The 70414-nt window shown below is 44.2% G+C and overlaps 4 protein-coding genes and 1 pseudogene across 4 annotated transcripts; all 5 read left to right on the forward strand.

Moving 5' to 3' along the window:
- The first annotated feature begins 405 nt into the window (after positions 1–405).
- On the forward strand, positions 406–825 carry LOC136488200 (uncharacterized). Its single transcript, XM_066485209.1, has one exon. The coding sequence runs from the start codon at positions 406–408 to the stop codon at positions 823–825; it is 420 nt and encodes a 139-aa protein (XP_066341306.1).
- Positions 826–5740: 4915 nt separating this feature from the next.
- LOC136488201 (aldehyde oxidase GLOX1-like) lies at positions 5741–6652 on the forward strand. Its single transcript, XM_066485211.1, has one exon. The coding sequence runs from the start codon at positions 5741–5743 to the stop codon at positions 6650–6652; it is 912 nt and encodes a 303-aa protein (XP_066341308.1).
- A 2988-nt stretch (positions 6653–9640) lies between these two features.
- Positions 9641–19053, forward strand: LOC136486360 (uncharacterized). Its single transcript, XM_066483229.1, has 6 exons — positions 9641–9844; positions 10150–10223; positions 10385–10471; positions 16680–18591; positions 18690–18783; positions 18876–19053. Exons 4-6 carry the CDS (start codon positions 18342–18344, stop codon positions 18934–18936), a joined length of 405 nt encoding a protein of 134 aa, XP_066339326.1. The 5' UTR covers positions 9641–9844; positions 10150–10223; positions 10385–10471; positions 16680–18341; the 3' UTR covers positions 18937–19053.
- On the forward strand, positions 11824–12414 carry LOC136488202 (putative disease resistance protein RGA4). The gene has a single exon (XM_066485212.1). The coding sequence runs from the start codon at positions 11824–11826 to the stop codon at positions 12412–12414; it is 591 nt and encodes a 196-aa protein (XP_066341309.1).
- Positions 19054–22503: 3450 nt separating the features above from the next.
- LOC136486361 (disease resistance protein RGA2-like) lies at positions 22504–33054 on the forward strand (annotated as a pseudogene).
- The last annotated feature ends 37360 nt before the right edge of the window (positions 33055–70414 follow it).

A 70414-nucleotide genomic window follows, 5' to 3' on the forward strand; every position in this document is an offset into this window, starting at 1 on the left:
AGTTCCAGCTCAGCTCCACCTGCACCGCAGACGGATCCCGCTTTGATTGCTATTCTTGAGCGGATGCAGCAGGACCAGGCACGACAGGCTCAGGAGACCGCTGCCAACTTTGCACAGTTTCAGGCTCGTCAGGATGAGTTCCAGAGGTAGCAGCAGTTACTCTAGCAGCAGCAGCAGCAGATGCATCAGCAGCAGTTACACATGCAGCAGCAGCTTATGGGATTCATGCAGCATGTTGTGACAGCTCTTGGGGCCCCACAGCCACAGCCTATGCCCCAGATTGTTCAGCCTGCTACCACTTCGACGACTCCAGCGGTATAGCCTAGTGGGCTCCAGAGTCAGGGACAGCCTCCAGCTCAGTTTGCCTCACCTCTTGTACATGTGTCCCAGTGGTTAGCGTCACCCATGGTAGCCCCGCAGTTCACTCCACTTCAGACGGGCTTCACACCGGACCAGTCACCTTCGCTGTTTGTGCCTGACACGTCAGTCTCTAGGAGTCTTGGAGCATCTTTTAGCGAGTTGACAGGGATGCCTACACCGCCACATATGCATGCCCCTGGTCCTTCTACAGCAGCACCTGTTGTTGTGACTACTCAGAGGCTCCCTTCTTCTGTCGCATCATCAGATCCTACGACAGATGTACCAGCAGCATCACAGGCAGCACCTGCCCCAGCTCAGACCCAGACCGCTTCAGCAACATTGCCAGCTACAGAGGGCCAGTCAGTACAGAGCTCAGGATCAGATGACGATGGTACCCAGTACACGCTTGCTCCTCGCACTTCAGCGCCCGACTCATCCGCTGCAGCCCCGCCGACCGACCCTTAGGTTTTGGTGTTTGACGCCAAAGGGGGAGAGGGTTCGAGTATGTAGACTCAGGGGGAGCGACATTCAGGGGGAGCTTGTTATTATTAGTAGCTTATTATATACATTTGGAGTCTTATTTGTGTGATACACTATTACTATTATGCATTCGTATGTTTACTTTCATGCATACTTTTATATCTATGTGATAGTGATATCTACGTGATTGTGATATATGACATGTGCTCTCTACTTTGAATTATTTATATGTCATATCACTTGTATCATGCTCATTTGCCTTTGCTTTCGCGCTTTTACTCTATGCAAATGAGCTTTGTTACTTGTACTCATGCTTAATTCATATCCTTTGAGTACATTGTGTTGGCTTGGGTCATATAAGCTTGCCTAACTCTTTTGTTCTTATTGACAAAAGCTTATATGATCCAAGCATATAAAAAACCTCACTCTTTCACATACTCGAGGTGGTATTGTCATCAATCACCAAAAAGGGGGAGATTGAAAGCATCTAGGCCCCTAGTTGGGTTTCGGTGATTAATGACAATACAAGATTACTATGACTAACGTGTGTTTTGTAGAGGCAATTAAGTTAGGTCATGGTAATGGAGATCGATTGGGAAATCATGGATGTCATGCCCCTACGATGGAAATCGTTTCGGTTTTCAAAGAATGGACGACAAGGTTAAGGATGACTAGTTCTAAGTGTCAATTGGAGTTGGAGAGACACTTAGAGTAGTTTAGGACTTTGTTTTTCCTTTGGCTGTACTATTAAGGGGGGTATGGACGGGTAGCTTGACCTAGGTGAGTCTAGTGAGTTAGGTGTGGTGCACACTTGCTAAGTCTAGCACTAGGTAGCTCCTACATTGTCCTTAGATCCAATGGAGCAAACTTCATTCATAATTGATCGAGAGTTGGAAGTGAATGGAGGGTCAAATACTGACCGGAAGCTGGCTCCGGTGCGACCGGACGCTGGCCGCAGGGTCCGGTCAGTTCATTTGACCAAGAAGAAACCATCTGGTGCGACCGGACGCTGGAGGTCAACTGACCGGACGCTAAGGGCTAGCGTCCGGTCGACTCCAGTAAGGTTCCAGTAAGGGAAAAATGCGACCGGACGCATCCGGTCAGTGCTGACCGGACCCTGCCAGCGTCCGGTCATCACTTAAACACTGGTGTGCGGGTTGAACTGATCGGAGCGTCCGGTCAACTTGACCGGAGCGTCCGGTCACCCCGCAGAGGCACATAATGGTTCGTTTTTCAGCCGTTGTTATAAATACTCGACCCCTTCGTGTGAGGGGGTACTTTTGCTCATTCCAACAGCTGAGAAACACGTTTGTGAGTGCCAAGAAGAGCACGGTCCTAGTGAGGTGATTGAGATTTGAGAATCCAAGAGAGTAGCCTCATTAGTGAATCAAGAGTAGCAAAGTGTGCATCCACCGTTCTCATTAGGCTTCGCGTGGTCAAGTGAGAGTTCGTGCTTGTTACTCTTGGTGATCGCCATCACCTAGACGGCTTGGTGGTGATTGGGAGCTTGGTGATCAACCGGCGGAGCTTGTGGGTGACCCAACTCAAGTTGTGAGCGGCTTTGGGTGATTCGCCGCGACGGAGTGTTGAAGAATCAACCCGTAGAGAGCACTTGATCCTTGCGCGGATCAAGGGGGAGCTACACCCTTGCGCGGGTGCTCCAACGAGGACTAGTGGGGAGTGGCGACTCTCCGATACCTCGGCAAAACATCGCCGCGTTCCTCTCTCTCTATTTACTTTGAGCATTTACTTTGTGCAATTCAATACTTGTTCTTACTTTCTTAGAATTGCCATGCTAGAGTAAGTTTGGAACATAGGTTTCAAGTCCTTTGTGCGTTAGATTATTAGGAACACCTTTCTAGGCACAAGGGGTTAATTGGGCTAACCATAGGACTTAATTATTGCAAGAAAATTTAGAATTAGCCCAATTCACCCCCCCTCTTGGGCATCTTGATCCTTTCAACGGGGAGCAAGAGGGAGGTGCGGCGAACTCATCCAGGGGGATTTTGGCGGCGCAGAGCAAGAGGAGACGGCGTGCGGCCTGGCAGGTCGACGATGGACGGCGGCGCTAGGTGACGACATGGCTGCGGGCGCTCCGCTGCAGCGTTGGTGCAGGATAGGGAGGCGGCGGGCACGGGCTCGCTATTTAAGAGGCCGGAGGAACTTGTGGCGCAAGGCAATGGCGCGGGGCGGGGCGGCGTGGGACTCCCGGGCGGCGGTGGCGAGTCTGGGCGGGATACGGCGCGGGGAAGAAGGAGACCAGACATGCGGGCCCGGCGCGTCAGCGGGATGGAGGGAAGACGCGCGCGCGGCGTGACCTGGGTCGGGCGGACTGGGCCGGGCGGGAGGGGCCGCTTGGTGCTGGGCCTGCCTCGGTGCTAGGCCTACGGCTGGCACAAAGAAGGGGAAAAAGAAGGGAGCTGGGCCGCGGGACTGGAACGGGCCGTGCAGAGGAAGAAGAAGAAAGGGTCGCGCGGATGGAGAAGGGAAAAAGAGAGGGGAGAAGGTGGGCCGGTGGGAGGAGAACAGACCGGCGGGAGAAAACCACGGGCCAGAAGCAAGGCTTGCTTAATTTTTTTCAAATTTGATTTTCCTAATACTTTTTCAAATGGGTTTTAAATTCATTTGAACCTTTAATCAAAACTAAATTTAAATATCATTTAAATTATACTTTCAATTCAAAGTAAACTGAGAAATTTTGGTAAGTTTAAAAAAAAATTAAATTGTACACCTTTTTAAATTCTTTTATTTTTCTAATTCTCTTTTCTTTCTTTCTTTCTTTTTACTTCAAAGCCATTTTTAATGTCATTTGCAAAAGCAATTTAAACCATTTTAAATTTTCAATCAAAACCACTCAATCAAATACATCAAATGCAAGGGCATGTATGCACAAACATGTTGCTACCTTATGATGAATTTTAATTTAATAAAAAAATTTATTTTTCTACGTTTTTATGAGCACAAAATTCAGAAATAAATCATTTTAAACCTATTTTTAAAAGAGGCAAATTTTAGAGTGTTACAGTGGTGCTTTATGATCGTGTCCAGTCGGTGAGTTTTACGTGGTGAAACAAAAAGCAGATATTTGAAGTTTTGGACTAGAAGAGGGATCAAAATATAAGGCAAGTATAGTATGGGATCATCCTTGTTGTCCTATATACCTTTAATCATTTAATTCATACTGCATGTGTCTACCTTGACTACCACTAAGGATGTCCTAGTACTTTGTACCTTGTACCTTGATACCTATGGGGTATTGCATTGGGTAGTATGATGCTAGTGCTCAACTACAACCATGATCTTGTAACTTGACTAATGGTATATGCAATAAACACTAAAAGATGCTTTTTAGCAATATGGAACAAGGGGGCTAGAGCATTGGGCTATTTTTATGGTGCTCTAGATTCCTCTCTCTAAGGACTTATCTGTAAGTGATTATCCGGGACTTATAGTACAGCTGTGAGGGCTACATGGCTCAGGCTTTAGCTCAGTATGAGAACCTTTTCTAGCTTGTTAGTGGTTACCTTTATTGGCGTAAGAATGACTTGACGAATCGGGTATAGTGCGGCCTCTGTCCCCTTGAGTATAGGCTGCGTGTCATTGTACCATCGGAAAGGGGGCTCTATATCTGATTGCCGAGTGAATCTAATGGCCCTCACTTGTTAGACGAACCTTTGAAAGGCTTCATAGTGAACCCTGCCGACCATCCTTGGCAGTGGGTCAAGAGGCTCGCGACCTCGGGCAAAAGGGTAAATCACGACTCACAGTGAAAGTGTACAACCTCTGCAGAGTGTAAAACTGGTATTTCAGCCGTGCTCACGGTCACGGGCGACCTTAGAACCCTTACGGAATAGATGATCACTAATGGTTAATGATGATGAACACAGATTATACTAATAATGAAAATGATCACTAAAGATTATGGTTTATGCTATTCATTATTCTGGTTTACCTGATCATGTGTTTATATGGGCTTTGTTAATAAACTTGTTGTCATTCAATTGCTAAAAGATGACTCATTAAAAGCTAATCGCAGTTAAAACAGTGTCAGCCTTTTGAGCCTCATGAACCCCATATTATATTTGTTGAGTACGACATGTGTTTACGCTTGCTTTACTTTTTAAATCTTTGAAAAAATCCTGGATGGATACAAGATTGCTAGAGTTTGAAGCAATTAGGCTTGTTATCAACCAGTCAGTTGTCCCCGTGGAATTGGAGTCTTCACCCGAAGATCGGAGTTGTCTTTCCGCTGTTTGCTATCTAAGGTTATATTCTTTATACTAAGTATGTTATATATTGAGCATTGTCTATTAATATTACCCTTATTTATAGCTATATGTGAGATTTGATTTCTTAGCTCACATATGATGTATATCTGATTTTATTGTTAAAACCGAGTGCTCTGCTCGCCGCCGGCCAGATGCTGCGCTGCCAATCTGACAGACAGAGAGCAAGAACCGAAGGAAGTAGAGACAGGGAGGAGACCGACGAGAGGATGGCCACCTGGGCGAGCGCCGCTCGGGCTCTGGGAGGGTCAAAATGTTTCGTCTCTGTGCCTCTTGATCAAATTGTGTCAAAGATTCAGCTAAATACTAGCTAAACATGAATATTTTGACGGGTTAAATGAAGTCTGGTCCGAAATTTCTGACTCTTTGAATCGTGTAACCCTGTTCGAAGCATCAAATGCGTATTCCCCATTTCCCTCGTCCCTCCAACCTTCCCTGAACCAACCCTACACCCAACACAATGCAATGCAACCTTCCCTGTACCATCACAATGCAACGCAACACACTCCGTACACAAGCTAGCTACAAACCTACACCTACACCTAGCTTATCAACATCGCAAGGATGCATGAAAAGGCTTAAAGATCTCATGCATGGATGCATGCTCAGCAGCCATGCCCAAGCCAAGATCCTTGCTTCTCCACCTCCTCCTAATCGCCAGCAGCATTGCCAATGCCGCCGGCGCCGATGATGCCCCGTCGCAGGAGCCCATCACACCGTCCTCGTCGTTCCAGGGAGAATGGCAGCTCCTCCATGCGAGCATCGGCGTCTCGGCGATGCACATGCAGCTGCTGCCGGGGGACTTCGTCCTGATGTTCGACCGCACCGACACGGGGCCCTCCAACATCTCGCTGGCCGGGCTGGCGCCGTGCGCGGCCACCGCCGACGGCGCCGACCGCACGGCTCACTCGGTGCTCCTGGACCTCCGCTCCAACGTGCTGCACCCGTACCCGCTGGCCACCAACCTGTGGTGCTCCTCGGGGGCGCTGCTCCCCAACGGCACGCTCCTCCAGACCGGCGGCTTCTCCAACGGCTACCGCGTCGCGCGGCTCTTCTGCCCGGCCACGGGCTGGGTCGAGCTCCCGTCGTTCCTCGCCGCGCGGCGGTGGTACGCCACCGACATGATCCTCCCCGACGGGCGCGTGCTCATCCTCGGCGGGCGGCGGCAGTCCAACCTCGAGTACTTCCCGCACGCCGATGACGTGGCGCCGGCGCTGACGTTCTTTCCGTTTATGGACGAGACGATGGAGCCCGACGCCGAGAACAACCTGTACCCTTTCGGCCGTTCCTCCACCTCCTCCCTGACGGCACTGTCTTTGTCTTTGCCAATGACCGTGCCGTCGACTTCGACCCATATAACCGTGTGCTCCGCTCCGATGGCTCCCAGCCGTCCCATGCGGCGTGCCGAGGAACTACCCGTCATGTGGCTCATCCGGCTTTGCCCAGACGCGCATATGAGTTTCCTAGTTTGGCCGTACGATATCTTAGAACAAATGGACGAAAACATAAAAAGTGTTACCTTCTGAATCAAAGGCCTGAACAGAAACGGTGCTCCACGTTCACATGTGAGGCATCACGCATCAAAAGGTAGAGATGCACGTCTTCCAGTTCCTCCCAGCTGGCAAAACTGGCTCTAATTACCTTCTTAGTTTAGTTTGTGCAACGGCCCTATCAACCTGAAGGGAATAGGATCCTTCAGATGGCAATAGGGCATCTCTAGTTAGTTTACTCCTACAGCATTTTGCTCTGCATTGCACGGGAGCAACATGCTTCAGATGGTTCCCTGCGCGGCCTAAAGCAACATGCTTCAGATGGTCAAAAGCACATGACCAGCTTGTATATATTCCTTGCTTCTCGCTGCAACATATGCTTTGCCGTTTCCAATTCCAGTGGCCAAAGGCAAAAGCCCTCACACGACATCAGGATGGATCGCTGCAACATGCTTCCAACGCCGCGGCCTAAAGCAAAAGCACTCAGGATACATTCCTTCCTGGGCGACCCGGGCCCTCGTGACCCGTCAGAAAATGTATCCCATGCTTGCTTTCAGCCTATTCGTTCGGTCGTATTTAGTTTATAAGCCATGACTTATCAGCTAACGAACAATATTTTTCTCTCACATCAAACTAACCAACAGTACTTTTAGTTATGGATTATAAGCCAAACCAAACCAAACGATCAAGATGTTTTATAACAAAATTATTGAGCTTGATGCGATCTAACTTTATAGTCAACAAATTTTGTATTTGATGAAGCTGTTCAGAGTAAAAAAATAGTCTGTCTGCCACTAGTTCACTACCAGCTCAGTGAACTAGGCGGCCATGCCCAAGCCCAACAATAAAGTAGCCTTGGTTCCCCAACTGAAGCAGCGAACCGTACCCACCGCAGCCACACCTCACGTCTCCTAGCTCCCTTCTTCATTCAAGTCGATTCCAGCTCATCCGCCCCCTCCGGCGCCGGCTAGCCGCAATCCCCGTCACCAGTCCGTCAGCCTTCAGCCCTCCGTCGAGCAAAGCAGTAGCCACAGCAAGCTGCCGACGACTGCACCGAGGCCGGCCGGATCCGGCCAATCTCCAACCTTTGCAACTGCTAGGCAGCAGGCGCCGTTCCACAAAAAAATATCTAAAAGCTAATCTCCGACCATACTTTTGGTTATATAAGTGAATGTACTGAAAAGTTAAAGCCAGCATGGGCGGCATCATTCTCTTTCACACCTAGGCACCTAGCCATGGACGCGCATGATCAAACTACCAGAATTATGAAGGAAAAGGGTAATCGACTAATCCCATCTGCATGTGGCGCTTTCTCTACAAAAGTAAAAGTTGCGTGCCTTCTTTCTCCCTCCAACAACCCCATCGGCATTGCATTCTCAGCGCATGGCGCGCGACAGGGGCATGACCAGAGCGAGAGTCTCCCCGTCTGTGTGTGGGTCTGTCATCTGTTTTTTTAAGACAATGGAAAGAAGAGTTTTGAGGAGTAACAGACCAATTTATTTATTATTATTATGACCTCAAACGTCTCTTGGAATTTTTTTTTATCAAAAACCAACTCAAGACCTAATTCTACTATTAAGTAATTAAAGGCACCACGTTAATTCTCTCACTTTTGACGTGCTAGTCAAAAAATAGATCCTAGAAACTCTCACAATAATAAGAAACATCTAACCATTAATTTGATAAACTTTAATCGTCATCGTTGATAATAGCCATTGGATATGTTGTCATTTATAAAAAATACCTACCTTTGCTATTATGAAAAATACATAAAGTAACCTTTGAATCTTGCACCTAAATTATCCACATATACCATTATGAAAGATAATTCAAAATAACCCCCTAAACTTGTATATAAATTACCCACCTCTGTTATTTTGAAAAATAATTCAAGCTAACCCCTAAATTTGCATCTAAATAAACCGCATTTGTCATTGTTAAAGATAATTCAAAATAACCCCCTAACATTACATCTGAATTATCCACCTTTGTCATTATCAAGACAATTCGAAATAATTCTCTAACATTGTATCTAAATTACCTACACCTGCCAATATGAATGATAATTTAAAATACTCCCAGATAATTTTATAAATTAACCACCTCTATCAATATGAAGGATAATGCAAAGTAACCTCTAAGTTTGCTTTCAACATACCCATATACGCTATTATGAAATAGCATATAATGTAACACCTCTATATTTTTTCTACCACGGCTATTATAAAGAAACAAATAAAAATTCTCAAATCTACATTAAATACTAATATATGCTATTACAAAAAAATAATTTAACATTCAACAACCATGAAGTTAAAATTTAGCATAATATTACCTTTCACATGTATACATAGGATAAATATTTATTTTAATAGATTATGAAACATGGAAAAATGTTCACCTACCAAATCAATAGCAATATCACCAATTATTAATTTTAATTTATATTAACACTCCATGATAATAGATTTCATAATTTGGTATTCCGAATAAGTTTATACATTTTGAATAAAAAATTATGTAATATCAATATTAGTAACTTATTTTTTACCATTCTACGTTATATAAAACAATACTACTACAAATATAATCCTGTGTTATAATACGTATTGAGCGTTGGCGTGCAAGCTGTGTTTCAACTTAATCAACATGTGGAAAGCAATACTACTAGGACCTAAACTCTTTTTTAGTAACATGAGCAAATAAAAGAAGGCGTTCATACGAATGGTTAAAGAGAAAACTAGGATCTAGACATAACAATTAACAGAGGTGGCAAGCCCGTTTCTGAAAAGAAGTGTGGTCAAAAAAATAATTCATAATTTTTTTTTTACGAATTTGCATGAAGATAAATTTATATCAAAATTATTGACCCTGATACCATCTGTAAGACTATAACTTATTTGAAGTATTTGAAGATGTTCAGACTCTGCCTGCCACTACCAGCTCAGTTAACTGGGCCGACCATGGCCAACTATAAAGTTGCCTTCGTTCCTCATCTCAAGCTGCCGAGAGAAGCAACCGCAGTTCTAGTCGTCGCTAACCACCTCACATCTCCTCTGTTCTTCGCTTTAGTCCCTTTCAGCTTGTCCGCCCCCTCCGGCGCCAGCTAGCAGCAACCCTGGCCATCAGCCCATTCACCACCTCCGCCAGCGTCCGTCAAGCAGAGCAGTTGCCACAAACCACGCCGGGATTCGTTCCTGTTCCAGGCTTCCAGGCATCGCTCAACAGGTTCGTTTCCTTGACGTTGTATTTCTCTGCAATTATTTTTTTTATGCGTAGCTAGCTCTGCGTCCGAGATCTACTACAAACTTGTGTACTCGTTTATATATACTATTATATATATACACCAACCACAAATCTAACAATTCGGCATCTCTATGGTGATCGATGACTGTAAACCCCAGCGCGGCCTGGCCAGTCCTCTTGCGTTACTCTACAACAGACCGTTGCAACTGCTAGGCACATATTATCCTCTTTCTACCGGCTGCAAACCACGCCTGCACTAGTTAGTCTCTAACCTTTGCAACTGCTAGGCAGCAGGTGCCGTTCCACAAACCACGCCTGCACTTGGTCCAACGTACTTTCAGTTCCAGCCATCGCTCAACAGGTCCGTTTCCTCGACGCCTTATTTCTCTGCATTCAATTTTCATGCGTAGCTAGCTCTGCGTCCAAGATCTACTTTCAAACTTGTGTACTCGTTTATATACACTATTATACATCAACCACAAATCTAACAATTTGGCATCTCTGTGACAAATGTACCCCCAGCCTGGCCCGGCCAGTCCTCTTGCTCCACTCCACAACAGATCAAGGAACTGTAGGACACAGCATTCTCTCTCGCCGCTGCAAATCAAGGTGCATATGCCTAGTCTCTCCCAGCTCTCTCTGTTTTTTCTTTCCATCCTCTTTCTTTCTTATTTTTATTGGAGATGTTATTCATCTTCCACTCACAAATATACTCACACACGGGTGACGGGTTGAGTTTGGTACCTTAATGCAAATCAAGGTGCCAGGTCTGGTACCAAAAGTACCCAATCTGGCCCTCACTACTACACAAAATATTTTCCGAGGCGGGCAAAATGGATTTACCGAGGCGGGCATCACAACCGCCTCGAAAAAATGGTCACGGTAAATGTGACCTTTACCGAGACGGTTTGATGCCCGCCTCCGTAAATCGAATAAAAACAAAAAAAAAACCCGTGGACAGGCCCACCGAGCCCATCCATGGGCCCGCCGAGCCCATCCATGGGCCGCCGCTGCTTGCTGTGGTGCCTCTCTGCCGCTGGAGGCCACCTCCACCGCCGGATACACGCCGTGGAGCCATGAAGGGAGGGGAGGAGGCCAGATCCGCAGCCGCCGGGCACCAACCCGCCCGATCCGCCGCCTTAGGCCACCTCTCCGCCGGATCTGCGCCGTAGGGAGAGGTGGGAGGGGGAAGGAGGTCGGAGCGCGGCTCGATCCGCTGCCGGAGGGTTGCTCCCACCGCCTGGTTGTGGAGGAGAGTAGGCGCTGTTCGCCGCATGCCGGAGAGGGAGAGGGTGGGGGCACCGTGCCGTGCTTGGAGGAGGCGCGGCCGCCGGAGATCCACGCCCTAGATCCGCCTAGGAGCACAGCCACTGAAGATCCCCACAAGCCGCCGCCGCCCCGCTCGCCGCGCTCCTTTCTTTCTTTCTTTCTTTCTAGTTTTTGTTGGAGATATTATACTCTTCTTCCACTCACAAATATACTCACACAAGGGTGATGGCTTGAGATTGGTGTAGCTGCTTTCGATTTTTAGGTGCCCAAGTATATAATATTTCAACATCATCCATAGATCAAACTTCATCATATTCTCGTCTGCTAGCTACTCATTAATTTGTTAACTCCGTTATCGTTTTAGCTTGCTACTATGCGCCAGATCTGGTACCAAAAGTACTCAGTTATCATTTAAATGTGATTATTCTAGTACCTATCTACTGTTGCAGTGTTCCCTTTTGAATAATAGTACCAAGGTTATAGGGGCCTCGGTACTTTTACCATCAAGATTACCTTTCCTTTAAAACGAAACATTTGATTTTTTTTATCTAATTTCGATTTTGTAGATACCGAAGCAGCAAAAATGGCGGTGGTACTGGATGCTTTAGCATCCTACCTCCAAGACATGTTGTTGGAGATGGCTAAAGAAGAGGTGCATCTGCTCTTAGGTGTTCCCGGTGAGATAAAAAAAGATGGCGATGAAGCTTGGGGACCTTAAGAGGTTCCTCGTCGATGCTGACAAGAGGAACATCAGCGACGAGAGTGTGAAATCATGGGTGAGAGAGCTTAGGAATGCCATGTATGATGCTACCAACATCCTTGATTTGTGCCAGCTCAAGGCGATGGAACGGGGTCGAAGCTGTGATATGGGCTGCTTCAATCCCTTGCTCTTTTGTATGAGGAATCCTCTCCATGCTCATGACATCGGTAATCACATAAAAAGTCTTAATGAGAGGCTAGATGACATTGAGAAGCGTAGCAAAACCTTCAACTTCATTAACCTTGCATCTTATGAGGACAACACAAAAAAGGTAGAATCCTCCCTTCACGCTAGGCGTGAGACAACAGGGGAGGATGAGTTAGGTGTGGTTGGTGAGAAGATTGAGGAGGACACAAGAAATCTTGTGGATTTGCTGACGAAGAAGGACAAAAATGTACATGAACACAAAAATGTTATGGTTTATGCTATCGTGGGAGTAGGAGGGATTGGAAAACCACCCTTGCCAAGAAGATCTTTAATCATGACTTCATCAAACAAGAGTTTCAAAAGAGACTATGGTTGAGTGTCAATCAAGATTTTAGCGATGTTGATCTGTTTAGAGAGAGCTAGCACTGAAACACAAGGAAACCATCAAGCACCAAGAAACGCAAAGGCTGCACTAGAGCGAACCCTTAAGGAAGCCTTGAAGGACTGCAAGACTTTATTGGTGATGGATGATGTCTGGGACCACCATGCATGGGAGGGTGTCCTCAAAACTCCATTATTAAGCGTCCTAGCTCAAGGTAGTTGTGTCCTCGTTACCACAAGACATGACATGGTCGCCAAATGCATGATGGCGGAGGTTCCCTACCACCATGTCAACAAATTAGAGCAAGAAGATGCCTGGTCTTTGCTCAACAAGCAGGTTCGTATAAGTTAATTTATAGCTTTATTTTGTTACACATTCATGCATGCGCATTTGCTACACTATCTATTCAGATGTCGGTAATCTTGCGCATTTTCTTCACATTTGCTTTACTATCTATTTATAAAATTGTGTCTTGAGGAATCATTTCATTCATCAACCTAAACCTATAAAATGATGTGGCACTCTTAGAAACCACAAAAAGAAAATTTACACTGAAGATGCCCTTATGTGCATGGTTGTACAAAATAGTTATTTGTTTTAGCATTAATATTAGAAATCTAGGGTCTGTAACCCACTTTCAAAACACTACTACACAAACATTATCACCACTTGCTTGAAAACCACCATCACCACCGGTTTTGCGATTCGGCGGTGATGCTCACCTTCATCACCGCCACATTGAAACCGATATTGAAAGTTGAATAAAAATAATTAAAAAATACACGTGTCATGTGTGCCTGCAGTCGTCCATGATGGTCTACGCTAGCTGCCCCTAGCGGCCAGGATTGTGACATCGAGGCCCCCGCGCCGATGGCAGATCCGATCTTCGGGCCGCGGGGCTACAGTTGGATAGAGAGGGGGCCCGGAGGGAGTGCTGGTGAGGGAGAGAGGGGGCGGAAGGAAGTGCTCGAGTAAGGGAGAGAGAGGTGGTCAGTAGGTGGGGTGTCGGTGAGGGAGTGAGAATGGGCTAGGGTTTCTGGCCGGCTATATACTCAAAACCGGTTTTCACTCCACAAATGGTGGTGAAAGCCGTTTTTATCAACGGTTCAATTATCGGAGGTGATATGTTTTTCCCGATGTTTCTGATAGAATCAAAATAGTGTTGGCGAAATCCATTTCTATAGTAGTGAAATGTCATTAAAGAATCATGAACACAGAGCATGATAAAGAATAGGCGAAATAAAAGCCTAAAAGGAATAAGCGTAAACTACAAACAATAATAAAGTTAGTAACATGTAGTAATATTTTTAAAAAAAATTTCTTACATTACACAAATGACTGTAGGTGCTTGTGAAGTTTCGTAAGAGCTCATGTACAAGCATTCTTACATTGTTACTAATACTTGTGGCCGCAACTCTATAGATTTTTTTGAGAGCCTCAACTCTTTAGATGGTCATGAGATTAAGATTTCTAAACTTTTACTCTACTGTATCCTTTCGTTGCAAAGGGCGTCTGGTGCTTAGGTTTAATATCTCCAAGACCAAGTCCCATCCTCCACGGTCTGATAAAGAATCAGCAATTTATAGCCTGTACTATTTTCAGGACTGGACATTACTGTTTAATGATGGGAATGTTAGGCTTTCTCTTGTTGCCTAATTTATTTTGTTCTAAATTTTCAGAAGTCCTATTATTAGGTGATAGGAGTGTAACTTTTTAAATATCTCATCGAGTTAGACATTAAAATAACATATAACATATGTAACTTTTATCCTTTTCTCTAACAACCTTTTCAAACTATTATAATTTTACTAGATCCTGTAAACATGTTAAAATAAAATCAATGATTTAAAGTTCTATTCTGAACATGGCGTAAAAAGTTAGGAAAAGTACTCACGGGGCCTTTGGCATATATCCTGATTGACAGGTTTTACCATAGACACTTGAGTAATTGTCTCATCTCTAGAATGGTTAAAAAGCTAAGGATACAAGGGATATCACATTAGGCTTACCTGCATCCAAGAGAGTATGAATAAGGGAGAAAAACGTAGCTTCTTCAGGTCAAGATGTGCAGACTTCAATAACCTTTCCAGTTGGATCCTAATAATTGACTTCCGTCCATTCGTTTTTCTACCAGGGGTGTTTGGTCCTTTTATGAATAATCTCATGATAAGTTGCAACGATATTTAACATATAGTGTCAAATTGGAATAAAAAAATAAACCAAATGTCACAAAGGGACGAATTTATTTTCTAGGATCATATACCCAATCTTTGGGTTTCAAACGAGGACTAGCTTCATGTAGGCTTGTATTGGGACCGATTAGTTAATTACTGAACCATGTTAAAATAAATCCTCTGGTTTCTCGGGTTCTTTCTTTCACCTTCAACCTGGCCGATAGCAGGACCAATTTCTGACAACATCGTGGCTGTATAGTTTGCATCCTCCATGATCCATGCTATACATTTCGGTTATTAACATAAAGTTGGGTTAATATATCGACCAATCAAACATACATACATTAGGATATTTTTAGTTAATAGATCATCAAGTGCTAAATTGTTACTTAACAAATCACATATCAATGACACTGATAATTTATTTTAAATTACATTACTATGGCATGACAAAAAAGTTTAAAAGTTTTTATTTCAAATAATTTTATAAAATTTGACTCAAATACTATGTCATATCGACACTGGTAATTTAATTTTGATTACTCTATATTTTTTTAAAAATAATACTTCTACTACATATACAATTTTTGAATGTAGCAAGTTCAAAATCTTAGGCCCTGTTTGGATGCAGATGTATTTTTGGAGTTTTAGAAAAATACCATGCTTTTGTGCAATACTTTGATTTTATTAGAGTTGTATGAAGTGTGTTGATGCAACAAATTTTATGGTTTTGAAAACCAGAGTTTTGCTAAATTTGTAGTCTCTTTAGAGTTTTATAAACTCATATCTAGACCTCTTTGTTGCTAAATCATGGTTTACCACATCTATAGGTTCTAAAATCGTTGTTTCTGAATACTACGTCTCTTAATACTACAACATCCAAACATGGCCTTAAGTGCCATAGTGCACGCTGACATGATAGTTCATACCATTATTAATAAGCAAGTGGGTAGCATAGGACCTAGCACTACCACAAACACATGCCATCATTGTCGGAACATCATTGCTGGTTGCTTTAGAACTGGTAGTGATAGTACAACTGACAGTGATAGATGAACTTTCACGACCGAATCGAACTTTCACGAATGAATCGCGGCTACAAGTGATAGTGACAGGCAGTGTACTATCACTGTTGGTTATAGCCACGAACATGCAGTGAAGGACCATCTGTCATGGCCGGATTGTGGCTACGACCAACAGTGATAGGCTATTTTACGAAAAAGTAATAACTTTTTCATATGATGTTTGATAAGATAAGATTTATACGTTCAAAAAGATTTAAAACTTTGTAGTTAACAACTTTTTAATTTAAGATGGTTTACATATCAAAATATTCTATGTAAGTTCACCAATGGGATTTGAGATGGTTAATGATGTCGAATGGAGACAAAGTCAATAGTAGAGTTAGTAGTAGATGAGATCGATCTACAACTTTGTAGCTAACAACCTTTTCATTTGAGATCATTTAGAGTATCAAATATGCAATATAAGATTCAAAATTGTGTAGTTAAAAGAATAGCATCAGTTGTATAGTCACAAGTGTTGTATAGCTCTGCTGGTATAGATGCTCAGGAGAATGTTGAGATCTTGAGTTTAAATATTGTCATTGTCGGTTACTGGCAGTGAAGATGCAGTAATCTGGCATACATTTTGTGCTTTTTTATAACTTATCATTGTCAGTACTTGGCAGTGAGAAGTAGTCTGGCGTACTGTACAACCTTTTTTATAACTTATCATTGTCATAACTTATCATTTTGTGCTTTTTTAATAAAAGATACGATAAATGCTGGAGTGACTATAAACATCAGGTAGACGAGAGTTTGTAATGATAGTGACTGATGAGAACACTATTCTTGTACACAGTCGCAGACGTCACCTAATTGCACCGTAGTGATATACATATACGATGATTTTTCCATCTATTTTAGTGGACTGGTACATCGGTCATGCGCTTAGAACGTCGCACATGAATTTTGCCTTTGCACACAGTATCGTTTTTAGCACTTGATTTTGCTTCCGATTATGACCAAGTGTATTTATATCTACATATTCCATTCAATTAACAAGCTTAAGTTGCTGCTGCAGGTGGTCGGAAACGAAAACAATGACGAACCAAAGGTTGATGCATTGAAGGGCATTGGAACGTCGATTATAGCAAAATGTGATGGTTTGCCTCTCGCAGTCAAAGTAATAGGAGGCCTTCTCCGCCAGAAAAACATAAGGCGAAGCGACTGGAAAAATGTCCTAAATGATTCTACATGGTCAGTATCTCAAATGCCTGAAGAGCTAAACTATGCAGTATACCTTAGCTATCAAGATTTGCACCCAGAGTTGCAGTCTTGCTTTCTGCACTACGCCCTCCTCCCCAAGAGCGTATTGTTCGGGTATGACCGTATTGTTGCCATGTGGATTGGGGAAGGATTTGCTCATGGAAACTCACGTGATTTATAAGTATTAGGAAAAGAGTACTATGACCAGCTAATAGCTAGGAACCTTCTAGAGCCGTATCAAGGGTACATAGACCAGCAAGTTTGCAATATGCATGATGTTGTTCGCTCATTCGCTCAGTATTTGACTAGAGATGAAGCACTGATAGCAAACAAAAGTGAGGCTGGCCTTATCAACAATATTAATCCACAAAATATTATTCGGATATCACTAAAAACCAATGGATCAACATCAAATGGGCTAGGGTGGAGTTCTCTGCAACCACATCTATCACTACGAACACTAATTTTTGGTGGGAAAATTAAGATCAACCCAGGTGATTCACTGTCATGTTTTCCATGTTTGCGGACCCTACATATACAAGATGCAAATTTTGATGCATTGTCTAAATCCTTGGTCTAACTCAAACACTTGAGGTATTTGTGCCTAGAGATGGCACTAACACATCTAGGCTGCCAAAAAAAATAGCCAAGATGAAATTCTTGCAGTGCATTGACCTTACTGATTGTAAAAGTTTGGTGAAGCTTCCTCGTGGCATTGGAGAGTTACGGCAGCTGAGGTATCTAAGCCTTGCATACTCAGGTACAAACAATATACCCAGGGGTTTCGGCAGCCTAACTAATTTGAGGATATTAAAGGGGTTTCCAGCCCATGTGGAGGGTGATTGGTGTAGTTTGGAAGAATTAGGACCTCTTAACCAGCTCATGCGTCTTCGTATACATGGCCTGGAGAATGTATCTTCTTCCTCATTTGCTATAAAAGCCAGGCTTGGTGAAAAGGTGTGCCTCAGCGATCTGTACTTACAGTGCACTAGTAGGCGTGGAGGTGCTCACCGGTTGGTGAAACAGGAAGAGCAGCAACAAATCGAGAAGGTGTTTGATGAGCTCTGCCCTCCGCCTTGCTTAGAAAAACTAGGAATCGAAGGGTACTTTGGTCAACGACTTCCACGGTGGATGACATTGACAGCAATTGTGTGCCTTGGAAGCTTGAGGATTCTATTCATGGAAGACTTGCCTTATTGCACAGAGCTACCTGATGGCTTGTGGCAGCTCCCCAGCTTGGAGTTCCTACAGATTGAAAGCGCCCCAGGCATCAAGCGTGTTGGGTCAGAGTTCTTACTACCACACCATCATGGCACCCAAGCGCTGTGGAGAACTTTGGTTCTGGTTTGAAAATTGTGGTGAGTAGATGTCATGGACTAGAGAGGATCAGCAATCTGCCAAATTTGCAGAACCTTAATATCTGCTCGTGCCCAAAGTTGAAGGTGCTAGAGGGAAACTCTGGCTGGAGGACTACGACATGGAAACACTCCCTGGATATTTGCAGGACGTAAAGCCAAGGCATTTGGGTCTAGACTGTGATGTCCTGTTGCTCACTTCCATAGCTAAAGGAAAATCTAGCCCTGAGTGGGACAAGTTTAGCCATATCAAGCAGGTCAAGGCATATGCAGATGATGATGACAACAACATTCAAAGGAAGTGGTACGTGAAGTACACAGGCGATCCATTCAGCTTCAAGACAAACATCAACGTCTCTGCTGACGCTTCAGGTAAATTAACACAACTGCTGCTTTATACGTTGCATACTGAGTATGTACCTTTTTTGCTATTGGAATATCTGGTTACTTGACTGCATGTGACGTTTCAGGGGATGAAAGTGTTGTTGGACGAAGTGGAGAAAATTTCAAGGGACAAAATCGAAGAAGAATGTGTCAATGTGGAACAACTGAGGGAGTAATCAAGTATGCAACATACAGTTCTTGTTACTAGTTGTTCGTAAGGGGCGTATAACACTGCAGATTATATAATGCATATGACCCTTGCATGCAAGTAGAGTGCCCGTCTGTGACCTACATGGACAGAAGGAACCTTGGAACCGTCATCGCTTTGACTGAAGAAGCAACAATGCAGAATTTGTGATGTGAATTTATTCCTTTTTTTAGCCTGCGGGTTGTTCTGAGGCAGTCAGATATTTGACATGCAAATAAAATGAGACAAGAATGTTATGTGAATTTGTTCATTTTTCTTCAGTGATTTGTGTACACGTTACAGTTGAATTTCCATGCAGTTTGCCACTCGAGAATTGAGAGGCATGTGTATATACAAGTTGAGTCGTTACAGAACAAACGTTATGATACAGCAGCTTTCAGCTTGGATGGTTTATGGTGTGTCTGGAAATGCAGCTTGCCAAGTGGATGTACATAGCAAGCCTCACTTCAGTTTCTGGTTTGTTAATACTGGAAATGGTGTGGGCCGCTTCTATCTATCTCAAGGCAGGTCATGGAAAACCGACAATGTAAAGACCAGATCCTTTGCGCAAATTTACTCTTGAATCAATCATATTGCCAATATTTTTTTTTCTTCGTGAATTGTAGCTTGCACGAGACCATGTTAGGAGAACATGGAACTTCTTAGTCTTGTGGATCCAAACACCTCAAACGAACTACAATGGTATGCTACTTACATCTTTTGTCGTTTAGGGTCTTGTATTTGGGGTTTGTTGACTCTTGGTAGGCATAGCACAACAACAATTTGAGCAGGCAGGCAAGATGGAGGGGTGTCACCCAGCACAACGGTGAATACATCTCTCTCTAGGATTAGGACTGCCCCGTGTTGTCCTCATGGGTGGCTCAGGCACGCTTCAACCAATGCACCTCGCTCTCACCTCTCCTCTATCGATGCGGTGTCGCCAATGCAAGAGCATGCCTCGAGAAATCTGTGCGGGCACAAGGATGGCGATGCCAGGGTTCTTCTTTCCCACCCATTTCCCACTCCTCCCCTAGCCAGGCGGGTGACTCTTCTTCGACTCAGTGCGAGTATGACAGCGGTTCCTAACTTAAGCATCGTCGAATCTAACTTGAGGTCGTCGGTGTCATGAGCACAGCAAAGTCGTGTGAGGCGGTGGTGATGGTGGGTGTTGAATTAGGCAACTTAAAAACTAATGACCTTTAAAATCGACTTGTCAAAACATATGCAAGGTATCTATGTAGATGTGCACTAAGATTTTGCTGAGTGTTGCTATGTGGTACTGCATATAAAGTCTTATAAAATGATAATCGTATTAGACCAGATGAAAAAATGATAATCGTATTAGACCAGGTGAAAAAATGATAATCGTATTAGACTAGAGAAAAGGTCTTACAAAATAAATTTTGATCATTAATTTCTCTTATAACATAAAGTCGGTGGCTAAAAAATCTATATCATCTTAGAGGCACTTTTAATACAAATCTACCGATATAAATTTTATGTTCTAAACATTCATATAATTTAATTAATTATTGGTTAAAATTTATAAAGTTTGACTTTTTCTCTGGTCTAATACGGTTAATAGCTTTGGATGGAGGGAGTATCGACGAAGAAAGAAGTGGTCAGCTAAGAATTAGGACGCGTTTGGTTCCACCCCGGCCGCAACCAGCCACGCCTAACTGTGGCGGCGCCACAATAATTGGCTGCTGTTTGGTTCGTACGTAGGAGGTGACAGCCACATGGAAACCCAGTTTATTTATATGCCCTGTGGCTCGCCTAACCGTGGTGACGCTTTTTTACGCTTCAACTGTGGCGGTGGTGCGCATGTGGCTTGGCTGAGTGTGGCCTCGCCTGCATCAAGCATGCCCTTAGCCCTTATGTGATTTCTGCAACTGCCGTCTGGCGTGCTGCTGCAAACAAACAAGTGGTCCAAGAACGAAATTACTGGAAATGAAGAAAAGGGGGTCTGAGAGAGAAAAAGTCAGAGGAGAAACAAAAGAGAAAATGGAAAAGAAACAAAGCAAATCGGATGAGAGTGGTTTTTGCCCGAACAGAACCGAGAGCAAGCACCGAAGGAAGTAGAGACAGGGAGGAGACCGACGAGAGGATGGCCACCTGGGCGAGCGTCGCTCGGGCTCTGGGAGGGTCAATATGTTTCGTCTCTGTGCCTCTTGATCAAATTGTGTCAAAGATTCAGCTAAATGCTAGCTAAACATGAATATTTTGACGGGTTAAATGAAGTCTGGTCCGAAATTTCTGACTCATTGAATCGTGTAACCCTGTTAGAAGCATCAAATGCGTATTCCCCATTTCCCTCGTCCCTCCAACCTTCCCTGAACCAACCGTCCACCCAACAGAATGCAATGCAACCTTCCCTGTACCATCAAATGCAACGCAACACACTCTGTACACAAGCTAGCTACAAACCTACACCTACACCTAGCTTATCAACATCGCAAGGATGCATGAAAAGGCTTAAATATCGCATGCATGGATGCATGCTCAGCAGCCATGCCCAAGCCAAGATCCTTGCTTCTCCACCTCCTAATCGCCAGCTGCATTGCCAATGCCGTCGGCGCCGATGATGCCCCGTCGCAGGAGCCCACCACACCGTCCTCGTCGTCCCAGTGAGAATGGCAGCTCCTCCATGCGAGCATCGGCGTCTCGGCGATGCACATGCAGCTGCTGCCGGGGGACTTCGTCCTGATGTTCGACCGCACCGACAACATCTCGCTGGCCGCGCTGGCGCCGTGCGCGGCCAACGCCAACGGCGCCGACCGCACGGCTCACTCGGTGCTCCTGGACCTCCGCTCCAACGTGCTGCACCCGTACCCGCTGGCCACCAACCCGTGGTGCTCCTCGGGGGCGCTGCTCCCCAACGGCACGCTCCTCCAGACCGGCGGCTTCTCCAACGGCGACCGCGTCGCGCGGCTCTTCTGCCCGGCCACGGGCTGGGTCGAGCTCCCGTCGTTCCTCGCCGCGCGGCGGTGGTACGCCACCGACATGAGTTTCCTAGTTTGGCCGTACGATTTCTTAGAACAAATGGACGAAAACATAAAAAGTGTTACCTTCTGAATCAAAGGCCTGAACAGAAACGGTGCTCCACGTTCACATGTGAGGCATCACGCATCAAGAGGTAGAGATGCACGCCTTCCAGTTCCTCCCAGCTGGCAAAACTGGCTCTAATTACCTTCTTAGTTTAATTTGTGCAACGGCCCTATCAACCTGAAGGGAATCGGATCCTTCAGATGGCAATAGGGCATCCCTAGTTAGTTGTACTCCTACAGCATTTTGCTCTGCATTGCACGGGCATTGGAGTCTCTCGACCACTCTGAGACGAGATGAAAGTGATAAGCTGACGTGCCGATGGTGACAGGAGTGAGAACATCGCATGGCCCAGGCTGCTACGGATCGGAGTACTGCTTGACGGTGTGCATGTCAAGCCTCGCCTCCTTGTCCTCGGTGTCCCTACCGGGGGCCCAGGCTCGACCAGAATCCGGCTTCGGCTTCGGTTTCGGTTTCGGGGTCACCTTCGGAGTCGTCGCCTCGTCGGACGCCAAAGTTTTCCTCAAGCAGATTGAAACACGGCTATTGGTTGGCAGTAGCGATTCAACTACTCTACTGTTTTGCTGTGACGACTGAGACGCTGGAAAGGACATTTGCAGCAATGGCGTCCTCTCCCCTCCGTCGTAGGCAGTGTGTGTATAAAGCATGCGGGCCTCCTCTGCTTCTACGCGTCTCTCTATCCCCATCATCTCGCTTTCATTCATTCATTCATTCATTCATGTCACACACATCACTGTTCTGCTGATCGATCCGTCTACTCTCGTCTCCGGGCGCGAGAGCCTCGGATCGGAAGGAGCCAGCTGCGAGCTTGCGAACTCGTCGATCGTCTTGCAGTCCTGCTCGTTAACTGTAAGCACTTCTGCTCCATCTGTCTGTTTTTCTTTTATTTGAAATAATGAAAAAGAATGACCCTCCCTTAGAGGTCGTATTCAGCCAACCAACCACTGACGAATAATAAGCCATTCGTATTTGCAGAGTTGATTGCATCCATTCGTTGTGATTCAAACCCAACTTTTTCATTTTTTGTTTGGCGAAGATACCCATCATCGTGGTCTTGATCGGTAACTGTGTAAGCACTAAGCACCCAATATTGATTCAGCACTTCTCCTCGAGCTGTTTCTTTTTTCTTTTATTTCAAATATTGACCCTCCCTAGAGATGGCATTGAACGAACCACTGACGAATAAGCCATTCTTATTTGCAGAGCTGATTGCAGCCATTCGTTTTGATTCAAACCCCATCTTTTAACTTCTTCCGTATTTGTTCGGCGAAGATACCCATCATCGTGGTTTCCAGTTATACAAAAATTGTATGTCGCCCCCTTCCTCTCTTCCGTTCTGGTTTGCTTCATTCATCTGCTTCATCTGTTGATCCAATCATCCCCTCTGTCGATCTATTCTCAGGGCGCACAGGTCCGATCGGTGCCAGGTGACAGCTGCCAGCGAGCGAGCTCGTCGATCATCTTTTTCTGTAATTGTAAGCACTCCATATTCAGCACTTGTCGATCTGTTTCTTTTAAATAAATAAATAAATAATCTTAACTGGTCCCTAGAGGTCGCATTGGACCAGCCACCGATCATTTTTTTTTAGATATAAAGGGCCGATCATAAGCTATTCGTAATTTCAGAGTTGATTGCAACCATCTGTTGTATGGTTTCCAGTTATACAAAAGTTCCATGTTGTCCCCATCTCTGTTCCCTTCTGCTGTGGTTGCTTCATCAGTTGATATTTATAGGGATTTTTGTCCCCAGGACACTCAGAAAGAGTGGATTTGCGCACAGCGCATTGTACTCAATGAATTAGTCACAAACACGTTGCGAAAACATTAGTTTTGTCCATGACACACCATGCCCAGTCAAAGGACCATATTGCCCTTGACACTCTCTTCCCTTCGACTCATTTTCACATTGGACCATGTTTGTGGCTAAAACCGGCAATGATATTACTGCCAGTTTGAGCCATGAACCGGCAATGATATTGGGTCATCACTGCGATTTTTTGCTAAAAGCACCAGTGATACTATCACTTCCGGTTCATGGCTAGATTCGGCAGTCATATGAACTTAGTAACTTTCTCATATGATGTCTGATGAAGACTATACCAAAGTTGTAGTACTCGACAAGATCTACAACTTTTTAGAACAAACTTTTTTGATTTGAGATCATTTGAATGTCTAAATATACACCACAAAATTTTATAGAGTTAATATCAAAGGAGTCCATATGCACTATAGTCATAAGTGAGTGTGTAGTGGTAGTTAATGATTTCAGATGAAGAAACGACAAAAACAAAAGTTGTAGACCTTGAAAAGTTATGCAACTTTGTAGATCAAAACTTTTTTATTTAAAGTCATTATGATGTCTCTCTATTTGGTTTGCAATATTTCATAGAAGTTAATACCAAAGCAATCCATATGTTCTATAGTCACAAGTGGGTGTGTAGTTGTAGTTAAGGATATCGGATGGAGAAGCGACCAGAACAAAAGTTGTAGATCTCGAAGAGCTATGCAACTTTGTAGTTGACAACGTTTTCATTTGAAATCATCTATTCAACAAAAATTATGTTTAATTTCTCAAATTCAAAATTCAAACTTTTTAAATGGCCTCGGATGGAGAAAATCCCAAAACAAAAGTTGTAGATATTGAAAAGTTGTGCACCTTTGTAGTTGACAACTTTTTCATTTGAAATCATCTGTCCAAGGAAAAGTACGGTTGAATTTCCTCACATCTGAAATTGAAATTCTTTAAATGACCTCGAATGGAGAAATGACCAAAACCAAAGTTGTAGAACTCGAAAAGTTATAAAACTTCGTAGTTGACAATTTTTCATTTGAATTCATTTCATATCCCAAATACTCATTTCAAAACCATATGACATAAAATGGAGAGGACGAACATCCCAAAAGAACACAAACGTCTTATGGTCTCAAAAAACACAAACATCTTACAGATGGAGTGGTTAGGGGAAAAATACGCGAAGCAAGAGGTATGGATTTCGAGCGCTAGAAGTTGATGATGGACAAATTGCAGTAGCCAACGATGGAGCTAGAAACTTCTAGAGTCTCTCTTTGGTACAAACAAAAAAAATCTCATTGCACTTCGCTGATGGGCCTGGGTGGCCCCTTGTTGTTGCTGGGCGGTGGCATCTGTATTACTGCTCAGCGGCAAAGGAGAGATCTAGTGTGCCTGGTCGAAGCCAACAACACGATTGTTGGCCACCAGAGGGGGAAAATGAGATTAGGGACGGAGAAATAAAACACATGCAAAGAGAATGGAGAGTGGGCCCGTGGGCTAGCTAGTCATTTTATTTGCTTGGGTGTGCTGGAGACACAAAACACAAAATCATGGTGTGCTACAAACTTTCTTTTATTGTGGACAAAAATCCCTATATATAAACATTCTCCTCTACCTTGTGGTTGTGTGTGTGTGTGTGTTTATATTTGAAGCTGTTCAGAGTAAAACAAAAAATTCTCTGCCACTACCAGCTCAGTTAACTAGGTGGCCATGTCCAACAATAAATAAAGTCGCCTTCGTTCACCAACTAAAGCAGCCCCAGCGTAGCCACCGCAGGCACACCTCACGTCTCCTAGCTCACGCCTCCATTGCCGGCTAGCCACAATCCTCGCTATCGGCCCTCAGCCCTTCAGACACCACCTACTCCCACCTCTGCCAGCGTCCGTCAAGTAGAGCAGTAGCCCACACCACACCGAGCCAGAGGCCAGATCCAGGCATCTCCAACCGTGCAACTGCTAGGCAAACCACGCCGGCACTTGGTCAAACGTTACGTACTTCCAGTTCCAGCCATCGCTCAACAGGTCCGTTTCCTTGACGCCAGAACCGAAGGACACACACAACATTAATTCTCTTTTCCCCGCTGCAAATCAAGGTGCATATGCCTAGTCTTTCCCGGCCCTCTCTATTTTTGTTTCCATCCGCTTTCTTTCTTTCTAGTTTTTGTTGGAGATATTATACTCTTCTTCCACTCACAAATATACTCACACAAGGGTGACGCCTTGAGATTGGAGTAGCTGCTTTCGATTTTAAGGTGCCCAAGTATATAAAATTTCAACATCATCCATAGATCAAACTTCATCATATTCTCATCTGCTAGCTACTCATTAATTTGTTAACTCCGTTATCGTTTTAGCTTGCTACTATGCGCCAGATCTGGTACCAAAAGCACTCAGTTATCATTTAAATGTGATTATTCTAGTACCTATCTACTGTTGCAGTGTTCCCTTTTGAATAATAGTGCCAAGGTTATAGGGGCCTCGGTACTTTTACCATCAAGATTACCTTTCCTTTAAAACGAAACACGTAATTTTTTTATCTAATTTCGATTTTGTAGATACCGAAGCAGCAAAAATGGCAGTGGTACTGGATGCTTTAGCATCCTACCTCCAAGACATGTTGTTGGAGATGGCTAAAGAAGAGGTGCATCTGCTCTTAGGTGTTCCCAATGAGATAAAAAAGATGGGGATGAAGCTTGGGGACCTTAAGAGGTTCCTCGCCGATGCTGACAAGAGGAACATCAGCGACGAGAGTGTGAAATCATGGGTGAGAGAGCTTAGGAATGCCATGTATGATGCTACCAACATCCTTGATTTGTGCCAGCTCAAGGCGATGGAACGGGGTCGAAGCTGTGATATGGGCTGCTTCAATCCCTTGCTCTTTTGTATGAGGAATCCTCTCCATGCTCATGACATCGGTAATCGCATAAAAAGTCTTAATGAGAGGCTAGATGACATTGAAAAGGGTAGCAAAACCTTCAACTTCATTAACCTTGCATCTTATGAGGACAACACAAAAAAGGTAGAATCCTCCCTTCACGCTAGGCGTGAGACAACAGGGGAGGATGAGTTAGGTGTGGTTGGGGAGAAGATTGAGGAGGACACAAGAAATCTAGTGGATTTGCTCACGAAGAAGGACAAAAATGTACATGAACACAAAAATGTTATGGTTTATGCTATTGTGGGAGTAGGAGGGATTGGCAAAACCACCCTTGCCAAGAAGATCTTTAATCATGACTTCATCAAACAAGAGTTTCAAAAGAGAATATGGTTGAGTGTCAATCAAGAATTTAGCAATGCTGATCTATTAGAGAGAGCTATCACTGAAGCACAAGGAAACCATCAAGCACCAAGAAACACAAAGGCCGCACTAGAGCGAACCCTTAAGGATGCCTTGAAGGACTGCAAGACTTTATTGGTGATGGATGATGTCTGGGAGCACCATGCATGGGAGGGTGTCCTCAAAACTCCATTATTAAGCGTCCTAGCTTAAGGTAGTTGTGTCCTCGTTACCACAAGACATGACATGGTCGCCAAAGGCATGATGGTGGAGGTGCCCTACCACCATGTCAACAAATTAGAGCAAGAAGATGCATGGTCTTTGCTCAAGAAGCAGGTTCGTATAAGTTAATTTATAGCTTTATTTTTTTACACATTCATGCATGCGCATTTGCTACACTATCTATTCAGATGTCGGTAATCTTGCGCATTTTCTTCACATTTGCTTTACTATCTATTTATAAAATTGTGTCTTGAGAGGAATCATTTCATTCATCAACCTAAACCTATAAAATGATGTGGCAGTCTTAGAAACCACAGAAAGAAAATTTACACTGAAGATGCCCTTATGCGCATGGTTGTACAAAATAGTTATTTGTTTTAGCATTAATATTAGAAATCTTGGGTCTGTATACCACTTTCAAACACTACTACACAAACATTATCACCGCTTGCTTGAAAACCACCATCACCACCGGTTTTGCGATTCGGTGGTGATGCTCACCTTCATCACCGCCACATTGAAACCGATATTGAAAGTTGAATAAAAATAATTAAAAAATACACGTGTCATGTGTGCCTGTAGTCGTCCATGATGGTCTACGCTAGCTGCCCCTAGCGACCAGGATAGTGACATCGAGGTCCATCTCTATTATTAGGTGATAGGAGTGTAACTTTTTAAATATCTCATCGAGTTAGACATTAAAATAACATATAACATATGTAACTTTTATCCTTTTCTCTAACAACCTTTTCAAACTATTATAATTTTACTAGATCCTGTAAACATGTTAAAATAAAATCAATGATTTAAAGTTCTATTATGAACATGGCGTAAAAAGTTAGGAAAAGTACTCACGGGGCCTCTGGCATATATCCTGATTGACAGGTTTTACCATAGACACTTGAGTAATTGTCCATGTAACTTGCCTCACTTGTCTCATCTCTAGAATGGTTAAAAAGCTAAGGATACAAGGGATATCACATTAGGGTTACCTGCATCCAAGAGAGTATGAATAAAGGAGAAAAACGTAGCTTCTTCAGGTCAAGATGTGCAGACTTTAATAACCTTTCCAGTTGGATCCTAATAATTGACTTCCGTCCATTTGTTTTTCTACCACGGGTGTTTGATCCTTTTATGAATAATCTCATGATAAGTTGCAACGAAATTGAACATATATTGTCAAATTGGAATAAAAAAATAAACCAAATGTCGCAAAGGGACGCATTTATTTTCTAGGATCATATACCAAATCTTTGGGTTTCAAACGAGGACTAGCTTCATGTAGGCTTGTATTGGGACCGATTAGTTAATTACTGAACCATCAGCAGGGACAGATGTTCGTTAAAATAAATCCTCTGGTTTCTCTGGTTTCTTCTTTCACCTTCAACCTAGCCGATAGCAGGACCAATTTCTGACAACATCGTGGCTGTATAGTTTGCATCCTCCATGATCCATGCTATACATTTCAGTTATTAACATAAAGTTGGGTTAATATATCGACCAATCAAACATACATACATTAGGATATTTTTAGTTAATAGATCATCAAGTGCTAAACTGTTACTTAACAAACCACATATAAATGACACTGATAATTTATTTTAAATTACATTACTATGGCATGACAAAAAAGTTTATAAGTTTTTATTTCAAATAATTTTATAAAATTTGACTCAAATACTATGTCATATCGACACTGGTAATTTAATTTTGATTATTCTATATTTTTATAAAAATAATACTTCTACTACATATACAATTTTCGAATGTAGCTAGTTCAAAATCTTAGGCCCTGTTTGGATGCAGATGTATTTTTGGAGTTTTAGAAAAATACCATGCTTTTATGAAATACTTTGATTTTATTAGAGTTGTATGAAGTGTTTTGATGCAACAAATTATATGGTTTTGAAAACCAGAGTTTTGCTAAATTTGTAGTCTCTTTAGAGTTTTATAAACTCATATCTAGACCTCTTTGTTGCTAAATCATGGTTTACCACATCTATAGGTTCTAAAATCGTGGTTTCTTAATACTACGTCTCTTAATACTACAACATCCAAACATGGCCTTAAGTGCCATAGTGCAGGCTGACATGATAGTTCATACCATTATTAATAGGCAAGTGGGTAGCATAGGACCTAGCACTACCGCAACACATAGGCCATCATTGTCGGACCATCATTGCTGGTTGCTTTGGAACCGGTAGTGAAAGTACAACTGACAGTGATAGATGAACTTTCACGAACGAATTGAACATTCACGAACGAATCATGGCTACAAGTGATAGGGACAGGCAGTGTACTATCACTGCTGGTTATAGCCATGAACATGAAGAGAAGGACGACCCGTCGTGGCCGGTTTGTGGCTACAACCAACAGTGATAGGCTATTTTACGAAAAAGTAATAACTTTTTCATATGATGTTTGATAAGATAAGCTTTATACGTTCAAAAAGATTTAAAACTTTGTAGTTAACAACTTTTTAATTTAAGATGGTTTACATATCAAAATATTCTATGTAAGTTCACCAATGGGATTTGAGATGGTTAATGATGTTGAATGGAGACAAAGTCAATAGTAGAGTTAGTAGTCGATGAGATCAATCTACGACTTTGCAGTTAACAACCTTTTCATTTGAGATCATTTAGAGTATCAAATATTCAATATAAGATTCAAAATTATGTAGTTAAAAGAATAGCATCACCTGTATAGTCACAAGTGTTGTATAGCTCTGCTGGTATAGATGCTCAGGAGAATGTTGAGATCTTGAGTTTAAATACTGTCATTGTCGGTTACTGGCAGTGAAGATGCAGTAATCTGGCGTACATTTTGTGCTTTTTTTTATCACTTATCACTGTCAGTACTTGGCAGTGAGAAGTAGTCTGGTGTACTGTACAACCTTTTTTAATAAAATAAGAAAAAATTAAATAAAAGATACGATAAATACTGGAGTGACTATAAACATTAGGTAGACGAGAGTTAGTAATGATAGTGACTGATGAGAACACTATTCTTGTACACAGTCACAGACGTCATCTAATTGCACCGTGATGATATACGTATACGATGATTTTTCCATCTATTTTAGTGGACTGGTACATCGGTCATACGCTTAGAACATCGCATGTGAATTTTGCCTCTGCACACAGTATCGTTTTTTAGCACTTGATTTTGCTTCCGATTATGACCAAGTGTATTTATATCTACATATTTCATTCAATTAACAAGCTTAAGTTGCTTTGCGGGTGGTCGGAAATGAAAATAATGATGAACAAAAGGTTGATAAACTGAAGGACATTGGAATGTCGATTATAGCAGAATGTGATAGTTTGCCTCTCGCAGTCAAAGTAATAGGAGGCCTCCTCCGCCAGAAAAACATAAGGCGAAGCGACTGGACAAAGATCCTTAATGATTCTACATGGTCAGTATCTCAAATGCCTGAAGAGCTAAACTATGCAGTATACCTGAGCTATCAAGATCTGAACCCTGAGTTGAAGTCTTGCTTTCTGCACTACGCCCTCCTCCCAAAGAACACGGTGTTCTGGTATGACCGTATTGTTGCCATGTGGATTAGTGAAGGATTTGTTCATGGAAACTCACAGGATTTGGAAGTGTTAGGAAAAGAGTACTATGACCAGTTAATAGCTAGGAACCTTCTAGAGCCGGATCAACGGTACATAGACCAGCAAGTTTGCAATATGCATGATGTTGTTCGCTCATTCGCTCAGTATTTGACTAGAGATGAAGCACTGATAGCAAACAAAAGTGAGGCTGGCCATACCAATAACATTAACCCACAAAATGTTATTCGGTTATCACTAAAATCCAAAGAATCAGAGTCAAATGAGCTAGAGTGGAGTTCTCTACAAGCACATATATCACTGCGAACACTTATTTTAGTTGGGGAAACAAAGCTCAACCCAGGTGATTCACTATCATCTTTTCCTTGTTTGCGGACCCTACATATAGAAGATGGAAATTTTGATGCATTGTCTGAATCTGTGGTCCAACTCAAACACTTGAGGTATTTGTGCCTAGGTGGCACTAACACATCTATGCTGCCAAAAAAAATAGCCAAGATGAAATTATTGCAGTGCATTGACCTTAATGATTGTACAAGTTTGGTGAAGCTTCCTCGTGGCATTGGAGAGTTACGGCAGCTGAGGTATCTAAGCCTTCTTAGGTCAGGTATAAATAATATACCCAGGAGTTTCAGTGGCCTAACTAATTTAAGGGTGTTGAAGGGGTTTCCTGCCCACCTGGAGGGTGATTGGTGTAGTTTGGAAGAATTAGGACCTCTTAACTGGAGAATGTATCTTCTTCCTCATTTGCTATAAAAGCCAGGCTTGGTGAAAAGGTGTGCCTCATCTATCTGTACTTACAGTGCACTAGTAGTAGTGGAGGTGCTCACCGGTTGGTGAAACAGGAAGAGCAGCAACACATCGAGAAGGTGTTTGATGAGCTCTGCCCTCCACCTTTCTTAGAAACACTAGCAATCGAAGGGTACTTTGGTCAACGACTTCCATGGTGGATGACGTCGACAGCAATTGTGTGCCTTGGAAGCTTGAGGATTCTATTCATGGAAGACTTGCCTTATTGCATAGAGCTACCTGATGGCTTGTGGCAGCTCCCCAGCTTGGAGTTCCTACAGATTAATAAAGCCCCAGGCATCAAGCGTGTTGGGCCAGAGTTCTTACTACCACACCATCATGAGCACCCAAGCGCTTTGGAAAACATTGGTTCTGATTTGAAAATTGAGGTGGCTGGATGTCCTAGCCTGGAGAGGATCAGTAATCTGCCAAAATTGCAGTATCTCGTGATCGTAGCATGCCCAGAGATGAAGGTGATAGATGGTTTGCCTGCACTTCAGAGACTCGAGCTGGAGGACTACCACATGAAAACACTCCCTGGATATTTGCAGGACGTAAAGCCAAGGCATTTGGGTCTAGACTGTGATGTCCTGTTGCTCACTTCCATAGCTAAAGGAAAATCTAGCCCTGAGTGGGACAAGTTTAGCCATATCAAGCAGGTCAAGGCATATGCAGATGATAACGACAACAACATTGGAAGGAAGTGGTACGTGAAGTACACGATAGATCCTTTCAGCTTCAAGACAAACATCAGCCCCTCTGCCGACGCTTCAGGTAAATACTGCTTTATATGTTGCATATACTGAGCACCTTTCTTGCTATTGGAATATCTGGTTACTTGACTAGACGGTCCGTTTCAGGGGATGAAACAGAGGATGTATTATTGGACAAAGGCACCGTTCGCTGGTCTGAAAGTTTCAGACCAGCCGGCTGCTTCCTCTCACATTTCACTATTCATCAAACCAGCCAAATAACGTTTCTCTCTCACAGAACCAGCCAATTTTAGCCAAGTTTCAGCCAGCCGAACGGGTGGGCTAGCAAGTTTGAAGGGAATTCATCGTGGAACAACAGAGGGAGTAACAATAAAGTATGCATGCTACTCCAAGACTATTATTATTACTACATACGTCTCTAGCACTATCGATTATAGAATGCATAAAAGACCTCGCCTGCAGGTGGAGTGCCGCATGGACAAAAAGCAGCCTTGGAGGCTGGAGCTATCATCGCTTCGCCCGAAGAAGAAGCAATGGAGACGATTACTACGCTGCGGGTCGTCGTGAGGCAGTCAGATGTTGGACACTGCAAATAAATTCATGGTGACTAGAATGCGATGTGATGTGAATTAGTTTTTTTATTCGAATCTGTGTTACTGTGGATGCAGGTTACCACCTGAGAATACAGAGCCTTGTACATATAATTAAGTAGTGAGTCGTCATGTTACAAAACAAATGTTATGATACATCTTATTCCGGCTTGCGGATTCATTGTGAGCCTGAAAATGTACGTAGGTTGCCAACTAAATGTTCATATATATGCTGCCAGTGCCATGAGAATGCAGCTTCCTAACGAGGCTCCTTTTATTTTTCAGATATTTAAATTAGTAGCAATATAAAGGACCGAAAACGGTGACCAGAGGGGGGTGAATAGGCACTACTGGAAACCGGCAATTTGCCGAGTGCCTGCGGCACTCGGCAAAGCCCGAAATACACTCGGTAAAGGCTTTGCCGAGTGCCGCACTCGGCAAAGAGCAGTCGGCAAAGAACCCGTCGGCAAAGGTTTCTTTGCCGAGTGTCACATATCGGGCACTCGGTAAAGCCTTTGCCGAGTGTCACGTCAGCACTAGGCAAAAAAAAATCCGACGTCAACTCTGACGGCCTCTTTGCCGAGTGCCACCTCAGCGGCACTCGGCAAAGATTTTTTTTTTTTGAAAATTCTTTGCCGAGTGCCATACTCTTGCACTCGGCAAATTTTTTTTTCTTTTTAAAAAAAAATCTTTGCCGAGTGCCATGGCTCTGGCACTCGGCAAAGCCGGGAAATTGGGTCTCTTCTTCCCAGCTTTGCCGAGTGCCATGGTCACGGCACTCGGCAAAGCCCTCTTTGCCGAGTGTGGCACTCGGCAAAGAGGGGAAAAATGCTATTTTTTGGTTTTTTGCTTTCCATCAGCACAAACAAAGAAATCACATATATATCAACACACAGCACAGGATATATCACATACACATCCATATTCCATCACATACACATCCATAACCCATCACATACACATCCACCATCCATAATACATCACATACAAATCCATTGTCCATAATCCATCACATACATTCGCATCATCCATGACAATATCCATCACAATATATATATGTCTCTAGTAGTAGTCCAACATAAGGCTAAGTCTAACATAAGTCCATACAACATAAAAAGAAACAAATAAACAGTACCTACTGCCAGCCTCCCCACCCGGAGTGTGAACTACCACCTTGAGGAGGGCCAGTTGGCCACCCGGCCTATGGAGAAGGGCCACCTTGAGGAGTCCGGTTCGAACCCGCCGACTGTGGCTGCACAAAGGAGAAGCGGATTCATGAGTATCTATAGGAGGGCCGCACAAGCTAAAGGAATAAACAACCATATATACTCACCGGAGTCCCTACATGAGGAGGAGGAGCCACAACTGGAGCGAGCAGCGACTGGGGCACGACCACACCTGGCAAGGCCTGAAGGCTCGCCATGAAGCTGAACATGTCCTGCAGCCTTTGCGCCTCGGCCGCCCTCTGGGCTTGTACAGCCTCCATCTCCAGCCGATGGGCCTCCGCCTGGGCCGCCTGCTGGGCCTCCAACCTCCGCAAGTCAGCCTACAACATTCCACCCGCAATGTTTAAACAATGCAAAGGCAAGGTAGATGTGTAAAAGCAATGAACGACGAATAAAACAGTACTAACCTGGAGTTCCGCCATCTGCTGCTGTGAGCTCTGCTGCCGAGAGCGTATGGGGAGGGAGGAGCTCGTGCTCCTTGCTCGAATCTCGGCAAGGATGGGAACAGAGGCGGAGTCGACTGCGCTGTCCGCCATCCAGTACCGGCCGTGCTGCTTCCCTCCTCCCAGCCTCATCAGGAGGTCTGTGTCCAGGGGCTGGGTGGCCGAATCGAAGTCCTCCCCATGGCGCTCGCGGGCCGCCGAGGTGTACTCGCTAAGCTTGCTGTGGACACTCGCGTTGGTGTACGCCTCGGGCCCGTCCGCTGGGTTGTAGGTGACTTCCGGGGCCATCGCCTTGCCCTTGTGTGCCAGGGCGTACGCCATGAACTCGTTGCATTCCTGGCCTTGGTGCGCCTGGGACTGCGAGGAAAACACAAAGATGATTACAAGTAATGAGAATTGAGCGTTAGAATAAATAAATAAAGATGAAAACACAAAGAAGGTTACCCATGTCTAGGCGTACGCGCTGAGGCTCCGGTTGCCTTGGTGGTATGGCGCCCCACCCATCTGTAGGCGGTAGTCTCGATGGATGTTGTGCTTCTCCGCGCACTCCTCCGAGAGCCACCTGTCCACAATGGCCTCCTAGCAGAGGCGGTGCCTGGCGCACCAATCAGGACATTGCTGCATGCCATCAAGTTATTGATATGTCAGAAGATGAAATGAAGCCTACCTATTCTTCATGGAAGGAGTCAGTATTAATGTTTCGTACTTACCGAGAGGTACTGCTCCTTGGTGAGCATCCTGGTCCTGGCATCGGCCTTCCTCACCACCTGACCAAGGACGTCGGCGCTGCAGTTGATGATGCACTAGAGCCGCATCTCGTGGTACAGGTCCGAGAGTCGGGACCTACAGACCTTGTCCTGCACTCGCGCCGCCCGGTCCTCAAACCCTTCGTCGCACCTGAAGAAGTCCTGCATACAGACATCATGTATCATTTCATTATTTCAAGAACGACCAATGAATGCGTAGTATTGACCAATTTAGTGCGATGAAGACTCACCCAGAACTTGGCCTTGATCCGCGCCGCAACGGTGCCAAACTCGCTGTCCTTGATGGCGTAGAAGTGGTCCCATGTCCAGGGCAGCGAAGTCACCGAGGCGTAGGTGACCATGCTAGGGTAGTGCTGCCGAATCAGAAGGCCTAGGGTGCCATTGATGTGCCGGCCCGTTCCGGACACAACTTCCCAGTTGCTGCAAGAGTCATTAAGAAGAATTGTTAGTCTCTAGTTCAATTTTCAACATGTCATATGAAATAGTAGTGAAATAATACTTACTTGTCGCCACTGGGTCGAATCACCGGGCGCCGGTGAAGTGGGATCGGCCGCGCCGGGAGCTGCGAGGGCCCACGCAAGTAGACTCCCGATGAGGTAGAGCCAGAGGCAGTGCAAGTGGAACCCCCTGATGTCGCTATCGCCGCCTCCCCGTGGTCTGACGAGTCAGAGGAAGTGCCACCCCCTCCTATGTGCAGGCCCACCGCCTGGTCGTCCTCGTCCACCGACGGGGTGGCAGCCGACTACACCCTCGTCCTCCTCGTCGGCGGCTCCGGCAAGGGGTCCTCCTCAGCGTGGGGTGGTGAGCGCTCCCTCATGTAGAGGGAGTTGACCCCCCGATGGGCCTGCCTTCCGCCCGGCATTTTGTCGAGTGCCTACAATTTCAAAGAGTAAACCAGTTAGCACAGTTAAATTACAAGTACTTATAAAGAGATGCAAAATGAACGAAACATAATTGCAATAATAATAATAATAATAATAATATAGTATTACATGAATTAGAAATATTCTTCACGATCGGCAGCGGCTGGATCATAGGTGTCATCATCACTATCAATATTGTCGAGTAAATCGGGCTCATCTCCATCGTTGTCATCATTGTCATCGCCTAACTGTAATGGCTCAAGCATTTGTAAGTCCTTAGCATTTTGCACCTCTTCTCCGTCGTCCTCATCTCCATCGTCCTGATCAATGTCATTGTCTACTTCCATGCCCATCAGCAAAAACATGTCTATGTCAAACCTCCCTTCTAGCCCCTCTGGTTGATAGAACTCTCGTGTGTTTGGGTCAAAGTTGTAATCCTCATTGTTTGGGACAGGCAGTTTACCGTGCGGCGATACCAACTGCACAAGGTACCAACCGATAAGATTGGGGTCTTTTTGGCACGCCCATGGGAGATAATAAACTTGCGTGGCCTGTTGAGCCACAATATAGACATCCTCTCCTTGATAATGCGCCACTCATCATGCCGCAAGGTCTTGGTGCCTGATGCGCTTGCCTTTCCGAGTTGCCCCTTGAAAAGGCTGAGGTTCGATGAACTCTCGTCCGCGTTGTAACGAGGGGGACGATTGTGCACGCTGGGAAGGCCATCCTTATAGTATGCTGTTGTGAAGTTTGACACCTCCTCTAGAATGAATGCCTCTGCCACAGAAGCCTCAATTTTGTCTTTATTTCTACACTTTTTCTGAAGAATCTTTAGACATCTCTCAATTGTATAGCACCAACGGGCCTGCACGGGCCCCCCATTCGTGCATCGTACGGTAGGTGCAAAATCAGATGCTGCATCGCCAGGAAGAAGCCGGGTGTCAAGATCTTCTCCAACTTGCAGAGCAACACATGTGCCACTTTCTCCAAGTCATCAATCACGTCCCGAGATAACTCCTTGGCACAAAGCTAGCGGAAGAAATAGCTCAACTCTGCCAGCACGCGCCACACATGCTCAGGGACGTATCCCTGGGTCATCGCAGGAAGGAGCCGCTCAATCCATATGTGGTAGTCATGACTCTTCATCCCTAAGACTCGCATAGTGGACAAGTGCACTCCCCTACTCAAATTCACCGCATGCCCATCAGGGAACATTAACGTCTGGATCCACTGCAGTACTTCCTTCCTTTGGTCCTTTTTCAAGACGAAATCGACCGGAGTCCTTCTCCATTTCTTGCCGGGCGCGGGAGGCTTCATCACTTGCTTTGGCCTATCGCACATCGTTGCCAGGTCTAGTCTAGCCTTAACATTGTCCTTTGACTTATCAGGAATGTCCATGAGTGTTGCAAAAAGCGCCTCGGCGATATTCTTTTCTGTGTGCATTACATCAATGTTGTGTGGAAGAAGAAGGTCATTGAAATAGGGGAGCCTAGTCAAGCCCGATTTATGAGTCCACTGGTGTTCCTCACCATATCCAATAAAACCACCTTTCTCTTTATCATCTTTGAGAGCCTCTATCTCAACACGGACCTCGGCACTGGTTATCATCTGAGGTGCAGGGTCGATGACTTGAACCCCTTTCCTGAAGTTCTTGACGTCTCGTCTGAATGGATGGTCAAGAGGGAGGAATTGACGATGTTGGTCAAACAAAGAAAACTTGCCACCCCTCTTCAGCCAAGTGAACCTCACAGCTATCTTGCATATTGGGCATGAGAACTTCCCGTGAACACACCACGCGCAGAATATGCCATATGCTAGGAAGTCATGCAGGGAGTAGTGGTACCACACATGCATTATGAAGTTCTTCTTTGTAGCTCGGTCGTATGTCAGTACCCCCTTTTCCCAAGCAAGGATCAATTCATCAATGAGAGGCTCCATGAACAAACCCATCTTGTTCCCCGGGTGTCCAGGAATTATCAGTGACAAGAATATGTTCTTGGGTTGAAACATGACGCCGGGGGGGGGGGGGAGATTGAGGGGGATCACAAACACGGGCCAACAAGTGTACGGGGCCGCCAGCAATCCATAGGATTTGAACCCATCTGTTGCCAGCGCTACACGTACATTCCGAGCCTCCTCAGCTTTACCATGATGTATGCCATCGAAATGGGTCCATGCATCGCCATCCGATGGGTGTACCATCTTGTCAGCATTGTATCTTTTGCCATGTTTGTGCCATGTCATCTGTTTCACGGACTCCTCTATCATGTACAACCCTTGGATCCTCGGTACGATAGGAAGGTACCATAGGACCTTCGCGGGGATACCAAGTTGTTCCTTCTTGCCATCACTAGTGTCGACCTCCAGATACCTAGAGGATTTACACTTTGGACAGTGCGTTGCTTTCTCGTGATCTTTCCTAAATAGGACGCAACCATTCGGACAAGCATGGATGTGCTCATACGGCATCTTAAGGGCACGAAGAAGTTTCTGTGACTCGTACAAGTTCTTTTGCAGAATGTGACCCTCCGGAAGCAGGGATCCAACAACTGCCAACATACCATCAAAGTTGTCTCGACTCATGCTACACTGCGACTTGAACGCCATTAGGCGTCCAATGGCATCTAGTTGCGAAACCATTGTGTTTTCGTGAAGGGGCTTCTGTGCCGAAGACAGCATATCATAGTACGCCTTTGTGGATTCCTCTGGCTCGTCCTCTAATCCTTCACCGAACCGTGCCTCCTGAAAGTCATCCATCCAGTCTGCTACCCCGGCATCTCCATCAAAAGCCTCGAGGCGTGGTCTCACCACCTCCTCTCTAATACGATCGGCTTCACCATGATGGATCCAGCAGGTATAGTTTGGCATGAATCCATACTTGCAAAGATCTTCCCTCGTGTTCTTCCTATTCTTTCTTACACGGTTGTCACATTTGTTGTAGGGACACGGCATCCGACTCGACCCTCTAGTAGCCTCGCCAAATGAATGCTCCAAGAAAGCATTAGTCTTAGTCATCCATTCTGGGGTTATACTTGCATGGCCCGTGTACATCCAATCACGGTTCTCCATCCTCTGGCATATACATATGTAAGCGAGTAATATAACCAACAATTGCATCTGCACGGCGTTCCTACCATCTAATAGGTGAGCATAGGTCCTAATCCCACCCGCGGATGCGTAGATGATGTCAGTTTCAATGCTCCGCTCCTATCCGAGACAGAATTTCGGCAGCACCTCCCCGCTGTTCTCCCGATACACGTCCTGCAAGGGACAGTGTGTATCCGGAGAACAACAGGGAGGTGATGCCGAAAGTCTGTCTTGGACCGGAGCGAACCATGGAAACTAACCTCATCTACGCATCCGCGGGCTGTCCAAAATACGTGGATAATCCGAAAGAGATACGGTCGTAGATATGCAAAGATCTACATACCTCCGACCGTATCTCTTTCGAACGGGAGACGCCTAACTAGGCTACGTGACCATATAAAACATGCATGCAAAGGAGGAGGGAGTTATACCTAGGGTGGCGGTGGAGTCAGGCTAGCGGGGCAGTGGCGTGTCGGTGCAGTGGCGAGGCGATGTGGTGCAGGCAGACCAGCAGCGCCGACGAAGACGATCGGGGTCGCCGAGTCCCTCCCATGGGTCCTTCTCCTACATAAAAAGGCAATAGGTTAGAATCCATTGAAAATTTCGGCAGCACCTCCCCTACACGGGGAGGTTTCCAAAACCTGCAAGAAACGTAGGCGCGATGGCCAACGACCACATATATACCAAACATAGGCATGAAGGCCAACAAACATATATATACCAAGACGAGCCATGTACTTTAGTTCTCTTTCCATGCAGATGAAAGTATCGAAGTAGTACAACAAGTACTACTACCACTACAACAACTACTAACACTAACACTACTACTACTAACATTACTACTAACACTACTAACTACTAACTACTACTACTTACTAACTACTACTAACACTGCTAAGTACTACTACTAACTACTACAGGTGTAGGGCATACCTTTGCGACGAGAATGGCAACAACGAGGGTCGGCGACGATGGCGGGGACGACCGCAGCGGCGTGAGGGTCGACGGGCCTAGGCCGGCACCTTCCTTCTCCTCTCCTTCTCCTTCTCCTCCTCTCTTCTCCCCTCCTCCTCTCTTCTCCCCTCTCCCTGCCTCCTCCTCCTCTCTTCTGCAGTGGCCGCCGGCGGGGGCAGTGGCCGCCGGCGGGGGAGGTGGCCGCCGAGGGGGGGCGCAGGCGGGGGAGGTGGCCACCAAGGGGAGGCGGACGGGGACGGGCACCGCGGGGGCCCGCACGGGGAGGCGCGGGCCGGCGATGTGCGGCGGCGGCGGCTGAGGGAGAGAGAGGTGAGGGGGAGAGAGAAATGAGAGAAAGAGAGAGAGGGCGCGCCGGCCGGGCACGGGTGAAGGGATAAGGGCGGCTTTGCCGAGTGCCAGATCGGCGGCACTCGGCAAAGTCAATTTTCTTCGCCGAGTGTCGTGATCTGGCACTCGGCGAAGTTTTAAAAAAAATTCAGCAGCTCTTTGCCGAGTGCCAGCTGGGCGGCACTCGGCAAAGAATTTACTTTGCCGAGTGCCAAAACTTGGCACTCGGCAAAATAAATTTTTTTTGGTTTTTTGCCACCAATGTTTTTTGAAGCTTTAGTACACTACCACAAACAACATGTTTAAATTTGGGACATTTTCATTGCCTTTTGGCATATTTCTATAGTTTATTTTGTTTTGTTGAATTTTTCCAGAAAATGTAGGTTTGAACTGCAGGTTCATCGAATAATGGATTACATTCGTTCAAAAAATGTTATCCTTGTTTCTTAGTGTAAATTTAGGCTAAATCCAGGAACTGTCTCGAAATTTCGATCAACGTGCTCACGGGGCAACGCCACCAACTTGCGTGGGAGTGGTTTTTTAATTGTATAAAATGCGAACGAATTCCGAAAATCATGAAATTTGTCGAGTTGTCGCCATATCGTATGCGTATGCCATGGAAAAAATTTGAAAAAGTTTTGACCACGTTGTCACGTACGATGCTCACAAACCAGGACATCTCATGTGGAAAAATTCAACAAAACAAAATAAACTATAGAAATATGCCAAAAGGCAATGAAAATGTCCCAAATTTAAACATGTTGTTTGTGGTAGTGTACTAAAGCTTCAAAAAAATTGGTGGCAAAAAACCAAAAAAAAAATTATTTTGCCGAGTGCCAAGTTTTGGCACTCGGCAAAGTAAATTCTTTGCCGAGTGCCAAACGGGGGCACTCGGCAAAGAGGACGCCGCTGGATGCCGTTAGGCCCCTACCAATCTTTGTCGAGTGTCTGCCTTTGCCGAGTGCCAGGCACTCGGCAAAGACAGCCTTTGCCGAGTGCAGGTCTTTGCCGAGTGCCTGGCACTCGGCAAAGGCCTCTTTGCCAAGTGACATATTTTGCCGAGTGCGGCGCTCGGCAAAGCAGGTCTTTGCCGAGTGCCCGAAATTTGGCACTCGGCAAAGATTTTTGCACTCGGCAAATCACGTGTTTCCCGTAGTGTAAGAAAAAGTAATAAGGTGTTGTGCATAAAAAACAAGGAGAGAGATAGAGAGAAATAGAGATAGAGATGTATTAGGAAAAGAAAAAGGCATATTGGGAGAAGAGAAACGTGCATTGGAAAATGAGAGTGTCAAGTAATTTGGGACAAAATTTGAATCATAAAACGTCTTCTATTTTAGGACAGAGAGAGTATAGATGTTGATTCTAGTTTATGTCGTGGGTGGAAACCCCCCCAATGCCCTCAAATTAGTTAGGCCGCCGAAACCCCTGGGTATATTTTTTATACCTGAGGCACCAAGGCTTAGATACCTCAGCTGCTGTAACTTTCCAATGCCACAAGGAAGCTTCACCAAACTTCTACAATGAGAAAGGTCAATGCACTGTAAGAATTTCATCTTGGCTATTTTTTCTGGCAGCCTAGATGTGTCAGTGCCATCTAGACACAAATACCTCAAGTGTTTGAGTTGGACCAAAGATTTAGACAATGCATCAAAATTTGCTTGTTCTATATGTAGGGTCCGCAAACATGGAAAACATGACAGTGAATCACCTGGGTTGATCATTATTTTCCCAACTAAAATTAGTGTTCGTAGTGATACATGTGCTTGCAGGGAACTCCATGCTAGCTTATTTGACTCTGATCCTTTGTTTTCTAGTGATAACCGAATAATATTTTCTGGAATGCTATTAATGGTTGGGCCAGCTTCACTTTTCTGAGTTACCAGTGCTTCATCTCTAGTCAAATACTGAGCAAATGAACGAACAATATCATGCATATTGCAAACTCCATGGTCCACATACCTTGGATCTGGCTCTAGAAGGTTCCTAGCTATTAATTGGTCATAGTATTCTTTTCCTAATACTTCTAAATCACGTGAGTTTCCATGAACAAATCCTTCCCCAATCCACATGGCAACCGTACGGTCATACCCGAACACCATGCTCTTGGGGAGGAGGGCGTAGTGCAGAAAGCAAGACTGCAACTTTGGGTGCAAATATCCAGGGAGTGTTTCCAGGTCGTAGTCCTCCAGCCAGAGTTTCTGAAGTGCAGGCATACCCTCTTGCCCCTTCAACTTTGGGCACGAGCTGATATCAAGGTTCTGCAAATTTGGTAGGTTACTGATCCTCTCCAGCTTTCTACATAGCACGACCAGGAGCTGTTACATTTGCTGGATTAGTTTGTATGCTCGTCTAGCAGCAGGCGGCTGTATATATCATATTCAGATTGATGGCTATATAATATAATTGTTCGTAGGTCACTGCCCACGCTTGCTCTTACCATTGCGTGCTGCTTTGGGTTGCCTCACCATCTAGCTCGCTTTTTGAATACAGCATTGACCGCTGCGTGCAAACAGAGCCCTTGGTCATTTGCTAGGTTAGTTTGTACTCTTGCATTGTCTCGTCTAGCAGGCGGCTATATCATATTCACAGATTAATGTCTAAATTATTGTTCGCAGGTCACTGTAAACAATCATGGATTCTCGAATAAACCATTGTTCGCAGGCTCTTACCATTGCTGGTTTGGGTTGCCTTCTACGTAGCACGACCAGGAGCTTACATCGCTGAGCTGGGCCTTGCGCAGGCTCCGGTTGCGGCCTGTACCTCGAGCGTTTGCTTGCATTCGTCGTTGGAAAACCAGGTTTCCAGGTGGGATTCGGTGAAGCCTCAGCTCAGCCGGATGCCCCGGGCGAAGGTCTTAGGAAGTGAAAGGTGGGCCTAGGCTCAATTAGGGTTTCATAAATGTATACCCCCTTTGCACATGGCTCGTCCCCCTTTTATAGTATACTGTTGGCTACTTTCCTACTTTACATTCTTGCCCTTAGCCAGCTAAGGCACATTCTAGGAATATCCCCTTGCCAATGCAAACTGCCAGGGGTAATCTAGGTACTCTCGTCCCGAACCGCCTCGGCTTCTTGGTCCGCGCCCGCGGGCTTGCAGACGGCCCATGGCCCAGCGTCGTATCGCTTCCGGGAAACTCCTCCTTCCCGGTGGAGGTCCTCGTGAGCCCTCCACTACTACAGAAAGAATAATGGAGGCGGACGTTTTTGGTTTTTGGAGGCGGGCATTGCAACCGCCTCCAATCAAAGGTCACCGTTAATCCGTGACCTATGGAGGCGGTTGTTTTGCCTTCCTCCATAATTCAAACACGAAAAACAAAAAAAACCTAGACAGGCCCGTCGAGCCCATCCATAGGCCCCCTGAGCCCATCCACGGGCCGCCGTCGCCGCCGCCGCCGCCGTTAGCTGCTCGCCAGTGCCTAACGGGATGGGGCAGCCCATCGCCGCATCCGTCCTCCCTCTGCCGGATCGGGCCGCTCGTCGTGGCACGCTGCTGGATCCGCCGGATCGACGCTTGATGAAGAGGAGTGCCACCACCTCGCCTGCGCCAGCCCTCGATCCGGTACCGGAGGGCAGGCACACCGACGAGCTCGCTGGATCCGCAAGCCACGAGGCCGGATCCGTCGGATCCGCGAGCCCCGAGGCCGCATCCGCTGGATCAACGAGCCCCGACACCGGATCCGACGTGCCGCCGTCGGAGGCCCCGCATCCCGCGCCGCCGTCGCTACTCAGAGGTTGGAGAGGAGCGCCGCCGCCACTGCTAGGGTTGGAGAGAAGGGCCGCCGCCGCTGCTCAGACGGTGGGTGAGGGGCGCCGCGCCGCTGCTCGGAGGGTGGGGGAGGGGCCCCGCTCTGTGGGGAAGGCTAGGGGAGGGATGTCGCTCGGGAGGGAGGGACTGAGGGAGGCAGATGCGCTCGATACCGAGGGAGTGAGGGAGAGACCAACAGAGGGACCGAGGGAGAGACGTCGCTCCTGCGCCAGCTAAGAGAGAGAGAGGAGAGAGAGAGAGGGAATGAGAAACCCTAGAGTCCTGTATATATATGAACCCGATAATGAGGTATGGGCCACAATTTTCATGGGCCTACGGCCTGTTAATGGAGGCGGGTCTTTTAAGAGGCCCGCCTCCCGAAAATGGCCTGATTTTTTGAGGCGGGCCTCTCAAAAGACCCGCCTCCGTTAATCTATTTTTGAAGGTGGTTATTTTTTGACCACCTCCGTTAATCAATTTTACGAGGCAGGCAAACATGACCGCCTTGGTCAATAAAATTAACCGCCTCCGTTAATAGCCCAGTATTTTAGGAGGTGGTTGAATTTTGTGCCCGCCTCCGTTAATATTTGGGCACTGTCACATAAAATCATTTGTGTACTAGTGCTCTATGACCTCCACCCAAGAAACTCTCGCCTAAGTTCCCGTCTTGCTGCCTGGGTCATCACCTTCGCAGATATCGTAAGAGCCTTCACCGCGGGCCATCCTGTCAGGCCTTTGCTGCGGCCCATCGACCTTCACCGGGCGGAGGTACGGGAGCGAAGGCCTCTAGCTCACCTTCCTGCATTGTGTTGTGCACTGACCTCCGTGGCTCGTATTCATATCCCAACAGTTCCCCCTTGAGGGGCATGGTCTGATGTAGGCGGGCCTTGTTCCTCAACTTCGTTTCGTGGTTGTTGAGCTGCGGAGGATTATGCGCTGTTGACGGTAGTTAACAACCATTATAAACCATCAATAAAACATGTGTTAGGGCACAATTGTGATTACCAACAAAGGTCTAGGGGTTTAAACTAACAAATTCCATGAGTTTTGGTCAATCTGTATTTTTTGTAGGGTTTATCCAGAAAACCATGAAGGCGGACCTACATGTCATAATTAATCGTGCTTATCTACTGCGAAACAGGCACCAGAAGGTTCCAGAGGACACCACACCAAAGCGAGAGCTGAGGGGCTGCCATGTAGGGCCGACCGGCCCCACCTACAGGCCGCCCCACCCCTAGGCCCACCTGTCAGCCTCCGCATCACAATGTCGGTTCTCCACCGCCTCCTAGGTTGCATCTACGCCGTCCTTTAAGTCGGTTTGATCCAAGGGCTCATGATGGACGCTTCGGCCTATATACCAGCCCCTGCTCCCCTCCCTCAGCAGATCCCTGAAACTCTAATAAATATCTTTAGGATCAGAGCCAGCAATCAAGAGAAGATTAGTCCTCCATAGGATCTAGTCTTATAAATAGAATAGTGAGATAGAGAGTGGGGGAAGAGTTTGGAGGAGGTGCCGGCCTGTCGATGCTCTCTCTACGGTTTGTACCCTGGCGGAGTCAAGTTCTACTTGAGCTTGCTTCTGAAGATTCTCTGGTAATCAACTTCTAATTCAAGTAAGCATCGTGTTTATATTACTCATGAGGTTCACAACTCTTTGAGTGCTTTAATCTATAGGGTGCTCTAGGTTAAAGTAGTATTTTTAGGTGTAATCGTGGTGCTTAGACCGGGTTATTTGTGGATGTACCCTATATTCTGGATCGGTGGTAGCTCACGAGGGTGACTCTTATAGCCTCGTTGAATCCTCTGTAGTCCACCTCCCGTTTGTAGGCCTAGCAGGATTTAGTTACTATAGGAAACATACTCTGTTTGTGCTTCCCTTAGTAATATCCCCAGTTGAACAATATAAGACATAGCTTACCGAAGTTAGAACTAGAGAGCCTTAGTTATCCTCTTTATGCTCCTATTTATCCCCTAGTTAAGTTAGACCGTAGTTAGTCTCACATGTTTCCCTGTGGATACGATACTTGCAATACCTCCGGGTGAAAGCTACAGCGGTATCCGTGCTCTTGCAGATTTATCTGTGTGCGTTAAATATACCAACAAGCTTTCTGACGCCGTTGCTGGGAAACGGTTGCTGAATTAACTACAAGCCTAGCTTAACTTTTTATCTTTTATTCTTTCTTTTGTTTTACTTTTTCGTTTAGCATGGATTCCACTCCTATTTATCAATATGCTAAACCCACGAGCGCAAGCCTAAAGCCACCAGAATTCTTAAAGCCTATCCTAACACCTAGCTATGGGTTGTGCCCATGTTTTATAAAATTGATTCGGGATAAATCCTTCTCCGGTGAAGGGGATGAAAACCCATACTCACACCTACGAGAGTTTGAACAGACCTGTGCATGCTTGAGTATCGCTGGCATGTCTGACAAAACCTTAAGATGGAAGTTGTTTCCGTTCTCTTTGATGGGAAGAGCTAAACAATGGTATAGTCTAACCGTAGGAAATATACAAGGAGATTAGGAAACATTATGCTGTAAATTTTGTTTATGTTTTTTCCCATCTCTAAAGTAGTTAGCATTCGGAAAGAGGTTCTAAATTTTAGACAACTAGAAGAAGAATCCCTTGGTACATCATCGGATCATTTTAATGAATTCATCATCACTGGCCCAGACCTTGCCATCCAAGATCCTGTACTTCTTCAACATTTTTACATGGGTCTTAGCAAGAATTCTAGGGAATCCCTTGATGTAGCCTCTAGAGGAGCTTTTCTTCATTTGTCTACTAGTGAAGCAAGGACTATGCTTGATAGAATTAGTGCAAGGACTCCCTGCACTAGCATTCATTATGAACTCCTCAAAGAAGAGAAGGAATTCTTTCCGAAACAAGAAGAGGAAGTTTTGATAGCCAAATCACAACCACTCTGATCCCAAGATTTAGCTATCAATCCCGAACCACCAGTACCCAAAATCCTCCAAAATAAAAAGGAATTCCACCTTTGGAAATCCTTGTTGAGATTAAGGATGACCTCTTTGGTGCTGATTTTGTGAGAGCATTAAATTTTCATAAGAGACCTTCAAGCGAATATAATTCAAATTCTCTCAAGAAGGGACCTCTTAGAAAGCGTCCTTATTCCAATATGGGACATTAGGAAGAATTAAAGGATGGCATGTCTAGTGATTGTTGGTGTTTATTAACGTGTCACTTGTTTGAGTACTTAGCCACCTATTGTAAGCCTATACCTCCTAAAATTACTAGGTTGTCATCCCTAGTGATAATGTCAGAGATATTTGTAGGTACTACATAGTATTACTACTGGAATAACACTAAACAATTCTTATTAATGTAAGTGACTAAAGAAAATATATATGAATCTATGAATACAAAGTATCCGCAAGCTCACAGATAATATACCATTGTAGCATTTTACCCGAGAGTATTCTAGGTATCGTTATTTATATTTTTACCACTGGGAAGGTCTGGCATGTATATGTATTGATAACTTATACTATTAAAGGAGAAATAAACCATAGCCAATATTCTACTCACAACAGGGGTAAGTCATAAGATAAGAGATGTATAAATGATAAGTAATGGGAATAATAAATCACTCAGAGCACTCCTTTCTATGGCATTAGCATGGTTAGGTAAAATATTAAAGGAATAATTCCTAAGTCATTCTTAATTACAAGTCAACGCATACATTTGATTAGTACAATTACACCTAGTAATCATGGCTAAGATCATCATCATATCTACACCTAAGGGATATTAGTAAGGAAGATTGAGGGCAGAGCTCGTTCTACCTTCGTAATCGGACCCTACGTGCACCTATATTCGGGGAGTGGACTACAAAGGACTCAACGGGAGTGTCACATCCGTGATCTACCACATGACCCAGAATATAGGGTGTATCCATAGGTAAACAACATATAAGCACCACGCTTACACAATGTTGACCACCCACCCCGTGTACATCAGAGTGAGCGCTATACGAACTTATGCATAAACACAATGATAAACTAGCTATACTAAGTATATAATCAAAGTAGATGCTGAACATCATAATGAAGAACATGAATAAGATGAACACTAAGATTGTCATAACAATTGTAACTAGCATATAAAAATAATGGAGAAACAAAAGAGAGAGGGGTACAAAGTTTATACCAAACCACACTCTTGACAAGATCAGGAATCCAAGCGAAGTCCTGCTTGCCTCCCTCTAGATCTGTCCTAACTAGCTATGCTATGGAGGAGGAGGAGCTCTGAGGAGATTAGGGTTTCTGTCTTCTCAAATGACTTGATGACTTCTAATGTGTCTGGGGGGAGAGGCAGGGGCTAGATTATATAGCCCTGGAGGTCCAACATGAGCCCTTGGATCAAACCGACTTAAGGAATGACCTAGATGCATCCTCAAAGGCGGTGGGAGACCGATATACGAAGCTGACTAACAGGTGGGCCTAGGGGGGCTGGGGGCCCCATCTGTCAGGGGGTGGCCCTCTGCTTTGGTGACATGGCTTCTAGACCCTTCTAGAGTCTTCCCATGTAGGTACCACGGCAGAACTCCGTATTTTCCTTTGACGATTAGGTCCTCCTTGGCGGTTTTCTGATTAAACCCTGCTGGAAACACAGATTCACCAAAACTCATGGAATTTATTAGTTTAAACCCCTGAACCTTCATTGGTGATTATATTTATGCCCTTATACATGTTTAATTGATGGTTTAAATTGGTTGTTAACTACCGTCAACAGTGATGCCATAGAAGGAGAACCTAGCCATTTAGAAGCCACTCCTATCCTCTCCCCTTCTATGCCCACATTAGATGTCTTATTTGAACCCATCCTTGACCCCGATGATCCCTATTATGCTCTTTCTCCTACGTCTCATGATGACCCTAGAAATCCATTAAGACAACCAAAGTATAGGAGTCATGAAGAACATAAGGATGACCAAGAAGAGCAATGACAATGGCTGGAATGTATTATGAATTGGCTAGAATGTATTAAGAATTCATATGCCATTGCTAAAGATTGGATGGACAAGGACGAAACCTTATGGGTAGAATCCAAACTTGGCTTAGATCCAAATGGTGAGCTTAAATCAACCTCTTTAATAAACATGACTCATCTAAGTTTGGAGGAGGCCTTAGAGAAGATCACCCTAAGAGTCTCCAATCCAAGGAAAATATTGCACAATCATGAAGAAACATCCTTGGAGCTTGAAAAGGAAGATGACATCGATGAGCATGGGAGTTATTTCATGAACACCTCATCAAATCCATGCTCACATGAGAAATCTCCTAAATCAATTGGTCTCTCCAACAATGCCACACACGAGATCTTCAACCCCCTCGTGCTTCCTGTTCATAAAATTGTTGAAAGGGTAGTTGTAGATGCATATGTTTATCATAAATATTGCAAATCCTATTGTGAGAATCTTGAGATAGGTACATAAAGGTTGGTGTTGGAGGGGAAACCACTTCACCAACTTGAGCGCAATTAGAATGTTTCCCAAGGACGAGCTTTTGTCCTAAAACAAGCACTTTTGGGAGATAACATGAGCTTTTACTTTTTTTCGTAATGCCCTTGTGAAGTGAGCATAGAAATATAATTCTGAACATATTCCTTCGGGTATTTCTGTCACTAACTATTTCAAGTTTGAAGCAAAAAGGATTAACGATGACGATTCAAGGTATGTCCAACCAATCATCATGCAACATTGAATCACATCCATCCAAACTTGACTTTGCCTTGCAAAATTCAAGCCTGGGGATGGGCTTCTCTGAAAAATCTTATGCCATGTTGCTAATTGATCTTGGTTGTCTCTACCTTTAAATCATGCTCAATAACAATCATGCTTTTTTATGTCCAATTGAATAAATCTCTATAATGCTTTCATGGTACCTTGGTTTGCCATAGTATACTTAAGGTTTGGAGTATTTTCATACACCTTTTAAATTAGGCATGGTGCTTAGTTTAAACCAAAAGGTGTGCTGATTTTAGTTCCAAAGGCTTGTAAATTAAGTGAGGTTCTTTGGTTAAAATGCCTTCCTAAATCAAATTAGGCATGGTATCTAGGTTGATTTTTGAGCCGAAAGTATACTTTAGTAGATACTGGTTATTTTGTTGAACTAACCCCATGCAGGAAACTCTCAAATCAATTTGGGTAAGTCACGAGATGAATTTAAATTGGAGATGAAGCAGGGCACAGATGAACTCCAATAACGTTGCGCAAAGAAGACACAACTCATTCATAGTCATTCGCTTTGTCTTTAGCCGTAAGTTACCTTTGCCTTGAGACATGCCTGTACAGAACATGAAAAACAAAAAACTATGCTAAAGTAATTCTAACACCATCTTTTCATTAGCATAGAGGGTGTCAGCACAAAAACGTGTCGATGCGCCGGGGCACACAGCAAGCCAGAAGGATCCGCTTGACGGAGCAAGGCTGGAGATCCGCTTGGCTTCAACCCAGGGTAGCCGATCCGGCGTATTCCTCTTGAGGGCGTGCCAGTCAATTTAACCTACAATTGATAAGGAGAGAAAGTTTATCAGTAATTTAGGGTGGAATATGCCAGTTTTAACCAGACAGTTCCAAGTATGCCGCTACAGGAGCAGCCAGACAGTGAAATTGACTAAATAGCCGATAGGCAAAGAAATCGGCTATTACGGACCGTAAGCTCATGGGTGACGATTGATTTTATGACGACAAGTATGATGCACACATATGTAAGTGAAATCATCAGCTAGGTGAGTATTATCGATGTAAAGCATTGAGCCGATGAATCTAACGAGAAAGGATATAACATGCTAATAAATTGACTGTCTAATACAAATAGATCTACAAACGCTCTGAATCTAATCTGTTACTATCAACAGTGAGGTTCGACCGGATCGATGGCAGCTATGATAATAATAACAAACTAAAACCGAAGAATTCGTACAATCGTCTACACATGGATAGGCTTTCTGAAAGACATGCTATATACGTGAAAGCACAAACAAAATCAGTTAAAACACCTAATTTAGGAGAAAAGAGACTACATCATGTGAACAATCGACTATTTAACATGGACAGATATATGAACTTATCAGACCTAACATGTTATCTCTAACAGTGGGGTTTGACCGGATCGATGCAGCCATGATAAGGACAACAAATCAAACATTTAAAGTAAATAGATCTATCCACATTTAACAGAATAATGGAAACACACTATTTAGCCGATGCGGGCATAGCAAATAAACAGAGTACATATCTCGATCATGAACAAAACCACTACTTGATGATTTCTAATCTAAAGTCTTACCAGTGAGGTTCGACCAAATTGATGCAGCTATGGTGGTGTCATTAGATTAGATCCTATTAACCAGTGAATTTATCCAAGATCGAAATGTGTCTTTGAATGCGTAGTATGCATGATCAAGATCGAAGTAGAACAGCCGATGAAACGTAACCCGTCACTTAGAGTAAGAAAACATCGTGTTGTAGCAGAGTAAACGACGGATTAAAAGGATATGAAGCCGGGGCACACAGCAAGCCAAAAGGATCTGCTTGACGGAGCAAGGCTGGAGATCCGCTTGGCTTCAACGCAGGGCTAGCCGATCCTACGTATTCCTCCCGAGGACGTGCCAGTCAGTTTATCCTGCAATTGACAAGGAGAGAAAGTTTATCAGTAATTTAGGGTGGAACATGCCGGTTTTAACTAGACAGTTCCAAGTGTGCCGCTACGGGAGCAGCCAGACGGTGAAATCGACTAAATAGCCGATATGCGAAGAAATCGGCTATTACGGACCGTAAGCTCATGGGTGATGATTGATTTTATGATGACAAGTATGATGCACATAGATGTAAGTGAAATCATCAGTTAGGTGAGTATTACCAATGTAAAGCATTGAGCCGATGAATCTAACAAGAAAGGATATAACATGCTAACAAATTGACTGTCTAGTACAAATAGATCTACAAATGCTCTGAATCTAATATGTTATTATCAACAGTGAGGTCCGACCGGATCGATGGTAGCTATGATGATAATAACAAACTGAAACCGAAGAATCTATAAAACCGTCTACACATGGACAGACTTTTTGAAAGGTATTCTATATACGTGAAAGCACAAACGAAATCGGTTAAAACATCCGATTCAGGTGAAAAGAGACTACAACATGTGAACAATCGACTATTTAACATGGATAGATCTATCAACTCATCAGACCTAACCTATTATCTCTAACAGTGGGGTTCGACCGGATTGATGCAGCCGTGATAAAGGAAACAAATCAAACCTTTAAAGTAAACAGATCTATCCATATTTAACAGAATCATGGAAACATACTATAGGCGTTAAGGCGCAGAAAATCGGCTATTTATCCAATGCGGGCATAGCAAACAAACAGAGTACATGTCTCGATCATGAACAAAACCACTACTTGATGATTTCTAATCTAAAGTCTTACCAGTGAGGTTCAACCGGATCGATGCAGCTATGGTGGTGTCATTAGATTAGATCTCATTAACCAGTGAATTTATCCATGATCGAAATGTGTCTTTGAATGCATACTACGCATGATCAAGATCGAAGTAGAACAACCGATGAATGTAACCCGTCGCTTAGAGTAAGAAAACATCGTGTTGTAGCAGAGTAAACAACGGATTAAAAGGATATGAAGCAGATCTAGATCGATCTCGACCGGGCAGGTTGATGTTGTTGAAACTAATGGCAATAAAAACATCAGCAAGATCGGTAACTTAATGAATCTACCCGAAGGACGCCACCCTTTGGTACAGTCGATAAGTTGACCTTAGTCTAATTCGAGCAGTGGAGGTCGGCCGGACCGATGCAGCCGTACTTGAACTAGATAAGAGTCAATAACTAGCTTATACTAGAGCTTGCAGTGGAGGTCGAACTTAACCGATGCAGCCGTACAAATAGAAGTATAAGCCATGATAGTACTTATAGACAAGCCGGAGGTCGGGCGGACTGATGCAGCCCTACTTGTTGAAGAACTCGCCGAGATCTACACTACTACTACTCCAAACGGTTGGCATAAAGCCAAAAAAGTAACTTGTATTGATTGATTGGATGCCCTTTTTACAATAGCCGGGGTCCAATATTTATACCCGAAACCTAAGCATGAATCCTACTTAAATACGACTCATTACAATCTTTGGCATAAGAGAAAACATTCCTAATTTAAGATGACTTGGACCCTAATCTTTCCCTTTTTGTAGAGTCCAACATGTTTTTCCCGACACCAACCGTAGCTTTTGTCGTTATCTGCTGGCATCATCCGAAGAGAGCCGATTCCAGTGCTGCACTTGAATCAACTGATATCGACCTTTATGCAATCGATTCCTTGATGGCACGATCTTGGAAGCTTCGAGTTCCCACGCTCTTCTTCCCAAATTTTGGTGTAAACAGAGGGAAATTACAAAATCCAGGACAAACAACCCGTGTTTTAAAATTGTATATTCCTTTGGGTATGTGTTGTCCACTAATTCTTTGCAGGCAATGAGTGAGGAAAAAGATCTAACAAGGTGTTAAAAAATCGAAGAGCTGAAAGATGGCATGACAAAAGGATGAGAAAGAAAAGGTGCAAACTAGGAGACAAGAAGCTCATAAACAGCTCAAGCTGCAAAGCTAGCCAAATAAGGAAAACTTCAAGCAAAATGGGAAGGACCATCATGAGTCATCTACCCTTCGTCATATGGTGATATCACGCTTCAATGACAAAGGTAACCTCCTAAAGTAAATGGTCATCATTGAAGAAACAAACATATTTGAGTTATAGTTTTACTTGTTCCAACGTGATTAACTCAACATGTTTAGTTCTTCAAGCTTGTTCCTAGCACCACTCTCTTGTGACCATAGTCTTAACCAAATAAACTAAAAAAATGCAAATCCTATCTCTAGAAGCTGATAGTCATAATCATGTAAAGATTGATACATTATGCATAGATAGACAATCGTTCCATCGGTTAAGCAACTCAATCTTTTCTGCCAAATGAACTTAAATGCTACATTCATGCTTAACCTTGTGATCTTACCACCTATGTTATAATTGAACAAAGCACATAACATCAACTTCATCTTCTTCAGTGTGCCTAAGGTTAGAGAAGAATAAGGAAAGTTTTGGTTCTGTTGGTCTTTTCCCACCAACAGAGCCCATGCACTTGATCTCTACCTTGTTTTATAGCAGGACACACTTCAAGCAAGGTGTGGGGAAATCGATTCCCCAATTTCTATAAGTGAAGGTCCTGAACCTGTCAAACCAAAACCAAGACAGGTTTGGTGGAAGAAGGTGACATCACCATTAGAGGCATCATCATAAGAATCTTCGTCTTTAGAACAAACCGAGGTATCAATGAACTTCACAAGAAGAAGTCAGGTTCGAAGGACTTACAATACCGAACCCTCACCGAAAGAGCTAGCTTGGGGGAGAAGCAATCCTGTGTATCCAGGTAAGTATTCTTTCTCCTTTTGTTTTAGTTTTAGTTTCTTTTCAATAGTTAAGAAAATGATGAATGAAACAAAATAAAAAGTTATCTTTATAATAAATATATATAGCTATAGAAATAATGTGTGATCTAGTAAAATAAAAAACAAAATAAAAGGTGTGTCTAGTTTGCTTTAATTTATTTTTAAGAGTTGAATAAATAAAGAGGATTCAGAATAATCTTTTGAATGGAAATGATGAATAGTTGCTCTGTTGTAATTCCTTTCAAGTACATAGTTTTCAGCCTTGAATTCTCCCGAGTTTTGGATAAGATTGTTTTGATATAAGGATTTGTTCTGAACTTGAAACTCGTGGGTAGCATATGCTTGATCTAAGTCTAGGTAATTGACAGATATGATATGCGAAGGTCTGAGCTGCTATTTATCTTGTTCCAAGTGACACTGGAGTTCTAAAGATTTATCTTTTGAAAAACACAAAAATGCTACATGATGAGTTCCTGTATGACAAAGCTTGAATTCCCATCAGAGCCATACATGTTATTTAGTCTAGGAAAACTTCCACATATAAGCTGCTTGCTTTTGCATTGAGTTTTGTCAACCTTTGTTGACCCTTATGAGAGGTTTGTCATGCTCTTAAAGTCAAGATCACGTACACACCACCCACATATGCACTACTCCTACACTGGGGGTAGGCGCAAAAACATACCTTCCATCTAGATCCACCCAAAAATGTTCTACTCCTACACTAGGGGTGAACACAAAAACTAGTTTATTAGGTTTTCCATCCACCAAATAAATGCTCCAAATTTTTGTTGCTATCTTCCAAAAGTTTTGTTGCAGAAAAGAGGCATGGGGCTATGCAAAAGTTTTTCATAAAAAAGGGAAGAAAAGAAAAAAAAGAGAGTTGAGAAAAAATGGACAAGTGTCTGAGATATCTAAAACAATGGGTACTTAGATGCCCGCCTGAAAAAAAAGAGAGATGAATAGGATAGCCCCTGCTCTCTAACAAGTGTTTTCATGTTTTAAAAGAGAGATAAGTTTTCAAGGAGCAAAGTAGAATTAGGATTAGCCACCATATATATCTACCATATATTCCACACACATGCATATCTTGATTTGATTGTATGACTCAACTCTCTTTGGATCCATTGTTTGACTTTACAATATATGGATTGCAAGTTTGCTCTAGCTTTTTCCCTACCTATGAACTCCACATAAACCTTAGTGCAAGATAGAGAAAAAAGGCATAATATCTTTATTGCCTTGGTGAGGATCCACAAATACCACATATATTGAGAGACTTAAGAGTGTCATACAATAAAATCTCTGAGTTTTATTTTGAAAACTTATAAAAACTCTAGAATAATAGTTGAGCAAAGAACTTGAGACATAGTGCTTGACTTAATCGTTCTGTCTTTCAATTGCTCAAGACCGAAGTGAAGGCTAAGAAGCCCCATAGTTGTTGGTAATATGGGTAAGTTTGAAGTCAGATCGGTTTATTCTAATCCGGAGGAGAATTCTTGTTTGAACGCATGTGTACTTTTGAGGAGTGAAAGCATCGTAGCAACTCCTGATCCATTTTTGCTGAGTTTAGCTTTGCTAAGGGACTAGCAAAGGTTAAGCTTGGGGGAGCTTGTTGACAGTAGTTAACAACCATTATAAACCGTCAATAAAACATGTATAAGGGCACAATTGTGATCACCAACAAAGGTCTAGGGGTTTAAACTAATAAATTCCATGTGTTTTGGTGAATCTGTATTTTCTGCAGGGTTTACTAGAAAACCGAAAAGGCGGACCCACATGTTAGAATTAATCGTGCTTATCCACACCAAAACAGGCACCAGAAGGTTCTAGAGGACTCAGAGGACACCACACCGAAGCGGGAGTTGAGGGGCAGCCATGTGGGGCCGGTCGGCCCCACCTGTCAGCCTCCGCGTCGCAATGTCAGTTTTCCCTCGCATCTTAAGTTGCATCTACGCCGTACCTTAAGTCGGTTTGATCCAAGGGCTCATGATGGATGCTCCAGCCTATATATACTAGCCCCTGCCCCCTCCCTTAGCAGATCCCTAAAACCCTAATTCATATCTTCAGGATCAGAGCCAGCAATCAAGAGAATATTAGTCCTCCATAGGATCTAGTCTTATAAATAGAATAGTGAGATAGAGAGTGAGGGAAGAGTTTGGAGAAGGTGCCGGCCTGTCGGAGCTCTCTCTACGGCTTGTACCCTGGCGGAGTCAAGTTCTACTTGAGCTTACTTCTAAAGATTCTCTGGTAATCAACTTCTAATTCAAGTAAACATCGTGTTTATATTGCTCATTAGGTTCACAACTCTTTGAGTGCTTTAATCTATAGGACGCTCTAGGTTAAAGTAGTAATTGTAGGTGTAAGCATGGTGCTTAGACTGGGTTACATGTGGATGTACCCTACATTTCGGATCTGTGGTAGCTCGCAAGGGTGACTCTTATAGCCTCGTTGAATCCTCTTGTTCACACCAAAATTTGGGAGAAGAACGCGGGAACTCGTAGGTTTCCAAGATTGTGCCAATCAAGGAATCAATTGAATTAGGATTGGTATCAGCCGATTCAGATACGACTCTGGAATCAGGTCTCTTGGGATGATGTCAGCGGATAGCGATGATGAACTATGGTTGGCGCCAGGAAACTACATATCAGACTCTAGAAAAGGGAAAGATTAGAGTCCAAGTTATCTTAAATTAGGAATGTTTTCATTTATGCCAAAGATTGTAACGAATCGTGCTCGAGTAGAATTCATGTTTAGACTTCGGGTATAAATATCAAACCCCGGCTATTGTAACAGGACATCAATCAATCAATCCAATACAAGTCAATTACTTTTTCGGCTCCGGCCACCCCTTAGGAGTAGGAGTAGAGTAGATCTCGGTGAGTTCTTCAGCATGTACGGCTGCATGGATCCGGTCGACCTCCACTGCTTCTCTATAAGTACTGTCATGGCTTATATCTCTGTTCGTACGGCTGCATCGATCCAGTCAACCTCCACTGTGACTCTGGTATAAGTTAGTTATTGATTCTTGTCTAGTTTGAGTATGGCTGCATCGATCCGGTTGACCCCCACTGCTTGAACTAGATTAAGGTCAAGTTATCGGCTCTACCTTAGAATGGCATCCTTTGGTAGATTCATTAAGTTACCGATATTGCTTATCGCTTCCGTTGACTATTTAATTATAGAAATATCACTCTGCCCGATTGAGATTGATTTGGATCGGCCTTATATCTTATTTAACCCATCGTTTGTTAATCTAAAATTGATCTAATCTACACTTTAAACGATGAATTATGTTTTATCGGCTGTTTTATGTCAATCTTGATCGTGCATAGCGTGCGGTTAAGGCATGTTGCATCTTGAGTAGATCTATTGGTTAGCAAAAACTGTTCCATGGCCCGTTATCATGGCCTGTGTGATTCTGCCTCACACCCCACTGTTAGCACCATGGAGTGGGGATCATTATTCAGTAGATTTATTCCGGATAAGGCATGACCTCAACTGTGCGCTATGCCTGAATCAGCTGTTTAGCCGATATCGAGTGCTTTCACGGACGGTTCACATCATGAGATCGTTGAAGTAAAGATAGGTTGAAAGACATGTTAGCCCCATGATCTTATTATTGTATTATGGCCTGCGTGATTCTGCCTCATGCCCCACTGATCTTAGTAATGAGTTAGGGTCGTCGAGTCTATTGTTGTTTCTACGGCCTGCATGATTCTGCCTCATGCCCCACTGGTCATAGCGATAGATAAGATCTAATATGTTCATTAGATTTATCTTTATTAAATGGTTGAATGGCGTTGAGTTGTTTCTTATATAAAAAGGGGTTCGGTTACTTGTAATCATTGGCTCAACATAAACCAATCATTGTTGATATCTTATTGCCATTGATTAATATTTGCTCAAATAATGATATTTATCCTGAATAATAACCGATTCTTCTTACACAACCCCATGAGCTTTAACCGATTTATTCTTATGAATTTGCTAGAATTGACTATTTAGTCGATCTCCTTTCATATCGGCTCTCAGAGCCGCACATTCGGGACTGTCTGGGAACACCGACAAGTTTCACCTGAAATTACTGATAAACTTTCTCTCCTCGTCAATTGCAGGGTCAAATTGACTGGCACGTCTCGAGAGGATTGTGCAGGATCGACCATCCCTGCGCTGAAGCTAGGTGGATCTGCTCCATCGAGCGGACCCTTCCGGCTTGCTGCGTGTGCCCTCGGCACGGGACGAAATTTCATGTCAACACACATTTCTGGAACGCCTAGTGGGACCCCACAGTCATCATGGCGGTTTACAACAACAACGACATCCTCATGATACATTACGAAGACCTACCTGATAGAGAAAAGGATGTCATCAGTAAAGCGATTGAAGAATTTCAGAACAAGTGTTTGTTGTCCTACAACAAAACATGTGACAACACAATTGTTTAGAAATTTCCACTACCGATGGTTCTATTACACGAACATATAGAAACAGTCGAAGCTGAAGACAGGCGTTTCTTTACAGAAGTTATAGACAAATCTGTTCGTGATGCCATATCAAGCCGTAATGAAGCTTTCGTTGACGCATTTCACAACGCCATGAAAGAGGCAATTCATGGGATTCTGGTTGGTCAGGTTGGACCAACTTATTACAACATTCCAGATCCGTCGACCCAAGGGACTAATCAAGTCGGTACCAGCCATCGAGAAGTAGCACCAGCTGGTAATGGTGATGTCCAGGCAGTTCAGGGGTCATCTGAACAAGTTCAACGTACTACTACAAATCAGATACAGTATAATCCTAGGCCATCAGTATAGCATGTGCAATAGCCGGCGGGGCAAGGTCAGAACCAGGTGATCAATTTTGGCACATCAGTCCACATACCATCGTCGGCTTAGAAAGTAGCACCCTCAATTCAAAGGATCCGTGGAGATATAGATCCTTATGTCTATAATCAGAGACTTCAAGCAGATAGAGATTCCACAAGGGTATCATTATGGCACCGATTATAACACCCTTCACATGATCCCAAATCCAGGATATCAAGGCACACGAGATTTCAATCCATAGATGGGTCAGCAGGTGCAGAGAAATCCAAATCCGCAAGCTAATGAGTTGCTGTTAAAGGTGACCGAGATGATGAAGAATCAGTTTGGTCTGAAGCCAAAAGGGTTGACCTTTTCGTACAAACGCCCATATCTAGTATGGTATGATTTGGTCGGTCTTCCCACAAATTATAGGCTCCTAGAGTTTGCTAAGTTCACTAGCCAAGACAGTACAAGCACGATAGAACATGTCAGTTGGTATCTTACACAATTGGGCGACGCGTCAGTTGAGGATGCCCATCGAGTTCATTTCTTCTCCTTATCCATATCAGGTCTAGCCTTCACTTGGTTTTTGTCACTACCAGTCAATTCAATTGCTAATTGGGCTGACCTAGAGAAGAAGTTTCATACATATTTTTAAACTGGGACTAGAGAAAAGAAGATAACCGATTTGACAACCATAAGACAGAGGACTAATGAATCAGGCACTGAGGTTCTTCAGAGATTCTGAGAGACTAGGAACTTGTGCTTCTCATTGAACTTGGCTGATGATCAGCTAGCTACTTTAGCCGTCCAAGGAATGCTGGCAATGTGGAAAGAGAAGCTGTTGGGGCGAGAATTTGACAATTTGGGTCAATTGGCTCAACGAGTGGCAACGCTCAATAGCCAATTCCAGGGTATGCGCAGAGATACCCAATTCCAGAAGAGTACCACAGTGGCTGAAGCTTATAATCCGTACTCAGCCAATGACGGCTATGAAGATGAAGAAGAAGAGGCTGCTACTGCTAAATGGAATTGGGGCAAAAAGACAGTGATGGTGCCAAATCCTTGAGGAAGAGGAGTCGAGGAGAGCTATGACTTTGATGTCACAAAATCAGACAAGCTCTTCGATTTCTTGCTTGAGAAGGGGCAGATCAAGTTGCCCGATGGTCATGTTATGTTGCCCCCTGACCAGTTGAAGAATAAGAAATTCTGCAAGTTCTATAACGCTACTTCTCATTCCACTAACGAATGCAGAATTTTCTGGTAGCATATACAGAGGGCTATTCAGCAAGGAAGGCTCAAATTCGATATGCCTCGGAAAATGAAAGTTGATGATAATCCTTTCCCAGGAGATCAAAACATGGTCGATGCTAGGCTAATCAAAGGAAAGACTAAGGTTCTGACATCGTCCAAATCAAGAGAAGCTAGAATAGTTGATCCCGAGATGCAAATATCGGCTGACGAGTACAGAGAAATTAGAAGACGTCACGACAAGCAAAAGAGCCGATATGAGCAGGTGGAAATGTCAAAAGATGGAGTGACAAAGCCGCGGGTTACATCTCGGATTCTGTTGAATAAGTGGCAGCGGCAGAAGGAAAAGGATTATCAGTGATGGTTAGAGGATCAAGAATACTAACATCAACTGGAAGAAGAGAGGTATGAAAGGGAACAAGCCGAATCACATTGGAATTGTCCTTTCTTCAGATATTGCTGGAACAAAGGTTTGAAGTTGCCTACCAGACATGACTGTCTAGAATGCAGCAATCAGTATTGGGAATTTAGGCAATCTCAAACCAACCGCCGGTTTATCCATACCCAAGATGCATATCATCATAATAACATGGATTGGCGCTTAAAAAATAAAAGTGTTCATGATCCGCTTGGAAAAAGAGTTGTTGATCAAGACTGGGCTGATTACGAAGAAAAAAGCAACAAAAGAAAATATGTTTGGCAAGAAGGCCAATGGTGTCCAGGAGGTTTGACAAGAAGCCAGAAGAGAAGGGTGCAACGCCTAAGGAATACAGAGTTGGAACGGGCTCAGGCATCCAGTAAACCTCAAGCATGGTGTACTAAGCAAACAACTGATAGAAAGCAGCCATCGGCTAATATCCAAATGGCTCTTCTGTTGCCATTAGAGTTCAGAGCTCTGACAGATCAAGAAGTGTATTCAGATTTTGATGAATCGGAGTATGAAGATATAGTTGCCAAGTTGACGGTTATACAACAAGCAATATTTGATAAACCAATCAAGCATCGACACTTAAAGGCTTTATATATGAAAGGTTTCGTTGATGGGAAGCCGATGAACAAAATGTTAGTGGACGGAGGTGCTTCTGTCAATCTCATACCTTATACCACTTTCCGTAAGCTTGGCAAGGGACCAGGAGATTTGCTCGAGACTGATATGATGCTCAAAGATTTGAGAGGTAATACGTCTAAGACCCGGGGCGTAATAAACTTTGAATTGACGATCGGGAGTAAAACTCTGCTCACTACATTCTTCGTCATCGACGAAAAAGGTTCCTACAGTATACTCCTCGAATGTGACTAGATTCATGCAAATTGCTGTGTACCATCAACCATGCATCAGTGTTTGATCCAATGGCATGGGTATGATGTCGAGCTGGTTCACGCCGATGAGTCTATGAGCGTCGCAACAGCCGATCCAGTCTTCTGGGAACTAGGAGACTTTGAATGCCTTTCTGGCAAGATATGGGAAGGAGGCTTCATTAGAATTAATAATGAAGGCCAACAGCCGGTTCAAGCAATCGGCTCTGAGAGTTTGTTTTGACGAATAATCATGGCTTCGCGTCAGCCATTGGATTAAGGGAAATAAGTATTGATCCTGGAGATAGGTTTGGGCCGACGTATATGAGTTCTAAGTCAAATCATAAGCGCAATTCGGAGTTAATAGATCTGTTGGAGAAAGTTCTGTTTCAATTAATAGGATGCTTGACCCGGGTTGATCGATCGTTTGACCTTTGGAATTTAAAGTTCTGCAGCAAAAAAAATATCTGAAGAGAGGTTATCCTAGCGTTCGATCAACACTTGATAGCCGATTTGTTTAGTCATCGGCTCTAATAGCCGGTACCGGAGAAGTATCGCCTCTAGTTCAAAAAATGAAAATCTTCAAAGACATAAAAGCCGATACAATACGTATCGCCTTTAGAGCAAAAACTAAAAGAGCAAAAACATTCATGACACATATAGGGGCATCGCACTGAGACACATTCCTAAAAGAACAGGAAGTTTCATTCAGTTCGCCCTAAGTACAGTCTAATCAAAGACCTTGTTGACCACATCTTGAGCAGATGTGATGTCCACTATGGCCTCCGCTGCCACGATGAACTCTTCAAGCAGCTCCTCATGTTTCTCAGGGCCGTCACCCATTAGGAAACCGGTCTCTATGGCGTGGAGCTCGTACCCAGTCTAGACCTGCGCCGCGGTCAGCGCCACTGCCGCGCCATGACGAACGCCATGCAGGGCGATCTCCTGAACACGAACCAGGATGTCATGAAGGCGAGCATTGATAAGGGAGCCATGAGCATTGACGGCGTCCACAGCCACGTTCGCCGCCAGGTGGAGAGACTCCAACTACATCATCAAGGCTGATGATCACAGAAATGGGAGAACTATCAAGATAAAAGTAGTGGAAATCGGAATAGAGGCATCCCTGAAGTTCGTCTTACTTGTCACCGCGGCGTCAGACTTAGCCAGCCGTGCTCGGACGACGCTGGCCTCCTCCTCGGCTGCATGAAGAGCGGCCTGAGAAGCCCTGAGGCGGATCTCGAGCTAGCCATTCTCTCGAGTCGCCTCAGAGTAGCGGTTCTGAGCTGCCCTCCACTCCTGGAGGAAGCACCGGGCATCGTCGCCATTGTACGAATCGGAAGAGTCGGACGATGAGGCCGGCGTGGAAGACACAGCATCAGAGGGCTCGCCGGCCCTAGGAAGAGGACGAAGTCTGTCATTCACAACAAACCTAGAAAACAAAAAGTCCATCACTATGAACAGAAGGTTACAGATCATCGCCATTAGCAAAAGACATCAATCTCACCTCATGCGTTGGAGGTGCTGGCTCACCAGCATGTTCTCCTCCGCCGCGCGCTTGCCGCGATTACCCTCGCCGGCCATGGAATCGATTGGATCTATAGGAAGGGAAAAAACCACTACAGGGTTTTGAAGGGAGAGAAGTGCAAAGGAACAGGAGCGGTTGCAAGTGTAGATGTGTTTGAGGTTGGAGCCCTCGGCCGGTATTTGAAGCCACGGAGCAGAGAGGTGGACGCCTCGGGAAAGTGCAAAGGGCAACCACAATTAATGAAAGGCGAAGCGCCACCTCATTAATGCCGAGAGAAAATATAGCGTTGGGCGACTGAAGGCAGAAAGTCGAAGGGTTTTCTTAATGAAAGCCATGTTTTTAGACTCAATTGGATTGAGATCAGAAGTCTAGAATCAACTGTTTTTAATCGGCTCTTTAAACAAGAGATACAATGAGACCACAGGATAGTATGGTTATCGTCAATTTTACACAGGGTACATGTGTTAATCTACAGATTACAAGTTCAGAACATCATGGATGACTTTCAATATTTCGGGCCGGACAGGATCAGCTTCTACAATCTTTTGCTCGTATTCTTTGGCTGCTCCAGTAGTGTTCTCAAGGCTACTACGGATGGCTCTGCTTTCTTTTACTTTGGCCAACAACTCCTGTTTCTTCTGTTTGATGGCATCAGGTATCTAGGCCAGAGTGGACTTGCGATGATCAATGGAATCCTTCATGTTTTCTAGCTCCTTCTCAAGTTTAGCGCGCCGGATTTCCAGTTGGGACAGCTCTGGATCGGTCCTGAGGAAAGAATTCTTTAAATCATCAATCAGGTGTGTCAACTCTTTAGCCTCTTTCCTGGTGGAGTTATCCTTGGCCAGCAAAGCCACACGATTGGACAAGTTCCTTTGAGTCTTTTTCACCTTTGGGACCTGATCTTCAAAAGTAGACAAAGATGGTAAGACTCTGGAGAGAGCTGGAGATGGATCACCCCTTGTGGCCAAGAAGACTTTCTGCATTAAATCAGTATCTTGGACCAAATCGGCTATATTCCTCTCAAACATTGTTAGTATATTTCTTAGCCTATTTCTGGTCTCTTCCGACAGAGCTTCATTAAGAGAAGTGGCTGACAATCCGATTTCATCTTCATCAAAATACTCCTCAAGATTGAAAGAATGGCTCTGGGCTGGAAGACTGATTGCCTGTGTATAAGAGAAAATCTTGATTAGAAGGTTTGGATCAATTTATAACATGGTGAAGATGATACAGTACCATCTCTGTAGCAGCCTCTATCTGAAGAGGGGGAACAACTGATGATGCACCCATAACATCTGGTTGAGTTGGCTCCAAGCTTCCAGCATTGGTATCTGCAATAACGAGGAAGGATTTTTAATTCATGTTTGTTGCAGAGTGATGAGCTAAGCATATGACTTTCTTACCATCAGTTGTGTGCTGAACTAGAGAATCAACAGTTTGGGTACTGGCAACAGCAGAATTATTTTCGATGAAGAGACCACCAGATTCCTGCTCTTGCATAAGTGTTTCCTCGGGAAGTGTCTGACATATCAAGAAATCAGAAGAAGGATGGAAATTGAATAAGATCAGGAATTTTCGAGGAAAATAATCCAACAAGCATCAAGGATGAAGCGGAAGGAAAAACTCACATTTTCTGTCGTTGTGGAAGCATCGGTCACTTCCATCGAAATCGACTCCTTTTGAGGTTTGGCCGACGAAGGTTCGATTGGTGCTGAATCAAATGCCTGAGACAGCAATGCTCGATAGCTGTGAAGGGACGAAATCAGCAATTGAATCTCATTTTGAGAAGGAGATGAATTGTTTACCTGAGCAGCTGATGGTCTTGTTCTACGGAGCCTCTTCCCAGTAGTGGGTTTTTGGGTTGCCCCTTGGACCACCTTGTGCTTGGAAGATTGATATGTCACAATTATGGGGGCAGTAGGGGTTCTCATGAATTTCTTCAATGGAGGTGCGGTTGATCCTATTCTTGCAACTGGGCATGGTGGCCGATAGTCTATGGGACGCCCCTTCCTATCCAAGCTTGGAGGATTGAATTCAGTATCCTAAAAAGGTCAGTTAGAGCAGTTGGCAAGAGAATTCACCAAGTAATTTCTCTAAGGAGGGGATAAAAGGTTACCTCGCTATCAGAAGCAAACTCCCCATCAAGAGCTATACACAAAGGTTGGACCAAACCACAGAAAAGATGAGAGTGCCATTCTTGACACTAGGAGTCAAAGAGAGTGGAAGAGAAACTGACTTTGGTCCAGTCATGCAAGAAAAGGGAAGGAAGATCTGATCCAAATTGAAAAACTCTGGAGGCTTCCAACACTTCACTGATATCTTCTCTTGGCCTCAGTATGTCCTTGAAGAAAAGTGGGGGGGGCAATTGGCCGAAACCAAACTGACGAGCAATAAATGAAGGGTTGTAAAACTCATAAGTTGGAGGGTTGCCTAGAGTGGAGGAACCTATAACCATTTTGCCACGACCATGACGGAATTCGGCTAGAAGAACACAGGGCCTGATAAAGGAATTGAAGACCGCATCCACTGCCTCGTCTGAATAGCTAGATTCAAATCAAAATTTGAATGGGAAAGTTAGTTCATCATTCTTGTTCTCATTATAAGGTAGCCAAGTCAGGACACCTGCATCAAACCCTCTATAAAACTTTTTGAAGAGATGGCCAACATCAAAGTCAATTGTTATGGCCGATGCAGCTTCACCATAGCTCGTGCACTGGCGGGTTCTTCCTCCTTCGCCCTTGTATTCCTCATCAAAGTTCGAGGAAGGGAAGCTCAGGTCGCTGAGATTAGGCCTTACAAGCTTGTGCATGTACAAATTGAGCCACAGTTGTATCAGCCACCAAGGACCACTGATAGTGTGCATTGGTTCATTCTTGAGTAATTGGGCAGCCACCTGGTACATCAGATGATAAGCAGCTCCTAGCAGATACTTTCCAAGAGGGATATCTTTACCTAATGCTAGGTGCTCTGCCATGAGTTTGTGATTATAGGTTGGACCACAAGATGACCCGCAGAAAATGAATTTTTAAAGCCACATGTTCAGGAAGGCCACGTATTCCCTTTCATCGACAGCCGACCCATCTCCAACATAATTCAGAATATAACTGGCCCATCCTGTACAGTATGCTATTTTGGCTAATCTCTTGGAACCAGCACTCAAGTACTTGTAAGGCTGCACCGATCCGGTGATTCTAAGGTCGGTCAACATGTAAACATTGGCCAGGGTGATGGTCATTGGGCTGTGACAAAAAATAAAAGCATTCAGAGCATTGGACCAGAAATAAGAAGCAAAGATTAGGAGTGAATCATTCCTCTTTATTTCAGACAACGAGAGTGTCAAGCCTTGATTCAGATCATAAAGCTCCCAATCTCCGCCCTTTTTCTCGAATATCCTACGAAACCAATTTCTCCATCCCTTAGGCGCTTTAGGCCAGTTTCTGAAGGAGGTTTTATTCTAGGAAGATGAACCCACTGCAGACTACTTAAAAGGGATCTGGTTGGTTTCTTGACGAATGAAATCAGATGGATCAGGGTCACTCATAGGCCCGAGGAAATAGACATTAGGGACAACGGCTGATGGAATTAAGATTTTGTTCCTCATTTCCTAGGAATCAGATGAAATAAATTCAGGAAGAGAAGAAATATAGGGTAGCGGCCAATACTTGGAGAGTGGAAACATGGAGACACCTCAGGAACGTGGTCGTTGGTCGCCATTAAGGCCGGAGCAGGTTTGGATCTAACGAAGATGGCTTGAATGATGACTCAATTGAACAACGGATTTGCTAGGGTTTGAAGCCTTGGCGATGATGGCGTCGGCTGTTGAAGTTGGCTCAAGAAAGAAGGAGAAAGCAAAAGGTCCAAGTAGGTCAAAAGAGATACTATTGAGATGTTATATAAGACTCGGACCGGGAAGTCAAGAGTTATGCGTATATCTCGGGATAGAGCGGTTACGGCGTGGTGAACCAATGAACTGGAATTTTGGAATAAAACAATTTTATCCCAAAATTGGGGGGCATGTGTTTACACCAAAATTTGGGAGAAGAACGCGGGTACTTGTAGGTCTCCAAGATTGTGCCAATCAAGGAATCAATTGAATGAGGATCGATATCAGCCGATTCAGATACGACTCTGGAATTGGGTCTCTTGGGATGACGTCAGCGGATAGCGATGATGAACTACGGTTGGCGCCAGGAAACTACATATCGGACTCTGCAAAAAGGGAAAGATTAGAGTTCAAGTTATCTTAAATTAGGAATGTTTTCATTTATGCCAAAGATTGTAACGAATTGTGCTCGAGTAGAATTCATGTTTAGACTCCGGGTATAAATATCAAACCCCGGCTATTGTAACTGGACATCAATGAATCAATCCAATACAAATCAATTACTTTTTTGGCTCCGGCCACCCCTTAGGAGTAGGAGTAGAGTAGATCTCGGTGAGTTCTTCAGCAAGTACGGCTGCATCAATTCGGTCGACCTCCACTGCTTGTCTGTAAGTACCGTCATGGCTTATACCTCTATTCATATGGCTGCATCAATCAGGTCGACCTCCACTACGACTCTGGTATAAGTGAGTTATCGATTCTTGTCTAGTTTGAGTATGGCTGCATCGATCCGGTCGACCCCCACTGCATAAACTAGATTAAGGTCAAGTTATCGGCTCTACCTTAGAATGGCAGCCTTTGGTAGATTCATTAAGTTACCGATATTGCTTATCGCTTCCATTGACTATTTAATTACAGCAATATCACTGTGCCCGATTAAGATTGATTTGGATCGGCCTTATATCTTATTTAACCCATCGTTTGTTAATCTGAAATTGATCTAATCTACACTTTAAACGATGAGTTATGTTTTATCGGCTGTTTTATGTCAATCTTGATCGTGTATAGCGTGTGGTTAAGGCATATTGCATCTTGAGTAGATCTATTGGTTAGCGAAAACTGTTCTATGGCCCATTATCACGGCCTGTGTGATTCTACCTCACACCCCACTATTAGCACCGTGGAGTGGGGATCGTTATTCAGTAGATTTATTCCTGGTAAGGCATGACCTTAACTGTGCGCTATGCCTGAATCGGTTGTTTGGCCGATATCGAGTGCTTTCACAAACGGTTCACATCACGAGATCGTTGAAGTAAAGATAGGTTGAAAGACGTGTTAGTCCCATGATCTTATTATTGTATTACGGCCTGCATGATTCTGCCTCATGCCCCACTGATATTAGTAATGAGTTAGGGTCGTCGAGTCTATTGTTGTTTCTACGACCTGCATGATTCTGCCTCATGCCCCACTGGTCATAGTGATAGATAAGATCTAATATGTTCATTAGATTTATCTTTATTAAATGGTTGAATGGCGTTGAGTTGATTCTTATATAAAAAGGGGTTCGGTTACTTGTAATCATTGGCTCAGCATAAACCAATCATTGTTGATATCTTATTGCCATTGATTAATATTTGCTTAAATAATGATATTTATCCTGAATGATAACCGATTCTTCTTACACAACCCTTTGAGCTTTAACCGATTTATTCTTATGAATATGCTGGAATCGACTATTTAGTCGATCTCCTTTCATATTGACTCTCACTGCCGCACATTCGGGACTGTCTGGCAACACCGACAAGTTCTGCCCGAAATTACTGATAAACTTTCTCTCCTCGTCAACTGCAGGGTCAAATTAACTGGCATGTCTCGGGAGGATTGCGCAGGATCGACCATCCCTGCGCTGAAGCTAGGCAGATCTGCTCCATCGAGCGGACCCTTCCGGCTTGCTGCGTGTGCCCTCGGCACGGGATGAAATTTTGTGTCGACACCTCTATAATCTACCTCCCATTTGTAGGCCTAGCAGGATTTAGTTACTATAGGAAACATACTCTGTTTGTGCTTCCCTTAGTAATATCCCCAGTTGAACAATAGAAGACATAGCGTACCGAAGTTAGTACTAGAGAACCTTAATTATCCTCTTTACGCTCCTATTTATCCTAACCTTGTTGCTACCCCTAGTTAAGTTAGACCTAGTTAGTCTCACACGTTTCCCTATAGATACAATACTTGGAATACCTCCGGGTGAAAGCTATAGCAGTATTCGTGCACTTGTGGATTTATCTATGTGCGTTAAATATACCAACATGTGCGGGTGGAGGCTTCCCCCCTTTGCCCCTAGGACGTGTTGTGTCGGACCTGTCCCTTATGACGTGGTCTCCTTTGATTGGTTGCGACGGCTCTAGAACCGACGCGTTGCGGAGTGGATGCGACTGTTGGGCGTGAAAGTTGAAGCGCCTGTTCGTTGGCTATATGGGGGGCGCGGGTAGGTGAAGGCTCCCACATCCCCATCTGAGCCATCACTTTCGCTGCCATTGTTTTCTAGGTTCATGCTTTTGCTTTAGCCTTCGCTTAATTAGCGCGTGCCTTCGCTTCCTTTTGCTGTTCCTAAGTCTTGGAAGTGGCTTCGTCCGTTAGTCCAACTCCCCGCTAGGCAACTTTCTTCGATCCGTATCGCCATCTTCTCAGCGTTAGAGCGAGTGGGTAGTCTGCGCATTTTGAGGAGTGTATGGTTGCCAGTGCGAAGGCGCAGGGGCTTAAAGAAGATCTTTCTGGTGTTGAGGCCTCCGTCGCTGATTAGATAACTGCTAAAGAGGTAGGAGACATGGCTAGCCCATCCAGGACATGGGATTTTGGGCCTTCGCTCAAGACAGAGGACATGATCGAGGAGTTGCGGAAATTGGGCTGCTTTGGTGAGGCTAAGGTGAAGCCCCCGCAAGGGGAGACAATTCCTAAATCACAAGCTGCTGATGC

The sequence above is a fragment of the Miscanthus floridulus genome, chromosome 10 (assembly GCF_019320115.1).
Source record: "Miscanthus floridulus cultivar M001 chromosome 10, ASM1932011v1, whole genome shotgun sequence".
Taxonomy (NCBI): domain Eukaryota; kingdom Viridiplantae; phylum Streptophyta; class Magnoliopsida; order Poales; family Poaceae; genus Miscanthus; species Miscanthus floridulus.

What these genes read in the sequence shown, in the direction of transcription:
- LOC136486360 (XM_066483229.1), top strand. Translation starts at nt 18,342, where the DNA reads ATGGAAACACTCCCTGGATATTTGCAGGACGTAAAGCCAAGGCATTTG. An exon ending in CGTCTCTGCTGACGCTTCAG is followed by an intron (nt 18,592 to 18,689) that starts GTAAATTAACAC and finishes GTGACGTTTCAG; the next exon opens with GGGATGAAAGTGTTGTTGGA. An exon ending in ACAACTGAGGGAGTAATCAA is followed by an intron (nt 18,784 to 18,875) that starts GTATGCAACATA and finishes GCATGCAAGTAG; the next exon opens with AGTGCCCGTCTGTGACCTAC.
- LOC136488200 (XM_066485209.1), top strand. Translation starts at nt 406, where the DNA reads ATGGTAGCCCCGCAGTTCACTCCACTTCAGACGGGCTTCACACCGGAC.
- LOC136488202 (XM_066485212.1), top strand. Translation starts at nt 11,824, where the DNA reads ATGGCGATGAAGCTTGGGGACCTTAAGAGGTTCCTCGTCGATGCTGAC.
- LOC136488201 (XM_066485211.1), top strand. Translation starts at nt 5,741, where the DNA reads ATGCCCAAGCCAAGATCCTTGCTTCTCCACCTCCTCCTAATCGCCAGC.